Source organism: Schistocerca serialis, chromosome 5 (genome assembly GCF_023864345.2).
Source record: "Schistocerca serialis cubense isolate TAMUIC-IGC-003099 chromosome 5, iqSchSeri2.2, whole genome shotgun sequence".
NCBI classification, from domain to species: Eukaryota; Metazoa; Arthropoda; class Insecta; order Orthoptera; family Acrididae; genus Schistocerca; species Schistocerca serialis.
Genome location: NC_064642.1, coordinates 371,235,000 through 371,307,088, shown reverse-complemented (window position 1 = coordinate 371,307,088; position 72,089 = coordinate 371,235,000). Strand labels below are relative to the sequence as shown.

Sequence of the window (72,089 nt, the reverse complement as noted above, 5' to 3'; positions counted from 1 at the left end):
GTGCTGCTCGAGCGTTTGGGATCCCTATCAGGTCGGATTGAGGGAGGACATAGAAGCAATTCAGAGGCGGGCTGCTAGACTTGTTACTGGTAGGTTTGATCATCACGCGAGTGTTACGGAAATGCTTCAGGAACTCGGGTGGGAGTCCCTAGAGGAAAGGAGTCGCTCTTTTCGTGAATCGCTATTGAGGAAATTTAGAGAACCAGCATCTGTGAAGGACAGCAGTACAATTTTACTGCCGCCAACTTACATTTCGCGGAAAGACCACAAAGATAAGATAAGAGAGATTAGGGCTCGTATAGAGGCATATGGGCAGTTATTTTTCCCTCGTTCTGTCTGGGAGTGGAACAGGGTGAGAGGATGCTAGTTGTGGTACGTACCCTCCGCGACGCACCGTATGGTGGATTGCGGAGTATGTATGTTGATGTAGATAACCTTTTCTCTGATGAACACTTGCATCGTTGGCCGGGAGTTGCTTTCTGGGGAGTTCGGCCACCTAGTACAAATCATTTTTTTTGACACCACTTCGGAGATTTGTGCGTCGGTGAAGACGAAATGATGATGAAGATAACAGATCCACACCCAGTCGTGAGCGGGGAAATTCTCGGAGCCGACCGGGAATCGAAGCGGTAGCCCCGTGATCGAGCGGCAGGAACACTAAGCGCAAGACCACGAGGTGCTGATGGCAGATGGTGTTACTTCATATAAGTAGACGATTACGAAATTTAATTCTTGAATGAGATTTTCACTCTGCAGCGGAGTGTGCGCTGATATGAAACTTCCTGGCGGATTAAAACTGTGTGCCGGACGGAGACTCGAACTCGGGTCCTTTGCCTTTCGCGGGCAAGTGCTCTACCAACTGAGCTACCTAAGCATTCTGGAAACATCCCCCAGGCTGTCTCCGCAATATCCTTTCTTTCAGGATTGCTAGTTCTGCAAAGTTCGCAGGAGAGCTTCTGTAAAGTTTGGAAGGTAGTAGGCGAGGTACTGGCGGAAGTAAAGCTGTGAGGACGGGGCGTGAGTCGTGCTTGGGTAGCTCAGTTGGTAGAGCACTTGCCCGCGAAAGACAAAGGTCCCGAGTTCGAGTCTCCGTCCGGCACACAGTTTTAATCTGCCAGGAAGTTTCAGATTTATTTCTTGCTACCACACTAAACTGAAGCGGTCGCTTCGGCCCCGTCTACTTATGAGTTGCAGTCTTGAGCAGTATGGAGACAATTCGCCGCGACGAGGCAGTTACAGCGGAGAGTATCGTTCTGCGTTATTGGGTGGGCTCCACGGCGCACAGCGGAATACGCAAGGAAAATTGGTGGCGGCTGCGGATCAATTTAGGCAGCCCAGAGACCAGCCCGGCTCGCACGCCGACATACGTTTACGGCCGGCCGCGGGCCGTGTATTTAGTTAGGAATATGAAATGCTTTTGAGTGTTCCGCGAAATGAAATTCCCAATCGCATCGGGGCGCGCGGTTAAATCTGCGTTAATATCCGGCGAGGACGCGAGCGGTCTGCGTCTGCCCCCCCCCCTCCCACCCCCTCCCACTGCTCGTCCTCGCAGCTAGCTACCGCTGCCACCTCATTCCGGATCACGCGATTGCGCGCACCGCGGCGCGTGTAATCGCCTCATATTAGCAGCCAATTTGCAACTGTAATGTCCGGCCGCGGCGCACCGCGCTTCCTCCCACCGCCCCATCTCTCTCTCTCGTTATCTCTCCCTCCCTCCCTCCCTCCTTACCTCTTCTCTCCTCTTCTCTCGCCCCTCTCTTCCGCTATTACTTCCTCCCCGTTCGACGAACGAGAGGCACTAATAAAAAGTCATTTGAGGATCTATCGTTTAGCATGTCTGCGCTCAGGTCATTTGGAAAATATTAGTTGCCGCTCTGTCATTAAATGTTCCAACCAACATGTGTCGGCCGGGAGGTAATCCGATAACAGAACAAGTAGTTACGTCTGCATTTGTACTGATGACCTAAAACACTACGATTATCTGTTTAATAGCGCAGTCGTCCACCTTTGGAACGCAATGTAGCACCATTTTTGCGTGGTATGGGTTCGCTAAGTCTTTGGTACGTCTCCAGAGATATACAGGGTGTATCGAAAGGAATCATCCGATCTGGCATGTGTATATCTCTGAAACTAATAAACATATACAACGAATTTTGTTTTTTGATGAACAGGAATCTCAAAAAGCTTTTATAGTGTTCAATATGCCCCTTTGAGATGCACGGCATATGTCAATGTGGTATGCAAATTGCACTGCAGCGAGCATGTCTTTAGTTACAGCTTCCACAACTGCTGTTATGTGATGTCTCAATTCATCCACTGTTGTTGGTAACGGAGGCACATAAACATAGTCTTTTATAAATTCACGCAAGAAATAATCACGTAGAGTCAGGTCCGGTGACCTTAGAGGACAGTACCGTAAGACTGAATCATTTGGTCCAGTGCGACCGATCCATCGTTCAATAATTCTTTGATTTAAAAATTCCCGCTCTTCCAGACGAGAGTGTGGTTTCATGTGTAAACATCGACGCAACACACGCCAGACGGACATCGGGGGCATGTTGAGCTGTCGAGCTGCACGGCGAACGGATTTCTACGGACTTCTTGTGAAACTATGGCGTATGCGTTCGACTTTTGTGTCAGACACTGGGGGACGGCCCGGCGATTTGCCTTTACACAAACGACCTGTTTCTCGGAATTGTTCATGCCATCATCTAATGCTCTGTGATGTAGGAGGATGCACATCACACGTAGTACCAAAGTCACGCTGACCAGTTATTACTGATCCGCATTGCGCGAAACGTAGAACACAAAACGCTTTCTGTTGTCACGACACCATTTTTACCAGAACTGAAGTGGGCGCATACTGCTGCTTCCTAGCGGGAACCATGTAAAACTCGAGAGTTTGCTCTTTTCAGCAGTACGTTGTTCACGCACGTATCCCAAATAACATAACAGTTATCATCTTTTTAAGAAATCGGATGATTCTTTATGATACACCCTGTATATGCGGTACCTGAATTGGAATCTGAGATGTTGGAATATCATTGATGCTGATTTCGACTTCATCGTCGATGTGTAATCATCGATGGGATATCGTAATCGACCCATGAGTTTGTAGAATGGCATAAAAGGTTGCATATAAATATATCTAACATCAAATTCCTTAATCAATAAATACAGCAGCTAGTATCATATCTTCCGCAACTTTTTTCACAAGCCAGCAAAAATAACATTTTTGAGAGATCATTCAGTTTATTGCGTTGTTTGCGGAGGACCTATCCTGCGTTTGAGAAAGGAGTTTCAAAAGCTGAAGATATAGCTACAGTGCTCAAATATCTAAGTTAAGCTTTTAACAACACAAGAAAAATATACATTGCTACTTACCATAAAGATGACACTTTAAATTGCAGACAGGAATAAGGAATGCCACTACACATTAGCTTTTAGCCATAACCTTCGTCAGCACACCTCACATACACATGAATGCTATCTCTGGCAGAGATGGCATTCATATATATGTGTGTGTGTGTGTGTGTGTGAGTGAGTGAGAGAGAGAGAGAGAGAGAGAGAGAGAGAGAGGGGGGGGAGTGGGAGAGAGGGGGGAAGGGGGGAGAGAGGGGGCAGGGGGTGAGAGGGGCAGGGGGAGAGAGTGGGAGGAGTGAGAGAGAGGGGGTGAAAGAGTGGGGAGGGGGGAGGGGGACAGAGGGGGAGGAGGGGGTGGGGGAGAGTGTGGGGGTGAGTGAGGAGAGAGGGGGGAGAGGGGGAGGGGGAGAGAGAGAGGGAGGGGAGGGGTGAGAGTGAGGGGGGAGGGGGAGGGGAGGGGGTGCCAATGGTGCAAATGGCTCTGAGCACTATGGGACTCAACTGCTGTGGTGATAAGTCCCCTAGAACTGAGAACTACTTAAACCTAACTAACCTAAGGACATCACACACATCCATGCCTGAGGCAGGATTCGAACTTGCGACCGTAGCGGTCGTGCGGTTCCAGACTGTACCGCCTTTAACCGCTCGGCCACTGCGGCCGGCGAGGGGAGGGGGAGAGGGAGAGGGGGAGAGGGAGGGGATGGGAGGGGGGAGGTGAGGGGGGAGTGGGGGAGAGGGGGGAGTGAGAATCAAATCAGTGGGGGTGGCTGGCAATCAATATTTCGTAATTATCTCGCAAAAAGTGCGTTTTTGGGCCCATGTTTGTGAGACTTTTTGCTTCTTGTATCGTGTGCTTTGAACAGAATGCGTTTATGTCAGTCACTCACAATTAAGTGAAAGAACGGTAGACTGTGTTGTATCTGTATATCACTTAAAAGACCGTCACGCTGGCTGTACTTCCGATCAACACATACATGCATTAATGGGACTCATCGCATAGCTATGGCACTTTACGCCAAAAAATGAAACAAGGCTAGCAGCCATGTTTCATCTTATCGACTGACGATTAACGTACGACTCATGATCCGCCATCACCTCCTGGTTTGGCACACACTTTTAATCTGCCAAGAAGTTTCAAAACGATGCAGACTCAGTTGCATATTGAAAGACTCATTATGGAAACAATTTCCTCCATTACAGTTCATATTTTTTTTTATTAGCCGATGTTCATTCTAAAGTTACCAGAGGAACAGGATGGAGACAACTTAATTCAAAGAAACTAATAAAAAAGTGTAGAGTTTTTCTTTATGCTTCCATGTTCAGTTCGAAATTTATTAAATACAAATTGTCAAATTACGTTGTAGGAATAAGTAATGAACTCCTTAGCGTAAACCAGAAAACTGGGACTGGGAGCGTTCCCTATTTATAAAATGCATCAAAATTTTGTTATTAGTGTATCACCTATTCTGTTGGTTTGTTCTTCAATACAGTGCTCCTTGTCAGAAGAACTAAATTACATAATGACGTTTCTTCATTACCAGGCACACCGCCAATCTTTTAGGTCTTTCAGACTTCCTTTAACCTTTTAATTCAACGTGAACAGATTTCTAAGTAATATTTCCTTTGCCGGCCGGTGTGGCCGTGGGGTTCTAGGCGCTTCAGTCTGGAACCGCGTGACCGCTACGGTCGCAGGTTCGAATCCTGCCTCAGGCATGGATGTGTGTACTGTCCTTAGCTTAGTTAGGTTTAAGTAGTTCTAAGTTCTAGGGGACTGATGACCACAGATGTTAAGTCCCATAGCGCTCAGAGCCAATATTTCCTTTGCATGTATTGAATGTACCTACAAACTGTAATTGTTTCCGTTTTGATTTTGGTATATGTTGTAAATTGTAGGAATTAAATTAGTATTATACTGCAAATTAATTTCTTGATTAAAAATGGTAAGCAATTTAATACTTCAGATAGTGCAGAAAGAAAAGCAGATACATGAAAAAACCGTATGCGAAGGATTTCTGGGCCAGGAAGAGGGAGACAAAATTATACAGTCACAAGCTCATGTCCGGAGAGCGATGGATTTCCTGCATGCGAGAGGAAGCAGTAGCGGCATAACACAGCAAAATAAAAGTTTTGTTTTTAAGAAAACTGATTTAATTGAATCAAGCAGAAGGGGATCACATTACAGTGTCTCCTTTCAGTTTGACGACGGGCTGCACAGTGAGGACGTGTTAATAATATGATGTTTCATTAACTACTCGAGTTCTACCTTAAATCAGCTGATTTTAAGCTAAACAAAACGTCATAACGTAGATTTTCCCGGCGTATCAAATACTGATGATTTTCACGGGTTTGCAGCCGGGTTCCATCGTCCTGACGACAACACTGTGCCACTGTTCTTATTACTCGTGAAGATTATCTGAAAAAAATGGCTTGTTTGTTGGAGGATTCTTCATACCGTAAGCTACGGAGCGATCCTACCGAACGGACAAAGCGGAAGACCCTCTCTCTTATTAAGAAGAGCTCATTGCCTGAGGATATCATTAAAAAACTTCATCCAGGGGCGGCAGTACCACCCAGGTTGTATGGTCTACCCAAGGTACATAAACCTGGGGCACCTTTTCGTCCGATCGTTAGTAATCTGGGCGCCCCTACTTATAATTTGGCCAAATATCTTGCTTCTGTTCTGAGCCCACACATTGGGAAGTGTGAACACCACATATCCAACTCGTCCTATTTTATTCAACGCCTGACGTCTCTACGCCCTGGAACAACTGACCATCTAGTGAGCTTTGATGTTGTTTCACTTTTTACTCAGGTACCTTTGGAGGAGTCTTTATTGCTAACTGGTCAGCTCTTGGATGACAAAAGTAGTGAGCTGTGTCGCCATGTATTGACATCGACGTATTTTTTATTTAATGAACAATTTTTGAACAAACTGACGGTGTGGCTATGGGGAGTCCTCTTTCCCCTATTGCCGCCAATCTCTTTATGGAAGATTTTGAGCATATGCCACTTAGGACATCTTCTCTTCAACCAACATGTTTTTTGAGATACGAGGATGATATTTTCATCGTTTGGGCTCATGGAATTGAATCTCTTCATCGATTTTTAGATCATTTTAACTGCCTTCATCCACGAATCAAATTTACGATGTAAATTGAAAAAGATGGCAAATTACCCTTTTTGGAGGTCTTAGTGCATAAGAAATAAAAGGGGACATTGGGACACAATGTATACCGAAAACCTACGCATACGGACCGCTACCTACATGCCACAAGTTGTCATCCACAACATCAACGCTTGGGAGTTTTACGCACACTGGTCAAGAGGGCTTTTGCTATTTCGGATTCCGATAACTTGAAACAGGAGCTGGATCACCTTAAGGTTGTTTTCAGGCAGAATGGGTATTCTGATCGCCAAATTACTCGTGCTTTTCAATTTGGACAATTACGAGAACCAACGGTGGACACTTCCAAATCAGTTGCTTTTTTACCCTTCGTGTGAAGTATTTCTTCGAAAATTTCAAAAATCCTCAGGAAATATGATATTAAAAGCGCCCTTATGCCTATGGCCAAAACTAGATCCCTTTTTGAATCGGTTAAGGATGACGTGGGACTGAGGAAGCCTGGGGTATACAAGATTCCCTGTCACTGCGGAAAGGCGTACATTGGATAGACTGTTCGTACAGTTCAAGATCGATGTGTCGACCATCAACGGCATACACGTCTGCTCCAGCCGGAAAAATCAGCCGTTGCTGAACACTGTCTTAATGAAGGGCACAATATGTCGTATAATGAGATGCAAATTATTGCCCGAAATACGTCTGTCTGATGATATTATTAATAGAGATAAAGGTTTTCCTTTAACTAGGACGTGGAATCCTATTTTATCACAGATAAAACAACAACGGTCTGGTTTCCTACCGGCTGCATTTTAATTTTGCGATTCCTCGCTTTTGACAGTTTTCACCGCTGGCCCTGCTGCAAATCTTCGCCTCACAGAGGGCAGCTCTTCTGTTGCTCGCGCACACGCAACGGCCAGTACCCGTGGTATAAAGGAGCCGCCGAATCTGAAGTCTCTTCAGGCCGATGACACTGCCTTCCTTGCCCTTGCCCCCACCCTGCAGCGTTCCCAACACCTTCTCCAATCCCATCTTGACCAGTTCACCGCTTGGTGCAACCAGTGGTTGCTCAAGGTCAATCCCTCCAAAACCCAGGCGATCATTGTAGGCAAAACCACCCCTTCCTTCCGCCTCCTTGATTTCTACATCACCATCTATGGCCGTCCTATCGCCCTCACTCCCACCCTTAAGTACCTTGGCGTCACCCTCGACCGTCGCCTCTCCTGGACTCCCCACCTCCGGACCATCCAAGCCAAGGCACGCTCCTGACTCAGTCTCCTCAAGCTCCTCTCTGGCCGTACGTGGGGTCTGGACCCCTTCACCATCCTCCACACCTATAAATCCCTCATCTGCCCTATCCTTTGTTACGCCCATCCGGCTTGGATCTCCGCCCTCCCTACCTTTTATAAATCCCTCCAAATCCTTGAACGCCATGCTCTCCGCCTCGCCTATCGCATCCGTCTCCCCTCCCCTACACGGATCCTGTATGATCTAATCCCCTTCCCCCACCTCATCCTTTTCCTTGAAAGGATATGGATCCTGTACACCTCCCGTAAACTAGATCCTCCTCACCCGCTCGTCTCCCCGATCCTCTCCCACCCCTGCCCGCTGCCGTGCCTGTATTCTCACGTCCCACCCGGTCTCCATCTCTCCACCCTCCTTACCCTCTCCCAAGGTGGCTTCCCCCAGCTCCCCCTCCCTGATGATGTCCTCATCCCCTCCATCTACCCCTCCTATCAACTTTGACCCTGCCCCACCCCCCACTTCCGGTGTCCTTTCCTTTAGGCACCCTCCCTCCCTTCTCTTCCCTTCCCTTCTCTTTCCTTTTCCCCCATCCCCCCCTTCCACCCCTCTTACCCCGGGCTTCCCCTCCCCCTTCCGCCCTCCCCCCTATCTCCCCTGCCCATGGCATCTCTGCTCTCCCCTCTCGCTCTCCCACTCCCCTTCCTCCTCCTCCTCTCTTGGCAGGTCCCCAGACTCGCACACGCATAGTGAACATTCGCGCGCCGGAGATCATCGCCATCAGTGTCTCGTGTGTGTGCTTCGTTTTGTGTTTCGCGTTCTTTCGCAGTTACAACTCCACTGTTCACATGTGCCGTCGCCGGCGTCCGTGTTCTGTGCGCCGTGTCAACAAGTGTTAGTGTTTTTATCGTCCAGCGTGAACAGCTTCATGTTTATTGTTTTTTGTCTCTACTTTTTTTGCCCGCCATTTTCATTGTATTGTCTATGTCGCCTCTTTGTCATCTGATTGTACCACTTAAGGCTGAAGAGCGGCGTACTATGCTGCTGACAGCCCGCCTGTAAGAGGTGCTAAAATTACAATAAAGGAAAAAAAAAAGTGAAGTCTCTTCAGTTCCGGCGTGATTGTGCACTCAATCTCACCTGAAGATGGCAGCGAGATGGTCCAGCGAAATACCGTGTTGTCGTCAGGACGATGGAACTCGGCTGCAAACCAGTGAAAATCATCAGTAAACAAAACGTCCTCCACTACTAAGGTGTGATAGCTACAAGATGTACCATGACGGTCCGAATCAGCTTATAGCAAGCTTCGTGTATAGGGGTTGGACAAAAAATATCGAATAATCTCTGAAAACGTATGTTTAAACCTAGTAGTAGATGTTAGCCAATCCCACAAGGCGGTGCTGTTGTACTTCACCACGGAAGGTACACTATGCGATCAAAAGCATCCGGTCTATTGATACACTATTAACATGGGTTTGGAAAACATCTTTCCTGTGAAACACAACTAGCTCTTTATTCACATGAAGTGTTGAGTGCTACTGACAAGGGATTTCAGATGGATTCCGTGTTTCTGGATTTCCGGAAGGCTTTTGACACTATACCACACAAGCGGCTTGTAGTGAAATTGCGTGCTTATGGAATATCGTCCCAGTTACGTGACTGGATTTGTGATTTCCTGTCAGAGAGGTCACAGTTCGTAGTAACTGACTGAAAGTCATCGAGTAAAAGAGAAGTGATTTCTGGCGCTCCCCAAGGTGGTGTTGTAGGCCCTTTGTTGTTCCTTATCTATATAAAGGATTTTGGAGACAGTGTGAGCAGCCGTCTTCGGTTGTTTGCAGACGACGCTGTCGTTTATCGACTAATAAAGTCATCTGAAGATCTAAACAAATTGCAAACGATTTAGAAAAGATATCTGAATGGTGCGAAAATTGGCAGTTGACCCTAAATAACGAAAAGTGTGAGGTCATCCACGTGAGTTCTAAAAGGAACTCGTTAAACTTCGGTTTCACGACAAATCGGTCTAATCTAAAAGCCGTAAATTCAACTAAATACCTAGGTATTACTATTGCGCATAACTTAAATTGGAAGGAACACATAGAAAATGTTGTGGAGAGGGCTAACCAAGGACTGCGTTTTATTGGCAGGACACTTAGAAAATGTAACAGACCTACTAAGGAGACTGCCTACACTACGCTTGTCCGTCTTCTTTTAGAATACTGCTGCGTGGTGTGGGATCCTTAATAGATAGGACTGACGGTGTACACCGAAAAAGTTCAAAGAAAGGCAGCACGTTTTGTATTATCGCGAAATATGGGAGAGAGTGTCACAGAAATGATACAGGATTTGGGCTGGACATCATTAAAAGAAAGGCGTTTTTCGTTACGACGGAATCTTCTCACGAAATTCCAGTCACCATCTTTCTCCTCCGAATACGAAAATATTTTGTTGACACCGACCTACATAGGGAGGAACGATCACCACGATAAAATAAGGAAAAACAGAGCTCGCACGGAAAAAATTGGTGTTTATTCTTTCCGTGCGCTATACGATATTGGAATAATAGAGAATTCTGTAGGTGGTTCGATGAACCCTCTGCCAGGCACTTGAATGTGATTTGCAGAATACCCATGTGGATGCGGATGTAGATGTAACCCTGTATGAGATATGGGCCACATCGTACGAGCCAAAACTGAAACGCCAATCCAACGAATGGCGTCATTAAGGGTCGCCGCGAAAGTCGAAAGTGCGTCAGAGCCCCAGTATGGTAAAAGTTATTGTGATTCTCGCGTACGACTGTGATGGTGTTATCCTAAAGCATTATGTTCCTCCATGGCAGACCGTCAATGCACAGTATTACTGTTCGTTTTCGGAGCATCACCTGCGATGCGACCAGCTTTGCGAAAGAAGCGGCGACACTTTTTGCGCAACCCACCCATCATTTTGCACGACAATGCGCTGGAGCATACAGCGCAAGCTGTGGCTGCTCTGTTCGGTGGATGGGACTGGGAAGTACTGTACCATCCACCATACTACCCGGACTGAAGTCCTTGTGACCTCGATTTGATTCCGAAGATGAAGGAACCACTTCGTGGCACTCGCTTCAGAATTGCTCCAGAGATTCGACAGGCAGCAGACTGCTCCATTCGCACCATCGACAGAACAGGCTCTGCTAACGGTATACTACGCCTTCCACGTCGCTGGCAACGGGTACTACACAACGCTGGTGACTACTTTGAAGGACAGTAACAGGTGCAATCATGTTCTTTTGTATCGGTTGTGAATAAATACTAGTCACTATTTAAGCTTCAACCTGAAGTATCGATAGCTACGATGCCACGGCGTAGGTGCAAGTTCATATGTTGGCACTACGACACCAATACAGACGACAGCGCCCTCTAGCCGGCGCTGTGCAGCTCTACGAGCGACGCTCCAGATTCAGCCCATTTGATTCCGAATAGATGACCATGCAACATTGTTTCTATTTCATAGTGGGCGAGCCACTAAAGATTTTGCCTGTGTAGCTTCTGTGAGCTTGAGACATCCGGCTTCGCACCTACGTGCTCCTCAGTGAAAAGTTATGTATTCATCTTCTTGCTAAAGTAAAGCAGTACCGAGAGTTCTACATCACCTGCTCCTCCTAGCTTCCTACATTCGGCCTACCCTTCAGTTTACAGGAGCAGACCCGCTCGCCGCCTACGAGGCGGGATACAAAACAACCCTCGTATTTTCCGTATTTTTCCTAAATCGCTCAAGGCAAACACCTGGGTGTTATCTTTGAAAGAAACACGGCCGATTTCTTTCCTAAACTTTCGCCAATCTTAGCTTGTGTTTGTCTCTAATTATCCGTTCGTCGGCAGACCGTTGACCCTCAATCTTGGTTCGTTCCTTTCTTGCTCTTCGACTCCCGGGCGCCGCAAATTGATTTTCGGCCGCGAAACAGCGACGACAGTGGCGGTTGGCGCGCATGCGCACGGTCACGTCTGACGACAGTGGCCGGCGGCAGCGATCCGTGCGCCTGTTTGGCACTCGCTGCGCCTGGCAGCGCAGCACGGAGGAGAAGGGAAGGGAAGGGAAGGTCCACACGGGCCAACCCCGGCTCGTTATTAACCGCGCTGCCATCAGCGACATTGACGCCGCTGTTTGGCGAGCCGGGAGTTAATCAATCCGCAGCCGCGCCACACCGCGCCGCGCCGCGCCGCTCCGCTCCGGCAAACACGGCCGCCCCGCCAGCCAGCCACGGGGGTTCCCCGCCGTACGTCGCCGCCGCTCCGACACTAGGTACACGAGCCGGCGCCGCGGGCGACGCACTCGTTGCGCTCAGTCGGGGCAGGATAACACACTGATACTGAGCCAACACCGCGCGTGCGCCACTACAGAGGAAACTCCAGGGAAAAACAGAAAAAAACTTTCTTTTTCCGCGCAGCTTCGCCCGCGTCCGCATAATCACAGGTATTGCAGGTATACATACACTCCTGGAAATTGAAATAAGAACACCGTGAATTCATTGTCCCAGGAAGGGGAAACTTTATTGACACATTCCTGGGGTCAGATACATCACATGATCACACTGACAGAACCACAGGCACATAGACACAGACAACACAGCATGCACAATGTCGGCACTAGTACAGTGTATATCCACCTTTCGTAGCAATGCAGGCTGCTATTCTCCCATGGAGACGATCGTAGATATGCTGGATGTAGTCCTGTGGAACGGCTTGCCATGCCATTTCCTCCTGGCGCCTCAGTTGGACCAGCGTTCGTGCTGGACGTGCAGACCGCGTGAGACGACGCTTCATCCAGTCCCAAACATGCTCAATGGGGGACAGATCCGGAGATCTTGCTGGCCAGGGTAGTTGACTTACGCCTTCTAGAGCACGTTGGGTGGCACGGGATACATGCGGACGTGCATTGTCCTGTGCAGGGTAGTTGACTTACGCCTTCTAGAGCACGTTGGGTGGCACGGGATACATGCGGACGTGCATTGTCCTGTTGGAACAGCAAGTTCCCTTGCCGGTCTAGGAATGGTAGAACGATGGGTTCGATGACGGTTTGGATGTACCGTGCACTATTCAGTGTCCCCTCGACGATCACCAGTGGTGTACGGCCAGTGTAGGAGATCGCTCCCCACACCATGATGCCGATTGTTGGCCCTGTGTGCCTCGGTCGTATACAGTCCTGATTGTGGCGCTCACCTGCATGGCGCCAAACACGCATACGACCATCATTGGCACCAAGGCAGAAGCGACTCTCATCGCTGAAGACGACACGTCTCCATTCGTCCCTCCATTCACGCCTGTCGCGACACCACTGGAGGCGGGCTGCACGATGTTGGGGCGTGAGCGGAAGACGGCCTAACGGTGTGCGGGACCGTAGCCCAGCTTCATGGAGACGGTTGCGAATGGTCCTCGCCGATACCCCAGGAGCAACAGTGTCCCTAATTTGCTGGGAAGTGGCGGTGCGGTCCCCTACGGCACTGCGTAGGATCCTACGGTCTTGGCGTGCATCCGTGCGTCGCTGCGGTCCGGTCCCAGGTCGACGGGCACGTGCACCTTCCGCCGACCACTGGCGACAACATCGATGTACTGTGGAGACCTCACGCCCCACGTGTTGAGCAATACGGCGGTACGTCCACCCGGCCTCCCGCATGCCCACTATACGCCCTCGCTCAAAGTCCGTCAACTGCACATACGGTTCACGTCCACGCTGTCGCGGCATGCTACCAGTGTTAAAGACTGCGATGGAGCTCCGTATGCCACGGCAAACTGGCTGACACTGACGGCGGCGGTGCACAAATGCTGCGCAGCTAGCGCCATTCGACGGCCAACACCGCGGTTCCTGGTGTGTCCGCTGTGCCGTGCGTGTGATCATTGCTTGTACAGCCCTCTCGCAGTGTCCGGAGCAAGTATGGTGGGTCTGACACACCGGTGTCAATGTGTTCTTTTTTCCATTTCCAGGAGTGTATTTTCACGTACACACCATCCAGTCACATTAATGTACCATCGCCTTTGTTCGGCGTCAACGTGCAATGACACTCACAGACGGCAGATAGCAACACTTGCAGCGGCAGACGGTGGCACTAGCAGTTGGGGGTGTATAAACCTTGTCGGAGAGACGCGAAAAACAGTTCAGTCGGAAACTACTAATTTTCAATTTTTCATAACAACCATATACCAAGTACAATGAACGGTGAACGAGCAAAACTGAACGGTTTCCAAAAAAGAGCGATCACCAGTGACCTTGTTCCCAAGGATGAACGACTTCGCCCATCTTTAAATCGGAACCAATTATCTGACGCATGATCGATGGCTTTCGGGCCAAGGGTGGAAGTGTCTTCAAACGGCTCAATTTGTAAACTGTTTGCGTGTCGCTGCGGTTAAAATACATCGAGGATTGCAAAGTGGCGTTATCAAAACCGTCGCAGAGGCAAGTCTGTCGCACGACAGGCTCTGAGCACTATGGGACTTAACTGCTGCGGACATCAGTCCCCTACAACTTAGAACTACTTAACCTAACTAACCTAAGGACATCACACACATCTATACCCAAGGCAGGAGTCGAACCTGCGACCTTAGCGGTCGCGCGGCTCCAGACTGTAGCGCCTAGAACCTCTCGGCGTGTCGCACGACTTGCCATAAATTGAATGACAGCTGCGGAAATGTTTACGGCCGAATAGATGGGCAGCTGTTGAGCAACTGATGGCCCAGATCAGCCATGGGACTACCATGTCCACAATGACCGTTCGGAGAAGGCTGTTGCGTATGGTCCTCTGCATCAGCGCTTGGTTCAAGCACCATGTAAGGCATGAAGCGTCTGAAAGCAAACACCCTGGCACAATAGTCGGATTTGTTCAGGCCGGAGGGTATGCCTTGTGCGATCTCGTCATTCTGGAAAGCACAATCGATCAGCACAAGTTGCGTCTATTCTTGAGGACCATGTCCACCCCTAAAGGCAGTTTGGTTTTGCTTCACACGATGGCATCTACCAGCAGGACAATGCATCGTGTCACAAAGTTCGCTGGGTACGTGCGTGGTTCGTAGAGCATCAGCATGAGTTTACCGTACTCCCCTGGCCACCAAACTTCTCGGATTTAAACACAATCGAGAATATGTGGGGCTACCTCGATCGGGGTGTTCGGGCCACGGATCCTAAACTGAGAAACCTAGCGCAGATGACCACAGACTGGAGTCGGCATGGTTCCACATTCTTGTCAGTACCCTCTAGGAACCTGACTAACTCTCGCTGCACGTTTCGACCGGTCCGCGCTGCAGAAGGTGATTATTCAGGCTTCTGACAGGTGATCACATAAATCTGCCTGGACAGAGTACTTAACACACAGTGTCTGATCAAAAGTATTCGCCCACTTCTGTAAAATGATCACCAGATGCCATGAGAGTCGGATCCTTCAGTATAACAGCAGTTGGAGAATATTGTGTTGTCAGTAGAGAAGCGTAACAGCAGAATGGGCCGCTCAGGACTAGTCATTATGTGTCACTGACTAACGAATCCATCAGGACATTTAAACACTTCTAAAGCTGCCCAATTCGATTGTTGTGATTCTGAAATGGAAACGCAAAGGAACAGTCGCAGCTATACCAAGACCAGGCGAACCTTATGTACTGACGAACAGGATACGACGATTATTGCCGAAGGCACTAGTAAAAATCGCATAAAATCAGCGGAAGGATTCCCTCGTGAGTTTCTACCGAGCGAGGCGACGGAGTGGTTAGCTCACTGGATTAGCAGGGAGGACGATTGTTCGAATCCGCATCAAGATTTAGGTCATCCGTGATTTCACTAAATCGCTCCAGGCGAATTCCGGAATGGTTCCTGTGAAAGGGCATGGTCGATTTTCATCCTCATCCTTGGAACATTCAGAGTTTGTGCTTCGTCTTTAATGACTTTGATGTCGATGGGACACTACACCCTAATCCTTCTTCCTTCCCTCTTTCGTCAGTGAGTTCCGAAATGTCACAAGCTGCCCATCTATCACAATGATTGCGTAGAAAGTTAAAAAGAATGGCGCATAGAGTGGTCGAGCGGCTGCTCACAAGCCACATCTTTCTGTAGTCACTGCTGAGCGACGCCACTGGACAGTGGATGACTGGAAAAAACTGATTTGGAGTGACGATCTGTGGCAATCTGGTGGAAGAGTTAGGGTTTGTCAAATTCTTGGACATATTACCTGCCATCATGCGTAGTCCCAACAGTGAAGTACAGAGTAGATGGTGTTACGGTATGGCGATGTTTTCCGTGGTAAATGTATGGTCCCCTTTTATTGCTCTTAAGAAAACGCTAAATTGAGAAGCATAAGAAAACATTGGACAGCACTGTGTTCTGCGAACCGTGGAGGAAGAGTTCAGAGACAATGATTGTTTTTATCGTCATGACAATGCACTTTGTCATAAACCAGCATCTGCGAGGTTTCGTCTTGCAGAAAATAACATTCCTGAAATGGACTGGTCTGAGCAGTCCCGACCTGAATGCAGTGTAGCAGCTTTGGAATGAGTTAGGGTGTCGACTTCGCACCACACCACAGCGTCCAACCTTCTCTGGTACCGACTCTTGAGGAACAATGATCTGTTATTTCTCCACAGACATTCAGACACCGCACTGAAAGTGTCCCCAGCAGAGTTCAGGCCGTGATAATATCCACCAACAAGTGTCCGGACACTTTTGATCAGACAGTGTACATTACACGTATTTCACTCATATTTCATCTGTATTTGTAGCGAATTTCGCCTTGCAGTTTCATCTGAAGCCTGAGGAAGCTTCTAAATCAGTCTGAGCAAGAAGTATACAAAAAGTCGTGCACATTCACTCATATTTCTTTTTTCTGTCTTTTCTCTCTCAAGAGTCTGGGTTTAAATGAAAATTCAAGGAGCTTTGAAAGCAACAATTATTATAACTTACAAACGACACCCGAAAAGCACAGAAAGAGTCTTGTATATACCAAATTTGGTTGAAATAGCTCCAGGCGTTCCTTATCTATACTTTCTTTTTTTCCACCACCGCTACCCCTATGGAAGGCAGGTTATTCTTACCTCCACAGCGCTTCTTCCCAAACGGTAAGTGATGTGTGTAACTTGTTTGGTTGAAATCGAACCAGAGGCTTAGAAGCAGATGAGGGATGTACGTACGTACATACAAACACTGAAGAGCCAAAGAAAATGGTACACCAGCCTAATACCGAGTAGGGTCCTCTCGAGCACGCAGAATTGCCGCAACACGACGTGCCATGGACTCGACTTAAGTCTGAAGTAGCGCTGGAGGGAACTGACACCGTGAATCCTGCAGGGCTGTCCGTAAATCCGTAACAATACCTGGGGATGGAGATCTCCTCTGAACAGCACGCTGCAACGGATCCCAGATATGCTCAATAATGTTCATTTCTGGGGAGTTTGCTGGCCAGCGGAAGTGTTTAAAATCAGTATAGTGTCCCTAGAGCCACTCTGTAGCAATTCTGGATGCGTGGGGTGTCGCATTTCCTGCTGAAATTGTCCAAGTCCGTCGGAGTGCACAATGGATATGAAAGGATGCAGGTGATTAGACAGGATGCTTACGTACGTGTCACCTGTGAGAGTCGTATCTAGACGTATCCAGGGACCCAAATCACTCCAACTGCACACTCCTCACATCATTACAGGGCCTCCACAAGCTTGAACAGTCTCCTGGTGACATGCGGGGTCCATGGAATAATCACGTTGTCTCCATACCCGTACACGTCCATCCGCTCGACACAATTTGAAATGAGACTCGTCCGATAAAGCAACATGTATCCAGTCGTCAATAGTCCAATGTTGGTGTTGACAGGCCGAAGCGAGGCGTAAAGCTTCGTGTCGTGCTGTCATCAAGGGTACACGAGTGGGCCTTCGGCTCCGAAAGCCCACATCGATGATGTTTCATTGAATGGTTCGCATGCTGACACTTGTTGATGGCCCAGCACTGAAATCAGCAGCAGTTTGCGTAAGGGTTGCATTTCTGTCACGTTGAAGGATCTTTTTCCGGCCGCAGCGATGTTTGAGATTTGATGTTTTGTTGGGTTCCTGATATTCACGATACACTCCTGAAATGGTCGTACGGGAAAATTCCCACTTCATCGCTATCTCCGAGATGATGTGTCCAATCGCTCGTCCGCTGACTTTAATACCACGTTCAAACTCACTTAAATCTTGATAACCTGCCATTTTAGTAGCAGTAACCGATCTGACAAATGCGCCAGGCACTTGTTGTCTTATATAGGCATTGTGACCGCAGAGCCCTTTTTTGCCTGTTTACATATTTCTGTATCTGTATACGCATGCCTATACCAGTTACTTTGGCGCTTCAGTGCATATACAACGATTTTAATAAATTACAGCGGGTTTCAAGAAAACTTTGCAACTTTGATAATTCTTATAGATTTACCCACGTGACTTTCAAACCGAGTTTTGCTGTCATTCTTTCTAGTGAATTACGTCAAGTTAATGTACCTTATAATTAAACATGTTGAATGTAACTTCAATTGGTTTTGCGTCACACATCCAATCTGAAGACGATTTATTGCCAAACTCGCTGCAGCACGTCAGGTGTAACTTGTTCAGAGGAACCGGTGAGACGGAAGTGCAAACACGGCATCTTTGGCGTATCCTCGTAAAAAAATCAAGAAGTGTAAGGATCCGTTAACATGGGGCCGTACAATCGGCGCATTTCGACCCACCTGCAAAGCGGTTAATGAGGAAACGCCAGACACGATGAAGCAGGGCTGTGGTGCGCTACATTGCATGAAGTGTGCGTTTCGTTTTTGGCCAGCCCCGTCCATCAGCGAGATTAAAAAGTTCTTCAGACTATATAAATAAACTTTTCCGTTGATTCTTTTCTTTTGAAAAAAGAAATTGTCTCATGCTCAATGCACAAATGTTTGGAGATGTCACGACCACGTTCCAAGGTTTGTCATGGGTTTTCACTGCCTGAAATCCTACAATTGAACTTAATAAATTTACCACTCATGTGATAACTCGATTGATCTCTAAAACATCAGGTTTCCAATGAAATCTTCATCCAATAGATGTAACGTGTCTCCTCAAAAGTCCTTACGAGCCACTCTATCAGTGTCCCTTAGTTCTGACTCTATTGTTAACTTGTACAGTTTGACATGCAAAGGTCTGCCTAACTAGGCAATCATACGTGAGACGGCCAGGACTCTATAATCACGCTGGTTTGTCTTTACAGTACTGTGAACAAAGTTTTCCATCGAAGTCGTCAGACTCCCTCGATCGACCTGAGAGTTTTTTATTTCACACTGTGCTTCCAGTAACACCGTGAACCCAGTAACAAAACACGTTTCCACTCATAAATCGTTGGCCTACTGGGAGGATCTTTTCCATACTGGGCACGGAAAGTACGTCGTACAGTTGTCGCAGAATTTGATTCTTCAAACGAAAACACACAACGAGCGCTCTCGAACCTAGTGAAGGCAGCCATCTTTGCTACAAAACTTCATGTATTTTTTTACATAATTATGCGAAGACTATGTCTGAGAGTCGTTAAATACGAATAAGTTCATGTGTATTTCCAAAGATGTGAAGTTCTTACAGCAAAAGCTCTGTACATACATACCACAACTCCAAAAATATTTTGTTGAATATAAATAAAAAATAAAGTCTCTAAAGTTTTAATTTTTTATATCTGACAAGCTACCGAGCCTTTGTTCCATCATCCGGTGCAGTTCCGTTGATTATCCCGTAATTTCTACTTGATGATAGAATAAAGACTCTGAAAGATGTTGTACCCAAGAAACTCAGAATTTAGAGACTAGTTACGTTGTGTTTCTGTTTATATTTTAAAGAGATCGTCAAGGAACAGTCTACCTACCATGTGTAAGAGTAAAAATATTTTCTTGGAAATTTTGAAAATATTCAAAATGTAAAGGATACTCAAAGTGATGAATGCTGAGTAAGTATTTTTCTGTATTTTGCGAGAGCATAATTAATACCAAAAGGACAAATACAAAAAAATCCATTCAGAATCGAGTCCGAGCACAAGGAAAAGTTGTTTTAAGTCGAAGATAGCCAGCCAAAAAATCCGAAAATTTGTTTCACCGGAAAAGCGGAAATGGAAACTGAAAGATCCTCACATTAGAACATTACATCAATGAGGACCTGAAGTTTCATCTTTACAAATTTACTGCGGGAAGTTAATTGAGGTTTCCACACTAACCTGTGAGGGTTCAGTTTCACCGGTCTTTTCTGAATGAGAAAGTAGCGCGATCTTTGGATTCTCGTTTTCGTTACTTGAGATGAGGCCTTGTTCAGGAAGGACAGAACTTCAGCACTTAGCATCCCATCAACGACGAGGTTCGTGGTAAAGGCCAAGGCCGATAATTTTCCCCAACTTGATCTTGTGCTCCGACTCACATGAGAACGTAGCACAAAGTCAAGTTGGGGAAAATAATCTGCCTTGGCCTTTTCCATGAACCCACCCGATATTGCCTTTAGCGAGTTAGAAGGGCCACTTAATACTTAAAACTTCGTGACCAAACGGGGATTTGAACCGTCGCCCTTCCGAAGTCGAGTTCAAAATAGCAGGTGTAGCGCATTAGGATATGTGAACTCAAAGATCACGCACTATTACGCATAAGAAAATTCTCATCAGGGTATTGAACAGCCGTTGAATAACGTTAGGATTGGTGTTAACGTTCGGATTTTTCCTGTCGGTGTAGTTTTGGTTACTCTTTGGAACACAGGACACAGCATAAATAAAACAAGAAGGTAAGTAATTTATGCTCAGTGCTGGAATGCGTCTAAAAGATACAAAATTAAATCTTCTTCTTCTGGTTTTCACAGATTAGGCCTCTCGCCTTTAGGGCATTAATTCCATCTCTTAACTGGCTGTCCTATGTTTCTCTTTCCTTTGGGTTTATATTGTGAGGCCATCTTTGGAATCCTTCTTTCTTCCATTTGTTGCAGGTATTCCTTCCAGTTTTCTTAATGTTCTCCTATGTCGTAGTTTACAGCAAAAATATTCACTTCTTGTCTAATATTTTCATTAGGAACCCGTGCAAGTTAGTGCAATCTTTGAGTGCTCGTAAAAATTTAATTTCAGCCTTCTGGAGAGTACTGAAATCTTCCCTCTTCATAACCCAAAATTCACTGCCAAACGAGGACAGGTGCAATTACCACATTACAGAATTTCATTTTTTGTGTTTCTTCGTGCATTTTTTAATGTTCTACGTCTAGTGTCACACATCCTCTGCTAGCGCTGCAGTTTTCTATCTAAGTCCTTATCTTCAGTTTAAAAAGTAATATAGCTCCCTATGGTACTTGAAGAGCTGGACCTATCTAATGGAATTTACGTAGTGGAACTTATAATATACTTGAGGTACCCTGTTACACAGAGGAAAAAGATTTTTATAAATAAAAGTGTGAGACAAGGAAGTGTTTTATCGCCAACTCTTTTTAATATTTATATAAATGGTGTCATCCGAAAATGTAAAGAAAAAAGCGCTAGAAGAGATCCATGGACATAAGAATGTATCTACATATTGTTATATGCTAACGTCATTTCACTAACGGTAAATTCGGAAGACGATTTACAAAAATTAATCCAGTTTTTAAACTTAATTTGAAAGGATTATAAACGTTCAGGAGAGCAGGAAATAAAAATTGTGATCGGATATCAGATTTTTGGAACAAGTTCAAAGTGTTACTTTCGCAAAGTACGAGATACATGAAGGCAGAGGTTGTTGGAAACTTGTCCTGATGCCGTCCACATAGATGTTAATAATGGTTTTTATCAATTCTCTTATGAAGTGAATAAGTTCTCAGCGCGATAAGAAATAATGTGAGGCGAATAACAGCTAATAGCAGTTAGTCTCCCAAGAGGATTTCAAACACACTCTGGGATATGAGACTTGTCACTGCATTCATTGACTTTAGCTGGTGGAAGTGTTTGTCAATGTAATGAGCTCTACATACCTGTATGCAATCGTCTCACGGGATATGTTATCAATTATTTCACCACAATAGGGACGATATAACCACAAAGTCATCTTTATAGATCTGCACAGCCACTGTTTCAGACAGCAAGGTATCGAAAGTTTATACTCTCGTCTAAATATGTACCAACCCAAACACCGACACACTTTCAGTTGGAGGCAATCTTTCAACGCACATTTGAATAATGAAATAGGATCCAAGCTGCTTACCAAATCAAACATATATACTCTCACATAGGAAACTAGACCTCAAGAAGTTAGTGATTCTCTGTTGATCTGTGGTTCAGTGTAGACATTCCTGTGACAAGTAGAGAGTAGTACATACTTCGTCAGTCCAAAAAGTTTAGAAAATGGATTAAAATTAATATGGTGGTTGTAATGCTTCAGCTGCTCTACGTAGTCTTCCCCATTTTCAGTAAAATTCCCAGAACGTTCAGAAAAATCCTCCTTTGTGATTCTGTTCAACTCGCGTGTCACATTGGCTGGAATTTCGGTTATGTCAGCAAAGTGTTGACGCTTCATGTGAATCTGCGTCGTTCTGTGGAAGGTTCGAATTGATAACACCATGTCTCGGCAGCTGTGATAATTTTTTCCAAGGAAGAACTGCCCGCGAGTAGCACCTCAGTCAAGTCGAGGCAGGAGTCCAAGCGTCGTCGTTGTTGTTCGAGCTGTGCGGAACAAACTGTGCAAGCACTTTTCTCTTCTTCATGCAGTACTGCTCTGCTAAGAAAATGCTCAACTTTCGTGGAAATTGTTTTCTGTTTTTTCCATGTATTTGTTTTGTTTTTATCTTTTTCGATAATTTGTGTAAAGCAATGCAGATTCTTTTTTGTGAAGACGCGGCGATGAATACTTCCCACTAGGTATCGGAAGAATGACCATACACAGAAGACTTCTCTAATGGGCAGTTCTACAAAATTTGTTCAGTGCGGGATCGTAGGAATGCATGAAGATGTACATATGTAAGTAAAACAGTCATTCCAGTTTCTCGTTGCTGCATAATGACCACAGTACATATAACCTATGAAGTGTGGACAGGGCTCTTCCACCAGGTCGGTTTCCACAGTAGGGGAGAGATAATACCCTGAGGATAGAGTTCCTAGGAATGCATGATGTTTCAATGTAGTAACTAATTTTAGAATCGCATGCAGGAGTGCCACGAGCAATTTCTGACACTTTATACTGTTTCAGCTGTTGGGAAACATGAGCTTGTGACTTCTGCAGAATTTATAAATATATTTAGTTCTACCTACATAAGTGCTGTATAATATATGAAATCTATTTATAAGATGTTAATTCTTCAGGTACAGAATTTGAACTCAGTTCCTTTAGTGTTTTTACTATTTCACCTGACAACTGGAAGCAGTTAATTCCATAAATTATCTGGGTGTAAGCATTAGGAGTGATTTAAAATGGAATGACCCTATGAAATTAATCGTCGCTAAAGCAGATGCCAGACTGAGATTCATTGGAAGAATCCTAAGGAAATGCAGTCCGAAAACAAAGGTAGTAGGTTACAGTACACTTGTTTGCCCACTGCTTGAATACTGCTCACCGGTGTGGGATCCGTACCAGATAGGGTTGATGGAAGATAGAGAAGGCCAACGGAGAGCAGCGCGCTTCGTTACAGAATCATTTAGTTATCGCGAAAGCGTTACGGAGATGACAGATAAACTCCAGTGGAAGACTCTGCAATAGAGACGCTCAGTAGCTCGGTACGGGCTTTTGTTGACGTTTCGAGAACATACCTTCACTGAGGAGTTAAGCAGTATATTGCTCCCTCCTACGTATACCTCGCGAAGAGACCATGAGGATAAAATCAGAGAGATTAGAGCCCACACAGAGGCATACCGACAATCTTTCTTTCCACGAGCAATACGAGACTGGAGTAGAAGGGAGAACCGATGGAGGTACTCAAGGTACCCTCTGCCACACACCGTCAGATGGCTTGCGGAGTATGGATGTAGATGTAGATATAGACTAAAAAATGGAAATTTCTAGTACCTTCCAATGGTTTCTGTTCCAAAATGTTGTTATATTGTAACTGTTTTCTTTATACTTGTAATTATTTGCTTTTACTTAGTGATTATTGGTAATTAATTTGCTTTTACTTAGTGATTATTGGTATGTAGTTGAGCAGGGTTCCCACACTTTCCCTCTGAAGGAACACTTTGAGAACCCTGGTACTTTGATGGAACGTCTTATTTATTTTTTTAAGAAATGAGAAAAACTTGTTTTATTCAGTTATAACATAAATTTTAAATGATAATAACAGAGAAATCACAATAAAATTTTAGAAAAACAACTGGTGTCGCCAAAGTATCGAAAAAAACCTCCTTACTATTAATAGTTCTTCGCGGAACACTTATTCATTTCCTGTGGAACACCATTGTTCTACGGACCACAGTTTAGGAAATCGTGTAGGAGAGTAATAATGGAACATATAGACTATTAAATGCAGCACTGACAAGATTTGCTCCACTGCAACACTTTTGGGAAGTATCAATAGAATATATGTTCCTAGGTACATGACCATGTTGTACCTTGAAACATTTTATCACCTCTAGAAAAACCTCAATTTTTCGGACTAATTTTTATAATTTCAGAACAAAGACTGCAGCACTCAAGAAGAAGATTTTATAATTTAAAAATGGAATAACAAATTACAATAAATGTCTATTACAGTGCTGACCAGAGGCGGAAGTCCGAGAAGTGTTGCAAGGTACAACACCCCACCCTGCCAGCATGTGGCAAAATCGTGCGTTCCAAAGCATTCAACTTGGAGGGTCACAAACTAGTACCCTATAGCTAACCTAGGAACCAAATTTCTAGCAATGGGAGTGCCAGCCATTAGCTCTCGCCAGGGAGAATTGCAGAATTCCAGTCAGCTTAACTTATCACAGTGGGGGTGGGTCGTGAGTCGTGCTTGAATAGCTCAGTCGGTAGAGAACTTGGACACGAACAGTAAAGACCGCATGTTTGGGTCCTGATCCAGCACACAGTTTTAATCTGCCAGGAAGTTTCCGTTCATATATTTATTCCAGACGTAGTACACACATTTGGTATTTCATTAAGACATCCTTTCGCACTGCTGCAGTCGTTTTGATGGCTATTTTATTGTACATGACATATGACCCGTTAATTTGTCGGACCGCCATCACGTTCCAACACTCACTACTTTATAATTGCAATCGCTGCCTTCACCAGTTACATTGGCGCTACCACAGTGAGCACGGTACAGACGTGAGTAGTGGGCAGCGATATTACGATACATTAAAATACTAAAATGAATCATCGACTTTATGGGAAGAAGAGAAGAAGAAGCGTTTGAGACGTGATATTACGGAACGATGCTGAAAACTGAATAACTGACTCGATAAGAAATGAGGAGGGTCTCCACAAAGTCAACGACGAAAGGAATATGTGGAAAACTGAAGAAAATACAAGATTGTTGTACATGTATTAAAGCATCATGTAATAACGTACATGACACTAGAGGAAGTCATAGAGAGAAAAAATCGGTGGGGGGAGATCGGAATGTATACAATAAATGAGTTATGGCGTGGAGTATCAGAGATACTCCGAGGCAAAGAGATGGACACTGAGAGCAAAGACAGCGGGACGCATCAGACCAGCCAGTGAAGAGATGTAATGCTCCATAACTTGAAAAATATGCCGGACAATTTGAAATTGAATTCTATTTTTATTCGAATTTTTCTACATTAACTTCGCCACAAGTACGAGTATTGTATTCAGTGCCTTACGGAAACTCATAAAATAATAACCTTTGCAGTTCAATTATTTGTAGTTGTGTTTTTAATTTGTTTCCTTGTGTTATATTCAAGATATAGAAGTAGAACTGGTAGACGAAACCTTTTTCGTAGCGGCAGGAAACATGCCCGACGTTATAGATCTTGGTCGACTTCCAAGGGATAGCTACTAGCAGCGCTGGGTAATAACGAAGTTATGCCGTAAACATGCATTGCAATTATGTAAGCCGCTCTCTGTTTTGATGTCAATTTCTTCCTGTTTTGTAGAGGGCACCTCTCACAGTTTCTTTCCAAGTACATTGCCCGATAAAAATGCAACGTCGTAAAGGACAGTGTCCAGTGGCACCGGGCCATAACATGTGCACATTGACGGGTTGAAGTGTTAGTGATGCATTTATTGTGGTAATCGGCGATCTGATGGTGCTCAGGACTATCTGCGCGCCTTCTGTTTTGACTCTGCGGCGGTAACAGCGCTGAGTTTAGAGATGAACGGTGTAGGGTCACATTATGGGCCTGCGGGAAGCTGGGTGGACATATCGACGGATTTTTCTGCACATGCTTGGAAGCAGTGTATGGGTGATGTATCGCTGCTTTCAGCAGTAGTCTGTGAAACATTGCCTCAGCCGCAGACCAGATTCTGGACGTCCACATAGCACGTAACGTCCGCATATTACAGATGCACGTCAAGATCAACACATTGTGCGAGCAGAGGCGGCGGACCGAATATCATCCAGGGTAGAAACCTAGCGTATGTTGCGTCTGCTGTGTCTGCAAGGGCCTTGCACCAGGACTAAGATCACATGTGCCTCTGGCCATGTTACCTCTTACACCTCGACATGGCTTACTCTGGTGTCGTGAAAGAGTCGACTGCAGAGTGGTAGAGCGCTCCCTTGTCTTCAGTGATGAGAAGAGGTTCTGTCTGTATGCGGGTGATAGACGTCCACGTCTACAGGGTAGAGGCCGTAAACCACCTATTCAGGAGTGCATCCGCCCACGACGTCATGGAGTGAGCAGCCATCAGTTAAAACTCGCTGTCACATTTGGAGTTTCTGCAGGGTAACGAAACCGTGCGAACTACACTGTACAGTTTGTTATCCCCGCGCTACTACAGTTTCTTCGACGGGTATGTGACGTGCTTTTCCAGCAGGACAATGCACGTGCATAGAGGGCTACTGCGAAGCAGCGTGCTCTTCGCGGTGTACAACGACCGCCATTGCCAGAAAGATCACCAGATCTCTCGCCAACTGAGCACGTGTGGGACAAGGTGGAGCTGGAAGTTACTCGTTCTCCAGGGCCTGCATGAACCACTGCCGAATTGTAACAAAGGTGCAAGATACTTGGGACAATCTATCGCAGGATGCAATTCGGCACCTTGATTCTCGTTCGCATGCGACAATTCACGACTGCGTTGTCGCCAGAGGGGGCAGGGTACGCTGTGTATTGATTCGGTTGTTTGGGCATCCTTTACGATGACATGTGTGATTCACTTGGCCTGAATTTATCACATACTCCTACACTGATGAACTACCTCTCACGTCACTTGTCAATAAAATTACCTTGTTCTTCAGGGAGTTGCACTTGTGTTCTGGCGGCCGGGGTGGCCGAGCTGTTCTAGGCGCTACAGTCTGGAACCGTATGACCGCTACAGTCGCAGGTTCGAATCCTGCCTCGGGCATGGATGTGTGTGATGTCCTTAGATTAGTTATGTTTAAGTAGTTCTAAGTTCTAGGGGACTGATGACCTCAGAAGTTAAGTCCCATAGTGCTCAGAGCCATTCTTGAACTTGTGTTCTGTGGCAGTATACAAATATCTACAACAGACACTCAGTGAAACGTAAACTATGTGTTAAAATATGAATGAGCAATATTTTATTGCTTGCAGGTTCAGTATCAAAGAAAAGGAGATTTGCCAGACATGGATATTAAAAGGAAGCAAATGATATTTTTAGGTTATTCCACTGAATACATAACATAGTCCAGCAGAAGAACATCAATGGTAAGACTGTTTATGATATTTTGGAGCACATGAGATGGACGAGATCCCCATGATCGACATGACTTTACGGTAAACATTACTGCTCCTTCCGACAACGTAATAGGAACTGCAGTAGACTCGAACACTACATTAGATATGATTTTGGTCTTTTAAGTTTAAAGTGCTTATGGGTTTTTGGATTAGAATATAAGGGTAATTCAAAAGGTAATGCATTAATTGAACGAAGTGATAGAAAAGTCGAGATAAATGAATTTGTAATAGGAACTTATGGTCTTGGAAGTAGTCCTGGGCCAGTGAAAGCGTTTGAATTTGAGGAACAAGAGGACAATGAACACATACACGTTGTTTCAGTAAAGATAATGTTCTATTGCTGTGTAGTCAAACTTCCTGTTATTCATGCCCGTTCCGCCTATTTTCTAGCCATTAAGAACTGTTGTATGTAAACGTACATCTGTTCTTCATTCATGCCCTCTAAGACAAGTAGGTTGTTTGCACTGCAGTACTGCTGTGGACTGGCGATGCACACTGCGGCACTACCGAAGGTAACTTCAGTGTTCATGATACGTACAGTGCTTTACCAAATTTTACGGCATATATGTTTAGAGAACTGCGAGACATACATTCCATGTGTGGCAGAGTCGCTGAGAATGTACACGAAGCTCAACCGCTGTAGGGCGCTCAGTACCTGAACAAACGCCAACCACAACCTCGAACGTTTGAAACTACTTACCGCCGACTCTAGAAGACAGGTGCTTTACGTCTACAGCGTCTTCCTGTTTGCCCACGGAGTACTCAATAGTCGATATGGAAGACAGGTACTTGCATGTGTAGAAGGACGAGTTAACAGCTGCCAAGCACTCATGTCATTGCTCATACCATGGGTAAGTCTGAAAATAGTGTGTGGCATATCCGGCAGACAAACAGTTGCATTCCTATCAGCGAGTTCAGGCTTTGAGTGTGGATGATTTCCGACGAGGAGTTCGGTCTAGTGGATGGATTGCTAGGCGTTGTGGGAATGGACCCAATTTTTTAAGCAACGTATTGTTCACAAATAAGGCACAGTTCACTTTTTTTTTTTAGTTTATTGTTATTTTAAAGCCTGTACTAAATCAGGTAGGCTGGCAGCGGCACACTACGCCGCTCTTCAGCCATAGCGTTTACAATAGTAGAAGAAACGGAGCATGATAATGAAACAAAGTGACGGGCAAAAGAGAGAGGTCACAGAGACACAAAAAACACGGAGTCGTTCACACGTGACGATAACAACACTGAAAACACGTTGGCACGGCGCACAGAACACTGACGAATCCGACGGCACAAGTGAACGTAGTAGTGGGACGGCGGACACCAAAAACACTAAACGACGTCACACACACGAGACACAGAAGGCGATGATCTCCGGCGCGCGAATGTTCACTATGCTTGTGCGAGTCCGGGGACCTGCCGAGAGAGGAGGAGGAGGAAGGGGAGTGGGAGAGCGAGAGGGGAGAGTAGAGATGCCACGGGCAGGGGAGATAGGGGGGAGGGAGGAAGGGGGAGAGGAAGCCTGGGGGAAGAGGGGGGAGGGAGGGGACTGGGAAAAGGAAAAAGAAGGGAAGAGAAGAGAAGGGAGGGAGGGTGCCGAAAGGAAAGGACACCGGAAGTGGGGGGCGGGGCAGGGTCAAAGTTGATAGGAGGGGTAGATGGAGAGGACGAGGACATCATCAGGGAGAGGGAGCTGGCGGAAGCCACCTTGGGAGAGGGTAAGGAGGGTGGAGAGATGGAGACAGCACAGTTCACCGGAGATGGGTTCTTTAATTGTCGTGATACCCATATCTGGGGTGGCGCAATCTTCACGTCCCACTTGAACACCACCGCCAAGAGCAGTTTGCAGTGAATATATGGGCCGGTATTATTGGCGATCACGTGATTGGACCATACGCCTGCCTCCACATTCGAATACGGTGAGGTACAAGATCTTCATCGAAGAAGCTTTTCCAGAACTGTTAGATGACATACCACTTAACATGCGTCATCAAATGCGAATGCAACTAGATGGAGCAGCTATACACTTTTCTGTGCAGATACGTGACATACTCAATACCACATATCCCAGGTAGTGGATCGGAAGGGGAGGTACGGTTGCACGGCCACCTCGATCCCTGATTTGGAATTTTTTCTGTGGGGTTGTATTAAAAACCTCGTCTACGTGAAAACAATTCCCGACGAAGAAACACTGCTCACCTTGTAGCATCTGCTGAAATTCATACTGTAGCCTTGCCTTCCGTCTCATAGTGAGATACTTAATTAAAAGTTCGTCAAAAGGGCGACATCAGACAGCTCATCACGAAATATATGATTTTACGTAGGTTAATCGTCGCGACAAGAAGACAACTCACAATGATGATGGAGAACAATTTCCTTTGAAAGCCGTGCGGTGAATCACACTGGTAAATGGCGTAGTTTTTCATGAAGTTCTGCCTGCATTGGTCAAGCTTCTTAATTTTTGTAAGTGGGCCTGTACCAAGTCATTTAATAGGTTGGCTGCCGTCATTAAAGCATCCAACATACAATAAATGTTATTTGTATGACAGATAATATGGTAATCAGTTTTACATAATTAACATAGCTAACTAATGTAAATAAAATAATTATTAAGCCAGTAAATACGGAAGAGTTACTTACATGTTGTCAGTGCAAACTCATACTGTGGAAAGATATCAAGGCAGGCAGAAGTGTACAGGGCGTAGAAGTATAATCCATTCTCTTTGTGTGAAGCAGACTGGTGTCGTTTGCATTGATCGCGTAATGAAAGAGCCAAAAATCAGGACATGTCTGTAACCCAAGGCATAGCTGTTCATCGTCACCACTGAAATTTCGTTTTTACATTCAAGAAGCAATAAGGCAAGCAAAACTTTGGGATGAGGGGCTTGGGGCTCATTTGTCATATACAGAAAACAAGCATGATATGGTTCGTTCATGAAACAGAAGTGGTTACCAGTCGAGAATGGGAACTGATATGGGTACTTAAAGGATCGGATAGCAGATGGAAATGTCACGTGGCTATATATTTAACTTGGCACAAGTGAGTCTTCAGAGAGGGGGGGGAGTGGAGGGGGTGAACGATGGAAGAGGTACGAAAATCATAGTACACGGACTGCGCAAGGTAAAAGGCATTTCTGTAAAAAGACACAACTACTAATAACGCTGGCTCCATAAAAGGATTCATCAAACATTATATCAGAAGCACGGTTCCGTAGGAATTCGAAACTTAGGTAACGAGAAAGAAAAGAAACGATTATGTAGTAGCATTCAGAAACGTGGTGTCATAGGAGACAGGTGAAGATCAGCTGGATTGCTCGAGTGAGAAATGAAGATGTCCTGCAAATTTTTAACGAGAAAAGAATCTGCTGCAGAACATAACAAATCGGTGAGAAAGAATGGTTGAATCGTAGTGCGACATGAATTGTTGCTGGGACCTGTAAGCTGAAAGAACGACGGGTGAAAAGACTAGCAAGAGCAAGTCTCGATTTTTGTACATAATGTAGATCGACGGTGATTTAGGACGGACTAGATAGGCTGATATGTCAACGGCCTTGCCGCAGTAGCGACACCAGTTCCCGTCAGATCACCGACATTAAGTGCTTTTGGTCTTGGCTAGCACTTGGGTGGATCACCGCCCGGTTCTACCGAGCGTTGTTAGCAAGCGGTGTGCACTAGCCTTGTGACGCCAATTGAGGAGCTACTTGACTGAGAAGTAGCGGCTCTGGTCACGAATGACATCGGCCGGGAGAGCAGTGTCCTGACAGCATGTTCCTTCACATCGCTATCCATTGACGCCTGTCGGCAGAGGATGACACGGCGGTCGGTGGTACCGTTCGGTCTTACGAGGACTGTTCGGCGGAGTTAGTCAGTCAGACAGATATTCTGAAATGAAGAGGATAGCGCGCAAGCGACAGCTGCATAAAACCAACATTGTGGCCGCCGACAGAAACACGAACGAATTACTGTACTTGCATAAGTATTTTTCCCGAATTTTAAATAAAATAGCCTGCCTGCCTATATTATATGTTGCTTCCCGTAATCGTGGATCGAAATTGTGTGTACTTTAGAAATGATACACTTAATTCTTTTCATCAGATGAGGGCGTAATGACGTTCAGAATTTGCTATGGGTTGATACTCATTTTAACACATTATTCGTGTTATAAAGGCAGGTTTTGGTATACAGTTGGACTCGTTTTGTAATAGTGATCATTGTGAAGCACTACCCCTTTAAGGCTGAAACTCTTCATACCAACGAGAGGAAACAAGATTTTAAACTACTAATCATTATCAAGAAAGAGATACAATATGTAACCTTATCAAACGAAGTTTCAGTTTCCAAAATGAAGGCCAGAATGTTTCAGAGTTTCAGTTCTTTCCTTATTTCTTTCAGTTTCAGGCACCTCATGCTAGAGGAAAAAGCGACACTTACATCTTCAAACTGCACAGTCAGTATGGAATGGCAGCCGGGAAGTGAAAGGGAAGGAAACGATTCCTAAGAAACCAGTATACCAAGTTTTCTGTACGTTCTTTGGATGTGCGGAAGTAATCTTTTAGCCCATGTGAGAAAAGAGAAATTGTCTTGAAGCATAACAACACAGGGGAACGCTGCAAAAGCTTCGCCCATGTGGTGTATAAATGTGCTTATACAATGTCTAATGGTAATGCCAAGTCTGAGAGGTCTTTTGACTGATGAGGCAAACAGGATTGGACGAACATACCCGTAAATACTGCTGCAATGATGCGGAATGTCTCACGTTTTATATGAATAAAAAGGCAGGATTCTTGTTGGCATCCTTGCTGAAAAGGTATTTCCCACCACACAAGTGGGCACTTGCGGTCTAAGGCACCGTTGTGGCCCCTAGTCAGAGATTAACACCCGGAAACTGCAACTTTAGAATGCGCCGAGGCGGCCATGGGAACCAGCCCAGAATTACCACCCTGCCTAAGTGAAACCTTCTTTCTGCAACTTCACAAATTACGTGTGATGTCCAGGAATCCGTAACATCACTTGAGAACTTTTCATCCACTATCCGACAGTCAGCACTCCCTGCATTAATTTACGAAGTTAATGTATCTGAAACAGAATTGTGAAGCGATCTGTACCACTCATGTCACAAAGACTGTATCGAAGGAGACAGATTAAGAAACAGTGGCATTAAGAAATAATTCAATATATTTAACTTAAGGTACGAAATCGATGACAGAAGAAGAAAATGGAGTGACTTGTTAAACTGATAGTTCGGTAATTTTCACACCTGTCAACACGTCCTTTCTTTGGCATTGGAATTGTTGTATTCTTCTTGAAGTCTGAGGGTGTTTCGCCTGTCTCATATATCTTGCTCACCAGATGGTAGAGTTTTGTCAGGGCTGGCTCTCCCAAGGCTATCAATAGTTCTAATGGAATGTTGTCTACTCCCGGGGCCTTGTTTTGACTTAGGTCTTTCAGTGCTCTGTCAAATTCTTCACACTGTATCATATCTCTCATTTCATCTTCAGTTACATCTTCTTACATTTCCATAATATTGCCATCAAGTACATCACCCATGTACAGACTCTCTATATACTCCTTCCATCTTTCTGCTTTCCCTTCTTTGCTTAGAACTGGTTTTCCATCTGAGCTCTTGATATTCATACAAGTGGTTCTCTTTTCTCCAAAGGTTTCCTTAATTTTCCTGTAAGCAGTACCTATCTTTCCCCTAATGATATATGCCTCTACATCCTTACATTTGTCCTGTAGTCATCTCTGCTTAGCCATTTTGCATTTCCTGTCAATCTCATTTTTGAGACATTTGTATTCCTTTATGCCTGCTTCATTTAGTGCATTTTTGTATTTTCTCCTTTCATCTATTAAATTCATTATCTCTTCTGTTACCCAAGGATTTTTACAAGCCCTCATCTTTTTACCTACTTGATCCTCTGCTGCCTTCACTATTTCATCTCTCAAAGCTACCAATTCTTCTTCTACTGTATTTCTTTCCCCTGTTCCTGTCAACCGTTCCCTAATGCTCTCTCTGAAACTCACAACATCCTGTGGTTCTTTCAGTTTATCCAAGTCCCATCTCCTTAAATTCCCACCTTTTTGCAGTTTCTTCTGTTTTAGTCTATGGATCATAACCAACAGATCGTGGTCAGAGTCCACATCTGCTCCTGGTAATGACTTAAAATTTAAAACCTAGTTTCTAATTCTCTATCTTATCACTATATAATCTATTTGAAACATTCTAGTGTCTCCAGGCCTCTTCCATATATACAACCTTCTTTCATGATTGCAGAATTATGATCTGTTAGGCCGAAGAGCCGCGCGGGGTAGCCGTGCGGTCTAGGCGTCTTGTCACGGTCCGCGCGGCTCCCTCCCTCGGACATGGGTGTGTGTGTTATCCTTAGTGTAAGTTAGTTTAAGTTAGATTAAGTAATGTGTAAGCTTAGGGACCGATGACCTTAGCAGTTTGGTCCCATGAGATCTTACCACAAATTCCCAATTTTCCGTAGGCCGCAGAGGTCTGCGAAGGCAGCAGGAGAAATGAGCTCCGCAACAAGCAAAAAGCCTAATGCTTGAAGTGCAGATGAAGAAAAAGGAGGAGAAGAAGAAGAAGACTATTCCAAGTAGTCTAATGCTGGACGTCCATTCGCTGACACTTTCCCTCGTACCACCTGAGGCCACACAGTACTGCTATCGCTGTCATTAAAGGGGTAATAATAAGAAAGGTACTCGTCTGGACGTACACGCAAACAGGACACAGCAAGCGAGTGCTGTAAAAGTACTGGAAAAACGCCTTTTGCGCCACTTGGTAGGCATTTAGAACTTGGGCAGAGGTTTTCCAGTAGCGCTCGTAAGCAGCTTCTTCCGACTGGGAACATTCGTTGAAACGTCCGGACTGGTTTGTAAATCTGAGGTGAGGCTTTTACTGCCCGCGAGCACTTGGTGTAACCACCGACGACGGCAGTCGACAAGCAGAAGTCTGTGGCTGCCGCCCCCGCCGCCCGCGGCTCCGCGCCCGGGGCTTTTACGCGCGCCGCCCCTGATGGTGGGGAGTGCCGCAGATGGAGAGTGGCTCCTTTACGATTATGAGGCCGGCTCACTCGCCCCCTCCCTCGGCGTTTGACGGCAGTTTGAATAGAGGGCGCTTTATGCGGCGCCACGCGCAGCCACCCCCGTCTCTGCTTCACGATGTTCCGCGTTGAATTCAGTCTGACAGGATCCGTGGTTTGTTCGATCCTCATAAGTCGTTTTACCGGTCGCCAGCTTAACTCAAGGAAATTTTCCAGTAGTCGGTAGCGGCTTGGAAGCTTAGTATTTATCGCCAGTCGGGAACCAGGCTCACTATGCACGAATGTACCTCGCCAGAGAAAAATAGCGAAGCTCCCAGTAGGGGAGGAGGAAACGAAATGAAACTTTACAGGTTGAGAGGGTATGTGGTGGTATTTCAGTGATTGCAAAACCGAGTCAGATTTACAAAACAGCTTGGCAGTATAAGCTCACTTATCAGTATGACGTTGCACCCCCTGTGGCCTGGCTAAATGCACTGATTCGGTTGGGATGGATATCATAAAGCCGTTGTATCATCTCTAATAAGTCACAGCTGCAAAATACTAACGCGAATTCTTTACAGACGAATGGAAAAACTGGTAGAAGCCGACCTCGGGGAAGATCAGTTTGGATTCCGTAGAAATGTTGGGACACGTGAGCCAATACTGACCATACGACTTATCTTAGAAGCTAGATTAAGGAAAGGCAAACCTACGTTTCTAGCATTTGTAGACTTAGAGAAAGCTTTTGACAATGTTGACTGGAATACTCTCTTTCAAATTCTGAAGGTGGCAGGGGTAAAATACAGGGAGCGAAAGACTATTTACAGTTTGTACAGAAACCTGATGGCAGTTATAAGAGTCGAGGGACATGAAAGGGAAGCAGTGGTTGGCAAGGGAGTGGGACAGGATTGTAGCCTATCTCCGATACTATTCAATCTGTATATTGAGCAAGCAGTAAAGGAAACAAAAGAAAAATTCGGAGTAGGTACTAAAATCCGTGGAGAAGAAATAAAAACTTTGAGGTTCGCCGATGACATTGTAATTCTGTCAGAGACAGCAAAGGACTTGGAAGAGCAGTTGAACGGAATGGACAGTGTCTTGAAAGTAGGGTATAAGATAAACATCAACAAAAGCAAAACGAGGATAATGGACTGTAGTCGAATTAAGTCGGGTGATGCTGAGGGAATTAGATTAGGAAATGAGACACTTAAAGTAGTAAAGGAGTTTTGCTATTTGGGGAGCAAGATAACTGATAATGGTCGAAGTAGAGAGGATATAAAATGTAGACTGGCAATGGCAAGGAAAGCATTTCTGAAGAAGAGAAATTTGTTAACATCGAGTATTGATTTAAGTGTCAGGAAGTTGTTTCTAAATATATTTGTATGGAGTGTAGCCTTGTATGGAAGTGAAACATGGACGATAAATAGTTTGGACAAGAAGAGAATAGAAGCTTTCGAAATATGGTGCTACAGAAGAATGCTGAAGATTAGATGGGTAGATCACATAACTAATGAGGTGGTATTGATTAGAATTGGGTAGAAGAGGAGTTTGTGGCACAACTTGACTAGAAGAACGGATCGGTTGTTAGGACATGTTCTGAGGCATCAAGGGATCACCAATTTAGTACTGGAGGGCAGCGTGGAGGGTAAAAATCGTAGAGGGAGACCAAGAGATGAATACACTAAGCAGATTCAAAAGGATGTAAGCTGCAGTAGGTACTGGGAGATGAAGAAGCTTGCACAGCATGGAGAGCTGCATCAAATCAGTCTGAGGACTGAAGACCACAACAACAACATCATCTCCTAAGGCTAGCTGGCCTACAGCTGCCGTAACGTGTCCTGATATCCTGGATGCTGGTACTGGAACGGGACTGACATCCTAGCTGGTCCCACTCATGTTCTATCGGGGAAAGAACTGGGGATCTTGCTGGCTGCGGGAGTACAGTAACATCACGTAGGGCACAGATGAGAGCCAAGTGAGAACGAAAATTGTCCTGTTCAGAAATGTTACCTCGATACTACTGCATTGGAGGTAACGCATGAGAATACAGGATGTCCGTGATGTATCGTTGTGCCCAAGTCACTGCAGCCGTGACCTGAAGTCTTATCCAATGGCCCCCCATACCAAGACGCCATAGTAATACCTCTCTGTCTCTCCAAAATATTGGAAGATAGGAGCTCTCCTCAGGTCGCCCCCATATTCAACAGGGCACTGAAGAACCACGATTCATTGTTGAACACAGAGCGACTCCTGCCATCACCAGTCCATCTTTCCCAGTCATGGTTCTACTCCAAACGCAGCCGTTGGGGCAGTCTACTCATAGTTCAGCTGCTGTCAGTCTCCAACAAATGGTACGGGATGACACAGAATATTACAGGGAGTCCGTTAGTTATTCTCGGATGGCTGGCATAAGACGCTACAAGGTGCCTGGTGATTCACTACCGCAACCCTCCCTTTTGGTTGTCAGACGTGGTTGACCGGAATCTGGACGATGAGTATACCTGCTGCCAAGTTCCCATGTAGTCCAACATCGGACCACTGTCACATTCGAATGCTCCACAGATCTGGATACTGCACGACCGATCAGCTGGCCAAATGGAGACAAACATGAGGCCACTCTCAAGCTCTACCATATGCTGATAACGCTGTGTCGCCCGTGTAAGCGGCATCTCCGTCTCCATCACAGTGAGCACTCAACATCTGCCGCCGTTCCGCCCCTTATATACCCCAGCAGTTCTAATAGCAACACGAAACACGAACAACGCTAATCCGCTCTGGTGACCGTTCTATCTGTAACAGAGAATTGTAACTCTGGCCACTTACATACCTGCTGATGGTGTATACGTGTATGAACTTACACTGACATCCGATCGTGGCTTCTGGAAGCTTCACTTTTTTTGCCAGGCGTTGTAGGCAGTCACAAAAAAGAAAATTCCATTTCATGGGTCAGGGACAAGGAAGAAAATAATTTCAAAGTCGAAAAGACGTCCAATCCAGAAATTGGGACATTTTAAAAACTCTATGAGGCTTTACACAGCGCCACATGCAGTCTTTGAGCTACGAATCCAGCAATTCACATTCCATATTTGCTCATTCATGTGACGTTATGGCAAAACGGAGAAAGTATTTGTTCAGACCTGAGCTGTTAAAAAGTGATAGTACCAGCCAATTTAACGGAAGCTTTGAGACAATTCCCACATTCATCTAGTCGAATACTGGCACTGAATTACACTTCATCCAATCAACACCGAAAAATGATGATTGCAAAATACATTTTGTTCAACTTTAGTTTTGCCAGTCTGCATGAAGAAAAATTAGGAAAGTGGTGCAATAAATCTATTAAATGATTGTCTGCTAAGTTCTATATGCAAAAAAAGTGTCAACAGAACTAAATGAAAGTTTTTTTTAAGTTAATTGCGTGTTTCTTCACTTAGAGAGCATTAATGTGGCATTTTTTGTTGGTTAGTGTTGTTGCTGTTTAGCAGGATTTTCACAATCGTTCTGATTTTTTAAAATTTTAGATTTTCTGTCTTTGGTTTCAATATAACATCACTTAAGTGTAAACAGTATTGTTTGCGAATATTTTCTAGCTATATTTTTAACTCGATGGACAGCCTGGGTTTAGTTATATAAGAATTATGTTTAATTCCGTCGAATTAGAAAGGTGGCTGCCATATTCAAAATAATAATGTAAAAATTCCTTAAAGCGTTTATTGATGACTCTGTCAACAGTTGCAGTATTTATTAGGCGATCTGTTTCGGACCCTTACAGGTACTACTAAAATAAACGCTTTATATAAACTAGCAGTTCCCTGTCAATGAAATGTTGAAACTGACGAATAATATAAAAGATCTACTTTGTGTATGCAACTGAAGTATACTTACACTTAAGGTATCAAAGTACTCAGCCTTAAAAGAATTAAGTAGATAATTATCATTATTCGAGATAAAGTAAGTTTCGAAATAAGTTTTGTATACATCTTGTGAACAGTAGTTTCTGGGACAGAACACGTTTTCAGACTCACTGAATGACATAAAAAATTCAAATTTAGAATCTTTCTTCCTTTTCGATAAATAACTGCGGATGTCCGTGTTTGCACCCTTATATTGTATTCATTCAAAAAAAAAAAAAAAAAAAAAAAACCGCATGCCATCCCATGGTAAGTGGACTGTCAGGTTACTGATGCACAGATAATAACTTAGCTCCATTTACGGTTCAAAGACACTCAAAGAAAACACAGAGGTTAATTAATGACAAAACTATTGAAGATTTTAAGAAAGACTTAAAAACAGTGGCTGGGTAAAGTTTGCCAATGACCCTAATGCTAGCTCTAAATTCAAAATATTTCTTAATGTATTTGCATCCGTTTATGAAATTAGTTTTCCTAAAAGCTTAATTTAATATAACAACAGGGTGTCATTAAGGAAATCTTGGATCACTACAAAAATCAGAATCTCTTCACATAGATAAAGGGGCATTACAAAAAACAGGAAAAGTAATAATCCAAAAAAATACTTTCATATTATGAACAGTATTATAACATATTAAGAAAAACTCTAAAAAATTCCACAATATGGAAACATTGTCTGAAACTAACAGATCGGAAAATAAAATAAAATCAATATAAAATATTGTTAAATGAGCGAAAGGGAAAGAAGCCATAAAAGATGACATTATTTCTGTTAAAGATAACGGAGCACTATAAGAGAAAGTTCATGTGTGGCAGACATTTTTAACCATTACTTCTTAAAAATAGTTGAAAAAATTGCTGCAACTAGTTCAAAAGAAAAAGCAAAACGGTTCAGCGAAATAAAAATTAATCTCACTTTCTCATTTGAAATAGCTGAGATTATTATGACTCTAAAAATAAATTTTTTTATGAGATGGATAATATCTCCAATAAAACACTAAAATTCGATGTCCTACAAATTGTAATGCGTATTGAAACATGCCATTGTTAGACATCTCTATAGGAAGGGTTGCTTCACAGATCTCAAGAGCTATCACTCAGTGTGCTTCTTACATCATTTTCTAAAATTTTTGAAAAGGCAGTGTGCACCAACGTTATTGCCAACCTGTGTGGTAATCATAGTCTGGATTTCAAAAGGAATATTCTACGGAATCAGTCATCTTGAAATTTACAGAGAATGTAACAAAATCTTTAAATGGTAAAATATCACCAATTGGAATCTTTTGTGACTTATCGAAGGCATTTGATTGTGTCACCCATGAATTTGTAATGGAAAAGTTAATTTTTATAGAACACATGCCTAGCTTAGTTCTTGTTTAAAAAACCATAAGCTGTTAGAGTAATACAAAGAGTGATGCGCCATATCAACTGGATGGGGAGAAATTACGATGTTAGCCTCACAGAATTCGAACATTGACCACCTTATGTTCTTGCTTTAGTCTAATGATCAGCCATTCTATGTGAATCAGAAAGCATAATTTGTCACTTTTGTAGATGATAAAAGCATTGTCGTGAAGCCGAGCAAAGAAGCACCAACAGAAAAAATAGTAAATGATATTTTTGTGAAAGTTACTGACGGGCTTTGCCAGATGGGCTGGCTTTAATCTTTGAAAAAATAATATGCACAGCTCATCCAGTTTTATATAGTCAAAACTATGCCACCCCATATTAACCTAGAACACCGATACGAAATAATAAACATCATCAAGTTCTAAGTTCTTACATGTTTGTATTGATGAAAACAGCGGAAAAAACATATAGTGGACTTACTAAAATGTTTAGGTTCATCTACTTTTGCTATGAGAATTAATGCCAAATTTAGGGTGTAGAAGTTAACATATTTTGCATATTTTCAGTCACTGGAATCTTAGGGAATAATGTACTGGGCTAATTTTTAACTGAGACCAAAAAAGGATTCACCGCAACAAAGGAAGCAAATTGAATTATATGTGAGGTTCATGAATGTACATTTTGCACGCGTCCTTTAAAGCAGCTTGGAATGTTAACCACAGCCTCACGGTACATTTATTCAGTTGTTAAATTTATTATCGACTATCTGAGTTTGAGAGCAAGGGAGATATTCGCAGTTACAATACTAGAAGGAAAAATGATCTGTGATACCCTTTAATGAAACTAACTGTGGGACAAAAATGGGTGAATTATACAACTGTATAACTTTTTAACAATCTACCAATGAAAATAAAAAGTGTAATCGCTAGCACAAGTGTTTTCAAATGTGGGTTAGAGATGTTTCTCATTAACAAGTGCATCTATACCATAAAGGAACTCCTGAATAGAAATAATTTGTTATTTGTACAGAAAAATCCGTATAAAAAATTCAGATATTGTTTCCTCTATTTTTAGATGTATGTATGTGTTCTACATTTTTCTTCTATTAACATGTTCAGCATGACATGAAATAACATGATTATCGTGAATATGATGTATGGAACAAGTGACTAACTAACTAATGGAGCAAATAATTAACTAACTGCGCCCCGGAGGACAAACACATCGTTCACTCCGTGGTGCAGGATCTAACACCCACGTTATGTGACTTGAGTCAGGAATGTTCAGCTATCTTACGGGAATGCAGCCGGGTGACGTCGTCGACAACCGCCGATATTTCGACAAGTGACCACCGCATCAGTTTTAAGGCAAAACTACAGCAAGTAAACTCTGTGCTAGTGAATTTAAAACCTCAGTTTGCAGAGAAATTACGGAAGAATAAAACACACACACACACACACACACACACACACACACACACACACACACACGCACGCACGCACAAACGCTCAGTGTAAACATTAACGCCACCACACAACCAAAAGATGACCGACGCCAGGAGCGAAACTAATTAAACACCGGTCGACGAAGCATTAACTCTCTCCTTCAGTTTTTTGACGAGGGAGAGAGCAGGAGTCCACGCATAATTTAAGCAAAAATCTCCGTCTCTATTTACAAGGTTACTTGCTAATTTAATCTCAACTGCTTCCTTAATAATAATCTCCCAACAGCGGAAAGTGCATACCAGAATCTCCGTGTTGCTACTTCTCATAGAATGACCGGTGCCGAGACAATGCTCTACAATGCCCGATTTGCTCGTCTGTGGTAAGCATGTGTGACACTTGTGTTCAGTACACCGATTCTCCACGGTTCTAATAGTCTGACCGATGTATGAGGTATGACATGCCCCAATTGCAAGGACTATGGTAGACAACCACCTTACGCCAACCGAGATCATTGTTAGTGTACCTTAAAAGGATCCTGATCTTAGACGGAGGTTGAAAAACATATTTAATATCATATTTCCACAAAATACTACCAATATTGTTGGAGATTCTCAATGTGTAAGGCAGAAAGGCAGTAGACCCTGGTGCCAATGCGGTATTATCATCACTCACTCGGTGCTCGGTTGGTCGATAACGCAACGCCGGTCTGATCTGTCTTTCACCATATCCAGTCTGGCGGAAGGTGACCTCAAGCTAGGTTAACTCAGCTGACAAGCTCTCGGAGTCTGAAATGACATAGTCCCTGTGAACCAAGGTACGAAGATTTCAAATCCGCTGATTCCAAACAACGGAAGTATCCTCTACATATCTGGAAAAAAGGAAAAAGAAACAGAATAACGTCTGGTGTAGGTCATCTTTGATTGTGTGACGGGGTTTGTGTTTACAGTGTATTGTGTGTGTGTTTTAACTTCCCCGAATTACTCTGAAAATTGAGGTTTTAAATTCACTTGCACAGAGCTTATTTTCTGCAGTTTAGCCTTAAAAATGACAGCGTGATCACCTGCAGAAATGTCGGTGTTTGTCAACTACGTCACCCGGCTGCATTCCCGTGTCACTGTATACGCTGGGCAAAACTCAGGTTTCGGGAATGGTTTTGTTTGCAGTTAAGACAGGTACCCACACGGGCAGTGAAATGACGTCTGGAGCAGCATGAACTGTCACTGTGGTGCCATTGTTGTGGCTTCTATTGAAGCGCCATTAGAAAAAGGAGCATCGACAGCTGTGCCTCTCGATAACACAGGTTACATGAGTGGCACCAAATCGTTTTTTCAAGTGTGTCCTCGTTTGCATATTTTATAACAATGGATGCTTCCATATACACTTATCAAAAATGGTTTTGCATCACCTCGGTTCCGAGAGTTCCGGAACCTGTACAGAAAACTGGAGTAGAGATCAACATAAACATCATTTCCGCCCTTTTTATTGCTCATGAAAGCCACACATTGCATTTTGTACAACCATTGAGCGAGACCTTCAGAGGTGGTGGTCCAGATTGCTGTACACACCGGTACCTCTAACACCCGGTAGCACGTCCTCTTGCATTGATGCATGCCTGTATTCGTCGTGACATACTGTCCACAAGTTCATCAAGGCACTGTTGGTCCAGATTGTCCCACTCCTCTATGGCGATTCGGCGTAGATCCCTCAGAGTGGTTGGTTGGTTCACGTCGTCCATAAACAACCTTTTCAGTCTATTCCAGGCATATTCGACAAGGTTCATGTTTGGAGAACATGCTGGCCACTCTAGACGAGCGATGTCATTACCCTTAAGGAAGTCATTCACAAGATGTGCACGATGGGGGAGCGAATTGTCGTGCATGAAGACGAATTCCTCGCCAATATTCTGCCGATGTGGTTGCACTATCGGTCGGAGAATGGCATTCACGTATCGCACAGCAGTTACGGCGCCTTCCATGACCGCCAGCGGCGTACGTCGGCCCCACATAGTGCCACCCCAAAACAGCAGGGAACCTTCACCTTACTGCGCTCGCTGGACAGTATATCTAAGGCGTTCAGCCTGACCGGGTTGCCTCCAAACACGACTCCGACGATTGTCTGGTTGAAGACATATACGACACTCATCGGTGAAGATAACGTGACGCCAATCCTGAGCAGACCATTCGACATGTTGTTGGGCCCATCTGTATCGCGCTGTATGATGAGGTGGCTGCAAAGATGGACCTCGCCATGGACGTCGGGAGTGGAGTTGCGCATCATGCAGCCTATTGCGCACAGATTGAGTCGAAACACGACGCCCTTGGGCGGCCTGAGCGAGGTATGTCATCGACAGTTCCTGTCTCTCTGTACCTCCTCCATGTCCGAACAACATCGCTTTGGTGCACACCGAGACGCCTGGATACTTCCCTTGTTGAGAGCCCTTCCTGGCACAAAGTAACAATGCGGTCGCAATCGAACCGCGGTATTGACCGTATAGGCATGGTTGAACTATAGACAATACGAGCCGTGTACCTCCTTCCTGGTGGAATGACTGGAACTGATCGGCTGGTTGTTTACATCTTTGGGCGGATTTAGTGACATCTCTGAACAGTCAAAGGGACTGTGTCTGTTATACAATATCCACAGTCAACGTCTATCTTCAGGAGTTCTCGGAGCCGGGGTGTTGCAAAACTTTTTTTGATGCGTGTATGAAGGCTCCGAGGAGAACAAGCATTACCGTATTAAATTCGTTATCGCCATAGGGACCAAGCATGTCGCGTGCCGTAGGGTATACAACAGTATTACCTTTCTGGCACGTAACCGGTAATTTGGCCATCAGGAATTCAACGTAAGTTCCATTCGATATCTTGATGAGTTAACGCTCTTGTTGATGCTAGAGGTGGCAGATCTGTGAACTAAATTTCGGACTCCGTGTGCCTTAAAACCACCTACGAATTTAATCTTGCATTTTACTTCAGTACTGTCTACGCTCAATAAGTAAAATCTCATTGCTTGCTATCCCTTCAGTTTTTATGTCCAGAAGAACAAAAACTGTACTGAAATATGATGTCGCTACTGTTCGGAAACTCTACTGTGTAATGAGACTTGTACAATGATGTAACAAAAGTCGTCGGATATCTCTTGATATCGTTTCCAACCTCCTTCTGCCTGAAGTAGTGCTGCAGTCCGACGTGGCATGGACTCAACAAGTCGCTGGAAGTCCCTTGCAGAAATGCTGAGTCATGCTGCCTCTATAGCCGTCCACAATTGTGAAAGTGTTGACGGTGCAGGATTTTGTGCACGAACTGACCTCTAGATTAAGTCCCATAGTTATTCAAGGGGATTCATGCCGGGTGATCCGGGTGGCTAAATCATTCGCGAGAACTATCCTAAATGTTCTACGAACCAGTCGCGAACAACTGTCGCCTGGAGACATGGCGCATTGCCATCCATAAAAAATGGATCGTTGTTTGGTCTGCATGTAGCCAAACACAATCATTTGTAGTCAATGATCGCTACAATTGGATCAGAGAATTCAGTGCATTCCGTGTAAACACGGCCCACATCATTAACGAGCCATCACCAGTATGCACAGTGCCTTGTTGACAACCTATGTCCATGGCGTCGTGGGGTTTGCACCACACTCGAACCCTAGCATCAGATCTTACCAACTGAAATCGGGACTCTTCTGACCAGACCACGGTTTTCCGGTCGTCTAGGTCCCAAACGATGTGGTCACGAGGAGAGGCGCTCGAGGCGATGTCACTCTGTTACCAAGGGCACTCGCGTCCGTCGTCAGCTGCCATGGCCCATTAGCATAAAATTTCGGCTCACTGCCCTAACGGACACGTACGTCGTACGTCACACACGGATTTCTGCAGTTATTTCACGCAGTTTTGCTTGTCTGTTAGCATTGACAACTCTTCGCAAACGCCACTGATCTCGGTCATTAAGTGAAGGTCGTCGGCCAGTGCGTTGTCCCAGGTGAGAAGTAATGCCTGAAATTCAGTATTTTCAGCACACTCTTGATTCTGTTGAACTCGGAATACTGAATTCTCTAAAGATTTCCGGAATGGAATTTTCAAAAATGGTTCAAATGGCTCTGAGCACTATGGGACTTAACTTCTGAGGTCATTAGTCCCCGAGAACTCAGAACGACTTACATCTAACTAACCTAAGGACCTCACACACATCCATGCCCGAGGCAGGATTCTAGCCTGCGACCGTAGCGGCCGCGCGGTTCCAGACTGCAACGCCTAGTACCGCTCGGCCACTCCAGCCGGCGGAATGGAATGAGCCATGCGTCTAGTTCTAACTACCACTACGCGTTCAAAATCTGTTAATTCCCGTCGTGCGGCCATAATCACGTGGGACAGGTTTTCACGTGAATCACCTGAGTGCAATTGACAGCGCCGCCACTGCACTGAGCATTTATAGCTTATGTACGCGCTACTACCGCCGTATGTATATGTGTACATCGCTATCCCATGACTTTTGGTCACCTCAGTGTATGTCTTAGAAGTCATTTCTTTCAGCATCACACAGAAGAAATGACAGTTACTCAGAACTAATAAAAATAGACTATAGTTGTCAATTTCTCGGGTTACGGAACGCATTAATGTCCAACTGAATTGAAGACGTCGGCTGTAAGTAATCGTTAGCGACACTCGATAGGAAATTGAGTTATTGCGAGTAAAACGTAGTAAGTGATGTGCTGCAGTTGAAACGTTCACGATAATCTGAGGGATAGCAGCTCTATATCGAAATTCAGACTCCAGCTAGTGGCGAATGTGACAGGGTTTGTGCTTGTTAACAGTGGTAAGAGCAACGAACTTGACTGCCTGTAGTCGTAAAGTGTGCGGTAGCCGTGTCAAGAAAATGCTTTCCTGGGACGAGCTGTAGGTATCAGAGGGTGATGTGGATACATATGTCTCCGATGAAGATCCTCCATATGTTCCTGAACGAAAGCGCGCCTCAGAAAGTAATACTAATCAGATAAATGTGCATAACTCGTTGAGTAAGTAAACAATGTTAATTCGCACCGCTTTCCATAGTTTATGTACATTTACGCGACAGTGCGATAGCAGGCGTGTTAAGCACCATCCTCAGCATTGCTGAAATGCTATAGTAAGGTGCTGCAATAGTTTCTTATAAACCGTTATCTGCAACTGTGTTCATACGAGGGTCACTCAAAAAGAAATGCACACTGTTTTTGTAAAAATACAGTTTTCATTCTGCATGTGTGGAAGTTTTACAGTGTGTAGATACATCCTTCCCGCTTGTTTTCAGACTTAGTTCAACCTGTCCCCGTGAGCGGCGCCGTCACAGCATGTCTTCAAGATGGCTGCTACACTTGACGTTCGTGAGAAGCAAGATGCTGTCACAGAATTCCTGTGCTGTGAAAACGAGACAGTGGGAAACATCCACAAGAGGTTGAAAAAGGTGTATGGAGATGCTGCTGTCGATCGCAGTACAGTTAGTCGGTGGGCAAGCAGGTTACGTGATGAAAGCGGGCACGGCAATATTGAGGATTGTCCTCGCAGCGGCAGGCCTCGTACTGCACACACTCCAGACAATGTGCAGAGAGTTAACGAATTGGTGACTCCTGACAGACGCATCACAGTAAACGAACTGTCACCCCACGGGGAAGGAAGTGTTTGCAGAATACTGAAAATGTTGGCGTTAAAATAGTTTTGTGCCAGGTGGGTTCCCAGGATGTTGACAGTGGCTCACAAAGAAACAAGAGAAACGGTATGCAGTGAACTTTTGGAACAGTGCGAGAATGGTGGAGATGAATTTCTTGGAAGAATTGTGACAGGTTATGAAACAAGGCTCTATCATTTTTCACCAGAGACGAAGAGGCAATCAATGGAGTGGCATCATGCAAATTCACCCAAGGAAAAAAAAAAAAAAATTCAAAACCACACCTTCTGCTGGAAAAGTTATGGCTGCGGTGTTTTTCGATTCTGAAGGACTCTTGCTTGTGGACATCATGCCAAGTGGAACCACCATAAATTCTGATGCATATGTGACGACACTGAAGAAACTTCAAGCTCGACTGAGTCGTGTTCGGCCACATCGGCAAAAGCAGGATGTTTTGCTGTTGCACGACGATGCACGGCCACATGTCAGTCAAAAAACCATAGAAGCGATCACAAAACTCGGATGGACAACACTGAAACACCCGCCTTACAGTCCTGACCTGGCTCCATGTGACTATCATGTCTTTGGGAAACTGAAAGACTCTCTTCGTGGAACAAGGTTTGAAGATGATGACTCCCTTGTGCACGCTGCCAAACAGTGGCTCCAACAGATTGGTCCAGAATTTTACCGTGCGGGTATACAGGCGCTGGTTCCAAGATGGCGTAAGGCAGTTGAGAGGGATGGAAATTACGTGGACAAATGAAAATATTGTTCCTAAAGGATGTATCTACACACTGTAAAACCTTCAAACATGTAGAATAAAAGATGCATTTGTAAAAAAAATAGTGTACATTTCTTTTGGAGGGACCCTCGTACTTTGAAAACAATATGGCAAAAGATAAATATGTATTCATCTACACTTCTGGAAATGGAAAAAAGAACACATTGACACTGGTGTGTCAGACCCACCATACTTGCTCCGGACACTGCGAGAGGGCTGTACAAGCAATGATCACACGCACGGCACAGCGGACACACCAGGAACGGCGGTGTTGGCCGTCGAATGGCGCTAGCTGCGCAGCATTTGTGCACCGCCGCCGTCAGTGTCAGCCAGTTTGCCGTGGCATACGGAGCTCCATCGCAGTCTTTAACACTGGTAGCATGCCGCGACAGCGTGGACGTGAACCGTATGTGCAGTTCACGGATTTTGAGCGAGGGCGTATAGTGGGCATGCGGGAGGCCGGGTGGACGTACCGCCGAATTGCTCAACACGTGGGGCGTGAGGTCTCCACAGTACACCGATGTTGTCGCCAGTGGTCGGCGGAAAGTGCACGTGCCCGTCGACCTGGGACCGGACCGCAGCGACGCACGGATGCACGCCAAGACCGTAGGATCCTACGCAGTGCCGTAGGGGACCGCACCGCCACTTCCCAGCAAATTAGGGACACTGTTGCTCCTGGGGTATCGGCGAGGACCATTCGCAACCGTCTCCATGAAGCTGGGCTACGGTCCCGCACACCGTTAGGCCGTCTTCCGCTCACGCCCCAACATCGTGCAGCCCGCCTCCAGTGGTGTCGCGACAGGCGTGAATGGAGGGACGAATGGAGACGTGTCGTCTTCAGCGATGAGAGTCGCTTCTGCCTTGGTGCCAATGATGGTCGTATGCGTGTTTGGCGCCGTGCAGGTGAGCGCCACAATCAGGACTGCATACGACCGAGGCACACAGGGCCAACACCCGGCATCATGGTGTGGGGAGCGATCTCCTACACTGGCCGTACACCACTGGTGATCGTCGAGGGGACACTGAATAGTGCACGGTACATCCAAACCGTCATCGAACCCATCGTTCTACCATTCCTAGACCGGCAAGGGAACTTGCTGTTCCAACAGGACAATGCACGTCCGCATGTATCCCGTGCCACCCAGCGTGCTCTAGAAGGTGTAAGTCAACTACCCTGGCCAGCAAGATCTCCGGATCTGTCTCCCATTGAGCATGTTTGGGACTGGATGAAGCGTCGTCTCACGCGGTCTGCACGTCCAGCACGAACGCTGGTCCAACTGAGGCGCCAGGTGAAAATGGCATGGCAAGCCGTTCCACAGGACTACATCCAGCATCTCTACGATCGTCTCCATGGGAGAATAGCAGCCTGCATTGCTGCGAAAGGTGGATATACACTGTACTAGTGCCGACATTGTGCATGCTCTGTTGCCTGTGTCTATGTGCCTGTGGTTCTGTCAGTGTGATCATGTGATTTATCTGACCCCAGGAATGTGTCAATAAAGTTTCCCCTTCCTGGGACAATGAATTCACGGTGTTCTTATTTCAATTTCCAGGAGTGTACTTAAGCAGATTGTTACTCCTTTTATACAACCTATATCACCTGTGTTGCGTGTATATTTTTATGTAGCTTATATACGAGAATGGGCCAACTGCCTAGCCGCAGTGGTAACACCAGTTCCCATCAGATCACCGAAGTTAAGCACTGTCGGGCTTGGCTAGCAGTTGGATGGGTCGCTGTCCGGGTCTGCCGAGTGCTGTTGGCAAGTGGGGTGCACTCTGCCCTTATGAGGTGAACTGAGGAGCTACTTGGTTGAGAACTAGCGACACTGGCCACGAAAACTGAGAACGGCTGGGAGAGTGGTGTGCTGACCATTTGCCCTTTTGTAGCCGCATACGGTGACGCCTAAGGGCTGAGGATGGCATGGCGGCCGTCGGTACCGTTGGGCCTTCACAGCCTGTTCGACGGTGTTTGTTTGTATGTAAGAGGGTGGTAATGAGTACATGCTACAAACTATCGACGGATATGTTTCACTTTTTTGCGTGAAATTATTCTGACGTGTGTGGAGGACGTTAATCTTATAGCTCTGAATTTTTATAGGTTCGGAGGAGCATCACATAAACGCGTCCTTCCGAAGACACGCCTGATCCTTATATTCTGCAGGTCGATACAGTTGATACACATGATAAGCGGAGCCTATAGGGAGGTAGGAAGAGGGTGAAACATGGAGGTGTCCAGAAATAAATGAAGATAAAAGAGTCATGAAGGAAAGGAATACACTACATACATATATAAAAACAAATAGGCCCTCCATTTGAATGCTCTAAAAAGTGTTACTAGCGTATAAACGGACGAGACAAGCAATACATATTAACGAATTTCTGCCAGATGAATTGCTATGATACACAAAACGCGTATCTAAGTACACTACTGCCCATTAAAATTGCGACACCACGAAGATGACGTGCTACAGACGCGAAATTTAACCGTCAGGAACAAGATGCTGTGATAAGCAAATGATTAGCTTTTCAGAGCATTCACACAAGGTTGGCGCCGGTGGCGACACCTACAGCGTGCTGACATGAGGAAAGTTTCCAACCGATTTCTCATACACAAACAGCAGTTGACCACATTGCCTGGTGAAACGTTGTTGTAATGCATCGTGTAAGGAGGAAAAATGTGTACCATCACGTTTCCCACTTTGTTAAAGGTAGGATTGTAGACTATCGCGATTGCGGTTTATCGTATCGCGACATTGCTGCTCGCGTTGCTCGAGATCCAATGACTGTTAGCAGAATATAGAATCCGTGGGTTCATGAGGGTAATACGGAACGCCGTGCTGGATCCCAAAGGCCTCGCATCACTAGCAATCGAGATGACAGGCGTCTTATCCGCATGGCTGTAACGGATCGTGCAGCCACGTCTCGATCGCTGAGCCAACAGATGGGGACGTTTGCAAGACAACAACCATCTGCACGAAAAGTTCGACGACGTTTGCAGCAGCATGGACTATCAGCTCGGAGACCATGGCTGCGATTACACTTGACGCTGCATCACAGACATGAGCGCGTGCGATGGTGTACTCAACGACGAACCTGGGTGCACGAATGGCAAAACGTCATTTTTTCGGATCAATCCAGGTTCTGTTTACAGCATCATGATGGTCGCATCCGTGTTTGGCGACATCGCGGTGAACGCACATTGGAAGCGTGTATTCGTCATCGCCGTACTGGCGTATTACCCGGCGTGATGGTAGGGGGTGCCATTAGTTACACGTCTCGGACACCTCTTATTCGCATTGACGGCACTTTGAACAGTGGACGTTACATTTCAGATGTGTTACGACCTGTGGCTCTATCCTTCATTCGATCCCTGCGAAACTCTACATTTCAGCAGGATAATGCACGACCGCATGTTGCAGGTCCTGTACGGGTATTTCTGGATACAGGAAATGTTCGACTGCTGCCCTGGCCAACACATTCTCCAGATCTCTCACCAACTGAAAACGTCTGGTCAATGGTGGCCGAGCAACTCACTCTTCACAATACGCCAGTCACTACTCTTGATGAACTGTGGTATCGTGTTGAAGCTGCATGGGCAGCTGTACCTGCACACGCCATCCGAGCTCTGTTTGACTCAATGCCCAGGCGTATCAAGGCCGTTATTATGGCCAGAGGTGGTTGTTGTTGGTATTGATTTCTCAGAATCTATGCACCCAAATTGCGTGAAAATGTAATCACATGTCAGTTCTAGTATAATATATTTGTCCAATGAATACCCGTTCATCACCTGCATTTCTTCTTGGTATAGGAGTTTTAATGGCCAGTAATACCGTTTGATCACCGTCAAGAAGTGTTATTGTAATAGGAGCTTTTACATATGTATTTTGGAGAGGTTTCGCAGTAATGTTTCGTTAACGTTGCCAGCGAGTAAACAGTAGTAAGTCAATGGTAACTGACGTTAAGTGCACCAGGTTTGCAAGTAAAGAATGTTAAGGTCCCTTTGACGAGAGTTTAAGTATAGAATTGTAGGTAGAATTCATCACTTTACAACTATGTCGTTACAGTAGATATATGTGAAAACAAGGACGTATCTGGGTGAAAAAATCAAACTGAATGTACATGCTCTATCATATTTACGAGAATTTATTGAAACTTTACTGCGTAATTTCTCGAAATAATCAAAATACCGCTTTTTTACAGTCAAGGTCTTCAATTATGTACGCATGTTTCGTTCAATACAGGGGTCAGAGAAGGCAATGTGGCACTGGACACAATCCTTTGGAAGAGTCAACTCTTAAGGGCTGTCGGAAGTGAAATAGCTAAACTAGGACAGCCCGCCGGAGTGGCCGAGCGGTTCTAGGCGCTACAGTCTGGAACTGCGCAACCGCTACAGTCCCGAGTTCGAATCCTGCCTCGGGCATCGATGGGTGTGATGTCCCTAGATTACTTAGGGTTAAGTAGTTCTAGGGGACTGATGACCTCAGCAGTTAAGTCTCATAGTGCTCAGAGTCATTTGAGCCATTTTGAACCATAAACTTGAACTGTGAGCTTATTGAAGAGTACTAAATTGTTTTCCAGTCGAAGATGTAAGAAAATCTAAAGATAGTATGGAATGCCGAATGCTTTCTACTATTGCTGACATACATCTTAGAGACCTTGATGTTAAATAAATTCACCAAAGAAAACTGGAGAACGATTCAGAGGATGATGTGAAGATCCATTCTTGGCTTCAGAAAAGAAAAGCTAAAAAGAGGCAAGTGATATCGGTTTGTTACAACGGTTAGAGACATCCACGAACGAGCAACTGCACTGAAGTCGTAGTGAGTTGGTGAACCGACCAGGCGCAATGACAAGAGATGGGCAAACATGCTGCTACATTGGAGTTCAACAAACAGAAAAAAAACTTACGGAAAGCCGTCACACTGATGAGACAAGGGCTTTTGGAAATACGCTGGAATAATCTGAGAATAGCCCAGCATGATTTCACTTGCAGCCAACAAATGAAATCGTATCTCAATTTGTGACTTGAATAAACCTCGTCATTCAGAGGTGGAAGTAGTTGACGATGATGATTGTGTGTGACCCGCCTCGTTTGTGTTTATGGGCGTCACAAGCATTGTAAAGCCATCCTGAGTGATGAGTCCACAACTGGAGAATGATTGCACCTGGATTCAAAGAGCGTTCGTCTCGTTCGATGGGGTCCGAGATATACTGAACATAATGGATTTCAGGTACTACACAAGCGTTATGTCCATGCACTCAACCTCAAACAATTTGACACACTTGGGGAGCTATGAAACGGTGCATTTTCTTGCTGAAAGTACACGTAGACTGCTTGGTGCAGGAGGCGAACAAATGCAGCCTGTGTTTTCCTAGGCTCATGAATATAAGGGCTTCTTGTAGAAGTTGGAAATTGCTTGCCGAAATGGGTCATAGACAAGAACATGTCGTCAAAAGTATTCTGTGCACGGTGGATGCTCCAAACGGCTCCACATGTAATTTGGGCTGTAGTGGAAACGATGAGAGTTGCTACTTAGTTGAGAACAGCCAGTGGTCTCTTCTCTCGTTGTCGCCTTGTTGTCCTGTCTCGCAACGCAAAATCAACACTGTTCTTGTACTGCGCAAACCGACGAACTATTAGGAACCACATGATGCTATCGTGATTATAAGCCAGAGAGACTCAAGTTTCCTCCATAGGGTGGATGTTACAACGTTTACATTGACTCATTTGTAATGATGGTCCATCACATATTTAAGTAACTGGACCGCTTTTAACGCATTACATTTTGAAATAAGTTATCCTGAATAAAAACATAAATTGAATCGTTTATTTCTAAAAGGTGACAACTCACGTGCGAAGAATTATTCAGGAGGAAGAAACAACATTCCACTACGTATTTAACAAGTTAATGACGAATTTCTTCCTGCTGCGTGAAACAGTTCATTTGCTGGAATGTATAAGGCTAGTATTACCTGATTTGAAAAATATTTGTAGCTGCTAGGTGATTTTTATCACATGGAGTTACCCTCTTACAGCAATAAATGAGTGAGGAAATATATTTTAAAGCACTTATTTAAATTACACGAAAAGTAGAAACTTATATTTAATGAATGACAGTATTTAGAGTGCTACAAGTGTAATGTAAAATACGCATGTCCGTCTGGAGAATATTATTACAAAGAAAAATTATCGTACACATTCATGATTTGAAGTAATTTAAATGATAATCAAATAACGTACTGTTTCTCAATGTTTTTGAACTGAAACGAATATGTCTAAGATTATCTTTATAACTTTCAGTGCTCATAAAACTGCCCTGACGTCATACAAAAAAGAGTACAAAACATGTTATATATGATGACTGGTCATTTGTCACAAAACTAAATAAAGTTTATACAAAAATAATTACAAAACATGTTATAAAAAATGATTAGTTCTAGTCACTTTTCAATCATCCTCATCCACTTCTGTTACAGGCTACGTCTTCAGCTTATCATAAAGGCTTGATACTATCTACCCGTAATTTACTTCAATACTTTCTCAGTCTCATCTCTCTTTTTCTTGTTTACAGGAACTTTCCCACATATGCTTCTGTTTGGGAATTCCCAATGCTCTTGTTGGGAAAATATGTCCTGGCTTTCACTGATGTAAAGGTGTGGACTCTGAGTCCTCCGACATAGTGCTTAGCAACTACTTGCCTTTAGTTTTTTGACCTGCGCTAATAATACAGAAGCTAATAGGGAGCAACTGATACTTTGTTCTATTTTCTAGTGCCTCTATCCATTGTTTCAGTTTTGAATAAAAGGGTCTATCATGTTATAAAATTTCTCTTTTTCTCTTGTTTTACTGCATAAATTTTAAAGTGACAAGGCATTTGGATTCCCTGATAAATGAAATATTCTGACCCGGAATAAAGACTCGGACGTACATTCGTAGCTTCATTTTCATGACACCTAAGTCGCAGTGTAATGGTAGATAAGAGAGCCCTCCAAAAAGTGCTAGATTTTATCAAATCTGCTAGTGTCTGTTAAAAACAATAACATTATTATAACCGTATGAGTGCGATTTTAGCCACCACATACGTTTCTGATTAAGTTGGTTTTCTTATGGGAACAATGTAACCAATGTACCTGTATAGATAGACCTCATTAGGACCCTTTTTTTACGTTGGGCCTCATTTTGACAATAAAAGGTACCTCCAACTGTTTTCGTGTTTGTGTGTCTCAAAAACCCATGGCATACTAAAAAGTGAACAAAGCTTACCTTTCTTTCTTTTTCTTGTTTTTTCATCATTATTCGGAACTTCAAGCCCTGAGGCGCTCATCTTGAAATTATATGTGGAATAGTTAGTCAAAGTTCTCAATAAAAATCACCCAGTTCCAGACTTGCAAAAAATTTTATTTCTAAAACGCGACAACTCCTGGAGTTGTCCCGCATTAGAAACAATTGCATAGTAAAATTCGGCTCTCTTCTAGCAGTAAGGCAATGTCGCTGCCCATTTTAATTCCAATCGATGCATCCATGCCTCAAGGAACCGAAACTGACAAAATCATGATTTTCAGTTTTTGAGGAGTTACCCCTTTTAGTAGCAAGCGATTCCATTTTTGTTGCCATTTCTAAATGTACCTATTATATAGTGTGTCCCAATGGAAATAGTCAACATTCAGGGGTATGACAGGAACGATCATTAATCTAGTAAACATGGGCTTTCAAACGCACACCTTAACACCTAAGGATACCTTTCCGTCTCACTTTCCCATCTTTGATACTGTGAAACAAATCTTCTCTACTGCAAGCTCTTTGCTTTCCATCTTTTGGAAGGAGGCACTATAGGCCAAAATAAGAAAAAATTGTGTAGTAAACATGAACTCTAAAATGCACGCCTTAAGAGCTACGAGCAGTTCTTCAGTAGAAGAGCTTCACGGTAGCTAACATGAATAAGGGCTAATTGCTCTTAAGGTATGCATTTCAGAGCCATTGTTTACTGGATATTTTTGCTGCCAGTGATGGTTCCTATCATATCCCTGAATCCAGAATGAGATTTTCACTCTGCAGCGGAGTGTGCGCTGATATGAAACTTCCTGGCAGATTGAAACTGTGTGCCCGACCGAGACTCGAACTCTGGACCTTTGCCTTTCGCGGGCAAGTGCTCTACCATCTGAGCTACCGAAGCACGACTCACGCCCGGTACTCACAGCTTTACTTCTGCTAGTATCTCGTCTCCTACCTTCCAAACTTTACAGAATCTCTCCTGCGAACCATGTAGAACTAGCACTCTTGAAAGAAAGGATATTGCGGAGACATGGCTTAGCCACAGCCTGGGGGACGTAAGTAACATTTACATGATGTGCCGCTGCCAAGTAACAGACCTTAATGAAACATGGACCATACATAGAAAAATCTGTTACAGTTGAAAGGTATGTGCGAAGGTCTGATCAGGGTAGATCCAGAAAATAAAGTCGGTAGTCGCCAACCTCAAGGTGGAATGAGTATAATATCTTTCAGTAGGATAATCTTTGTTGGTTAAGAGAGCAGGGGCGCGCAGTAAAAAACTCGGTAGTTGCAGCTAGGTGCTTGGAGGAAGCAGACGTGTGGGGACAGCTTTAAGGTAGGATTCGCGCTACGCATTTTTCAGGTTGTACACCGAGCAAACTTTAGCACGTTAATGGGAGAAGCTATAAAATTATTTCAAAGTGGCTTTTTTTAGATAATGTTCAGAGTTAGGATTTATATGTCCAAGTTTTGGACGCGGTAAGCGTTTTGTAAAATTTTTTGTAAGAGTGATTCGTGCTACAAAAATGTTGGAAATGGTAGTTTTTGTATATGACTTAAATTTTTAATAATATATATATATATATATTTAGTTAAAAGTTTAAGTCATATACAAAAACAGCCATTTCCAAGACACACACACACACACACACACACACACACATATATATATATATATATATATATATATATATATATAGAGAGAGAGAGAGAGAGAGAGAGAGAGAGATCAACATTGTGTTTAAATCTAACAGCCTGAATCATAATGCACATCCTTTGCTTGTATTGAATATGAAAATGAGTAGTAAAGTAAACTACCAAACGAATGAACGTAAAGGAAATGAGGCCTCTGTGCAATATATACTTGCAGTTCATGGTTTGATATCGATTTTGGCATAAGTAAAGTTATCAGAGCAAAGTAATTTCAAATAACTAATTTTATGCCATTGCACAACTGGCATTATTCAAGTCAAGATATAATTTCATTAAGTAAACATCAGGGCCAAAAGTTAATTTTTCAGTAAAATCTTAGTGCCATTGCATAAACGGCATTATTCTCTTAAACTTGATTCCTGAGTCAAATACATGTTTCATTATTGGCAAAATGGAGTAGTGCACAAAACAAGTTCGCCGATGCCGTCAGATGCAGGTTTGTTGAATAATTATTTTGGAACAATTTTATCTTTGATACTTTCACTAATTAAAAATGAAACAATTTTGGTTAGATAGTTTCACTTTTAAAGATAATTTTGGACATGATATTTTCACAGTATAACAACGAAGGTAACTTAAGCAAATTCGCGATGAGATGAATAGAAATGGCGCTTTTATTGGAACACAATAACTACACAGAAGTTACAGTTATTTATGATAGTCCCCAGGACATCAAGGAAGGCGGGAAGAGATTCTTAATAGAATGTGCGGTCACCACGAACAGCAGTGCATGTTCTGCAACGTTCTCACAGGCTGTCCACGATGTTGGCAAGGCGTTCTTGTGGTAGGGTTTTCCTTTTCTCCGCCAGGGGCGCTGACAACTGCTGGATGGTCGTTCGTTCATATGGGTGTGCTGCAATAGTCTCCCCAACACACCTCACATGTGCTCGATGGGATTTAAGTTCAGGGAACGAGAAGGCTGGTTCATTCGCCAAATAGTCTCTCGTTTCGAGAGTTCCTCCACCTGCACTGTTCGATGTGGTCGGGCATCACTATGCATAAAAATGAATAATGACAAGACACACTTAAAGTAAGTTAAGCTAAGGACGACACACACACGCAAGCCAGAGGGAGGACTCGATGCTCCGACGGGGTGAGCCGCGCGGGCCGTGACAAGGCGCCCAGACCGAGCGGCTACCCCGTGCGGCATTTTCAAAGTTTTGAAGGTCAGTACGCCCATGCAGCATTACTTTTCCCCTCACCATATCACGTGGACCACCAAAACGATCACATTCGATAATGTTCCTGAGTGAATAACGTGTTCCCAGCTCTCGCCACATGAGGGTACGTTCAGAATTGTGGAACATGATCGTTCTGGTGAGCCACGTATTTCGCTGTGGGGAGGCATAATGTTGCATGGGCGTACTGATTTCCAGAGCTCTGAACACTTTACACACACCAACCAGGTATTGTGATACAGCAATCCTTCCCCAGGGACAGCTTTTCACGGATACCTTCAGTCACACCTCATTTTTAGGGCTCCCTGCCTCAATCTGTATAAACAGAACGCTTTGTTGTCCGTCTGTCTGTCTGTCTGTACGACTGTTAATACAACTTTTACTTACGAACGGGTAGCTGTATCAAGTTGAAATTTATGTCACATATTAACGTATTAGTCCCTGGCAGTGCAAAAATTTTTAAGCTTGTAAGCCAAAAGACACGGCCATTTATGTCACATGTATAACCAGTCGAAAGCTCACTCACCAAAACTTAAAAGGTGATTCCTGTCGACCTACAGTCATGAAAATTGGCAAGAAGCAAAGTTTCAAAGTACAAGTAAAGGAAAAAATCAAAAACTGTTAATTTTTTATTATATCAGACGAAACGGATAAGTTTTGTCATTTTTTATCCGTCTGTCTGTATGTCGGGTTGTTAAGATCCCTTTTTCTCTGGAACAAGTTTGTGTATCAAATTTAAATTTATGTCACATACCGAGGTATATACTCCCTTGACGGTGTAAAAATTTTAGACTTCTAGGTCAATGCTTTCAAAAGATACGGCCATTTATGTCACAGGTATTGATACTCGAAAACTCACTTATCAGAACATGTAAGGTGGAAGGTGACAGACCCTTCTGGCCCCTCCAGTCTCGTTGGAAGGCCCATCAGGTCCTTTCGCATTCTTTTGTATTTTTTCTTTTAGCAATTCTGCGTGCAAATATGACATAATTTACGCGTTATCATTTTATTTCTGTTATGGAATATGACCTCCCATCTCCTCCCCCCCCCCCCCCCCCCCCCCCCCATGAACCATGGACCTTGCCGTTGGTGAGGAGACTTGCGTGCCTCAGTGGTACAGATAGCCGTACCCCAGGTACAAACACAACGGAGGGGTATTTGTTGTGAGGTCACACAAACATGTGGTTCCTGCAGCAGTCTTTTCAGTTGTTGCAGGGGCAACAGTCTGGATGATTGACTGATCTGGCCTAGTAACATTAATCAAAACGGCCTTGTTGCGCTGGTACTGCGAACGGCTGAAAGCAAGGGGAAACTACAGCTGTAAGTTTTCCCGAGGGCATGCAGCTTTACGACTGTATGGTTAAATGATGATGGTGTCCTCATGGGTAAAATATTCCGGAGGAAAAATAATCTCCCATTCGGATCTCCGGGTGAGGACTACTCAGGACGACGTCGTTCAGGAGAAACAAAACTGGCGTTCTATCGATCGGAGTGTGGAATGTCAGAGCCCTTAATCGGGCAGGTAGATTAGAAAATTTAAAAAGGGAAATGGATAGGTTAAAGTTAGATATAGTGAGAATTAGCGAAGTTCGGTGGCAAGAGGAACAAGACTTTTGGTCAGGTGAATGCAGGGTTATAAATACAAACTCAAATAGGGGTAATGCAGGAGTAGGTTTAATAATGAATAAGAAAAATAGGAGCACGCGTCAGCTACTACGAACAGCATAGTGAACGCATTATTGTAGCCAAGATAGACACGAAGCCCACGCCTACCACAGTAGTACAAGTTTATATGCCAACTAGCTCCGCAGATGAAGAGATTGAAGAAATGTATGATGAGATAAAAGAAATTATTCAGATAGTGAAGGGAGACGAAAATTTAATAGTCATGGGGGACTGGAATTCGATAGTAGGAAAAGGAAGAGAAGGAAAAGTGAATATGGAATGGGGATAAGGAGTGAAAGAGGAAGCCGACTGGTAGAATTTTGCACAGAGCATAACTTGATAATAGCTAGCAGCTGGTTTAAGAATCAGAAGGAAGGTTGTATATGTGGAAGAGGCCTGGAGACACTGGAAGGTTTCAGGCAGATAAGATAATGGTAAGACAGAGATTTGGGAACCAAGTTTTAAATTGTAAGACATTTCCGGGGGCAGATGTGGATTCTGACCACAATCTATTGGTTATGAACTGTAGAAAAAATCTGAAGAAACTGCAAAGAGGTGAGAATTTAAGAAGACGGGACCTGCATAAACTGAAAGAACCAGAGGTTGTAGAGAGTTTCATAGAGAGCATTAGGGAACTATTGACTAGAACGGGGGAAACAATACAGTAGAAGAAGAATGGGTCGATTTGAGAGATGAAATAGTGAAGTCAGTGGAGGATCAAGTAAGTAAAAAGACGAGTGCTAGTATAAATCCTTGGGTAACAGATGAAATATTGAATTTAATTGATGAAAGGAGAAAATATAAAAATGCAGTAAATGAAGCAGGCAAAAAGGAATACAAACGTCTCAAAAATGAGATCGACAGGAAGTGCAAAATGGCTAAGCAGGGATGGCTAGAGGACAAATGTAAGGATGTAGAGGCTTATCTCACTAGGGGTAAGATAGATACTGCTTACAAGAAAATTAAAGAGACCTTTGGAGAAAAGAGAGCAACTTGTATGAATATCAAGAGCACAGATGGAAACCCAGTTCTAAGCAAAGAAGGGAAAGCAGAAAGGTGGAAGGAGTATATAGAGGGTCTATGCAAGGGCGATGTACTTGAGGACAATATTATGGAAATAGAAGAGGACGTAGGTGAGGATGAAATGGGAGGTATGATGATGCTTGAAGAATTTGACAGAGCACTGAAAGATCTAAGTCGAAACAAAGCCCCGTGAGTAGACAACATTCCATTAGAACTACTTATCGCCTTGGGAGAGCCAGCCATGACAAAACTCTACCGTCTGGTGAGCAAGACTTATAACACAGGTGAAATACGCTCGGACTTCAAGAAGAATATAACAATTCCAATCCCAGAGAAAGCAGGTGTTGACAGGTGCAAAAATTACCGAACTATCAGTTTAATAAGCCACAGCTGCAAAATACTAACACGAATTCTTTACAGACGAATGGAAGAACTGGTAGAAGCCAACGTCGGGGAAGATTAGTTTGGATTCCGTAGAAATATTGGAACACGTGAGGCAATACTGACCTTATTACTTATCTTGGAAGGAAGATTAAGGAAAGGCAAACCTACGTTTCTGGCATTTGTAGACTTAGAGAAAGCTTTTGGCAATGCTGACTGGAATACTCTCTTTCAAATTCTAAAGGTGGCAGGGGTGAAATACAGGGGGCGAAAGGCTATCTACAATTTGTACAGAAACCAGATGGCAGTTATAAGAGTAGAGGGGCACGAAAGGGAAGCAGTGGTTGGAAAGGGAGTGAGACAGGCTCGTAGCCTCTCCCCGATGTTATTCAATCTGTATATTGAGCAAATAGGAAAGGAAACAAAAGAAAAATTCGGAGTAGGAATTAAAATCCATGGAGAAGAAATAAAAACTTTGAGGTTTTCCAATGACATTGTAATTCTGTCAGAGACAGCAAAGGACCTGGAGGAGCAGTTGAACGGAATGGACAGTGTCTTGAATGGAGGCTATAAGATGAACATCAACAAAAGCAAAACGATGATAATGGAATGTAGTCTGACTAAACCAGGTGATGCTGAGGAAATTAGATTAGCAAATGAGACGCTTAAAGTAGTAGATGAGTTTTGCTATTTGAGGAGCAAAATAACTGACGAAGTAGGGATGATATAAAATGTAGACTGGCAATGGCAAGAAAAGTGTTTCTGAAGAAGAGGAATTTGTTAATATCGAGTATAGATTTGTCAGGAAGTCTTTCCTCGAAGTATTTGTATGGACTGTAGTCACGTATGAATGTGAAACGACGACGATAAATAGTTTATACAGGAAGCGGATAGAAGCTTCCGAAATGTGGTGCTATAGAAAAATATGAATGGTGGGCTTCATGTGGTTCGCAAGTCGTGCAGCGACCGTAAACCATAAAATTACCCAATATGCAGCAACCAGTCGCGAAATGATGTTTTATTTATTCACTTTTGGAAATCGATTTCAACTGATTAACAGCCATCATCGGTGCTTTCAACCAATATGTGCCCTGAGTAGTAATACTGTCTTAAGCAGAGGTCAAACATAACGTGTCTGCTTAAGACAGTATTACTACTCAGGGCACATATTGGTTGAAAGCACCGATGATGGCTGTTAATCAGTTGAAATCGATTTCCAAAAGTGAACAAATAAAACATCATTTCGCGACTGGTTGCTGCATATTTGGTGAGTCTATAGAAAAATGTTGTAGATTAAATGGGTAGATCATATAACTAATGAGGAAGTACTGAATAGAATTGGGGAGAAGAGGAATTTGTTGCACAACTTGACGAGAAGGAGGTATCGGTTGGTAGGACATGATCTGAGGCATCGAAAATTAGCTTTTCATGCGGCCGCGAATTAATCGTGCTCCTCTGCTGAGTACACAGACGGGACTCTGGGCAACAATGGCTGGTGCAGACTGTGGGCGGTCATTCAGACCACGCCCACATAAGGCTCTGAGCACTATGGGACTTAACATCTGAGGTCATCAGTCCCCTAGAACTGAGAACTACTTAAATCTAACTAACCTAGGGACATCACACAACACCCAGTCATCACGAGGCAGAGAAAATCCCTGGCCCCGCCCACACAAAGACTAAGCGAATAAGCTGCGTCTGCAGGCAGCGGTGCGCCAAAGTGGTAACTGATCTTGTGAGAACCAACCATACGAAGGGGCAAAAGGCATCAACGTCAGCTTGTGACACTAGAGATCCTGCCGGTAGGCCAGCATGCCAGTGCTGCCAGTGCAGCCACCCAGGCCGACCATGGGCGCGGCATCCTTGAAGGAGAACGTTGGGTGTCACATAGCTGGGGCATCAAGTGGCAGAGCTCTGGGCCCACGAGGGGACGTGGCCTGAGCGAGAGCCAGCCCCTCGTGCCAACATACCCCAGCTCTACAACGACACACCCCTTGTACACATTAAGAGAGAGGAGACTGTGTATGTCTGTGCTGCGTGTTCTGTTGCGAATGAAGACTCAATTCTCTACCGCTGTTTAGACAGGGTTAAGAAAGGTCAATACTCTCCGAGCCCAGCCACACACTTACAGATACGTAAATGTCTCACCTATTTTTTGTTGTATGTGTCACATTGTTCCTTGGTAGTCATAGTTCCTCACGCCATTTTCTCTGGATGCTTTACATCGATCTAATGACTCAAATGAACATTTGTTCTGGGGGCTACGCCCAAATACCAATCAGCTTCACAGACAATAGTTTTCATAAGATTGTGAATAATTTGTGATTTCAACTGCTGATACTAGAGTATATCAACGGATATGTTTTCATATTATTTGTTATTATTATGTTTATAAGTACTCTGTGGAATATTTCACTTATTTTTTAACCCCGTGTCTTACAGGTTTTTTGCATTTTTTATTGCTGATAGAACTTGACTTTCTTTTCAGTTAATAACTCGACATACGACACGTAAAATTATTGTTGTGTACACAGCTTTTGTCATCCTAACTATGATACTGTGTATGAGTAAACACACGTCGTCAGCGACGATCAGCCGCTGCTACGCTTTTACCTTACCTGGGTGTTAATAGAAATGAAAACATACCTGCATACTAAATTCTAACGTGTAGTTTCTATATTTGTATTACCCACAGCAAAAATTATTTGTATCTGTGTTAGATAAATACCTGAGTTATTGTTATTTGCCGCAATACCACGCACATTATCTGTTTACTGCTAAACAGTTTCTTTTATATGTTCAGTTGCACAAGAGTATTATATATTTCTGAATGAATGGCGAAAGTAGGTTGCCTGAAACTACTTGCTACAAATGACAATGACGTCGAATGGACATTAAGCCACGTGATCATTTCTGTTTCAGTCTCTTTGCTCAGGGAACCGTGTGTCTGTGTTCACTATTCAATGTAGGAGGAATTTCCTTTGCAGGGAATTCCTTTCTTTTCTCAACGAGTGAATATGTCTGTGCTGGGTGCGTCGTAGGTTTATGTTGTCCACTACTCCAGAATGGATGTATCACGGACCATAGTGTCCAGAAGACTACAGTGGGAATACCAAGCAAGGCCTTCACCCAACGCCCGGCTTCTGATTAACTATGAAAGAGTATGTATGGGCGTGTGTGGATTCCCCTGTGCGTGAATCGGTGTTACATGCGATGTTATTGTTATTAACGACAGGTACATTAGCAGTACTTGTCTCCAGTACTTCCATGGATAGTGTTACTACAATTTTCTTGGCAGAGTTTTGTCTCTTGTTGTGAATCACTCCTTTTTCCCTAGGTGAACCAGAACCAATACAAATGTCTATTGTGGATTGAGGAGTTATAAAAGGTAACTGGCCCATATGGCCCCTCCACTCTCGTTGGAAGGCCCATAATGTCCTTCAGGCCCTTTCGTATTCTTTTTTTGTAATTTAACATGAAAATAGGACATAATTTACACGTTGAATTACTAATAGAACAAAAATGAATGCGGAAGGAGCTGATGGGCCTCCAACGAGAGTGGAAGGGCCAGAAGGGCCTATCAGGTTCAAGAGTACATCCCGTTGACCAGGAATTACGAAATTTGCAACCATACACAGTTCACACTTCAAAGTAAATGAAAAAATCCGAAAATTATTAATTTGTAATCATGTCACATGAAAGGAATCTTTATAATTTTTTATCCATCCTTCTGTCTGTCCATCTGTTAAGACCCCTTTTTCTGCTGAACAGATAGGCGTATCACATTCAGATTTGTGTCACACGCTGAAGCCTATGATCCCTTGGCGGTGTAAATCATTTAAACTTCTAAGGCAATTCAGCCAAAAGACATGGTCATTTATATCACTTATTTTGATACTCGCAAACTCAGTCATGTACGCTAACATAGAATCATGAAATTTGTCGAGAAGTAAGATTTCACAATACAGTCAAAATAAAACAACTTGAAAATTGTTTAATTGTAATTACATCACATAAAAACATCTTTTTGCTGTTGTAGCCTACATTGCATTGATCATCGAAAGGATAATAGACGAACACAACATGTAAGTTGTAGTCATGTTTTAACAAGGAAATGAAAAATGTTTTATTGAATCTTGTATATCTACATATATAGACCGAAGTCCCCTGCTCTCTTAGTTTTCTATGTCTGGGCTAGTCTGAGGAACTACTGTAGAGATACGGTCCTGGAATTCCCATGACTGATATCTTGTCAGTATCTATATCGAAAACAGGCAAAAACTCGTTGAGATTCTCGATTAAGTTTACATCGAACCCAGTTTTGTGGGCGACAATGTGCGACCACATCGTACAATGCAGTTGGAGGAGCCCTTAGGACGAGACGACATTCGGCGAATGGACTGGTCCGTTCTTTCCCCCAACTAAAATCTTATCGCGCACGTCTGAGGTGCTTTGGAGAAGCATACTGCATCACGTCCACAGTCACCAACGACCATACAGCAAATTTCAACCACGCTGGTGGAGGAATGGAATGCCTTACCTTCTATACTACAGTGTAACAGTTATTCTTATGGATGTCCCAAGTTTCATCTTGATGTCCCTCTGCACTTAGCATCAATTTCCTAAGGATGTCAATTTGGCAATGAGACATCATACGAAAGCCACTTTCGTCCTCAAATTTTTCACAGCAGTATATTACTAACTTATCCATTAGAACTACCCATTAAATTACTTTGCACTTAATATTACAAAAAATTTTCATTGTAACAAGTAAGAATTCGATTTACCCATCTTATCTTCAATGTTCTTCTGCAGCACCACATTTCAAAAGCTTCTGTTCTGTTCTTGTCTGAACGGCGTATCGTACGTATGCTGGAACAAATAACAGGTTTCATGATTTATGTGGGAACTCGGGGACTCAGAATTTTGAGAGCAAGACTCTTCATGATGCACAACGCAGGATCTCCGACTGGAGTTTGTAGACCATTTCTGTGACACTTTCACGCTGACTATACAAATCCGTGACCAAAAGCGTAGCTTATCAATGAATATTCCCTATTCTTTCCGCAAATTGAAGTTAGTGAAGGTTACAGACCTCCAACTAATACTTAACAATTGATTGGACGAGTATTTAGTAGACTAGGTCCTCCGTTAGTTAATTACATTGCCTTCGGGATGCCTCCGATAAGTCTAGGCCTGACATTTGTCTTCTCCACTGTTAGATGTATTTGGATATCTCAAATTGCTCTAGACATAAACTTCTAGATACTCGACGGTTTTCACAGACTTCATTGTCGATCTCGAACCAAGCGCTATTCATCTTGACGTTCCTCTGTACTTAGCGTCAATTTCCGAGGCATGTCACCTTCCTGTATCCAACCTCCTGGTCTTCCAATAGCCCCAGAGAGCAAAAAAATGCTGCATGCCACATCATAATATCTCGTAATCTTGACCACATCGAATAACGTTTTGTCCACAAACAAAATAAAGACGTACCAAGCAAGATATATATATATATATATATATATATATATATATATATATATATATATATATATATATATATATAAACGAGAGACAGAAGAAACGTTTTTGGAGAAGAAGATCCTTCATATTTTATTCGCTCTGTCTTGTTATATGGGAGGAGACGGCGTAGGTATGTGTGTGGCTGTCTTGTAGTTGCATTTTTACTGTATAATTAATTGATTACAAACGTGTCTACAGGTACTGTAATGTCCTACAGATTTACCACATGGTTTTTTTATGTCGGTTATTTTCTGTTCTCGAAAAGATGTCGCAGGAAGTTTAGCGTACATTGTTCGAAAAAGTTAGAATTAGTGTTAATACCACTATTTGAAACGGAAATTAATACTTTTTATGGTCAACCTTCTTGTCGAACAATGGTACGTTCTGTAACAGCCACGGCCTGGTACAATCATCGAATAAATCCAGATGCTAGTTATTTTATCCGTCAGAAGTGAATTCAGCTCCAGACAGGTTATTTAATGATTGGGATTTAAGCTCAATCAATCTTCCTATCGCTTTTGTAATGTGTTCTTTGGACGGACAACCTTTACTTATGCACTGCATACCATTCAGCATATTTAATCATGTCCGCCGTTTGTACTTGCTCTTTACTGGCATACAAAGGATACATTAGAAAGCAAATGTTAGCTGTCAGAGGGACAGTAACCGATCATATTGTCTTTCTTGTAACTGTGTTCATTGCAAAGAAATGGAAAGCAGAGCGTCTTTTTTTTTTAAACAGTATCCTATACTTCTCATTTGGTAATCCATTTCTTCACAAAAGCTGTTCAAAGCTTATTGCAGCCCACCGTTCACGTGAACAAATTGAAATCGTAACACAGAATTAGCTATGACCCATCTGTACTAGCACACAGTATAAGTACCTAGGATCACGTAAACCGGCCATTTCCTGGAGTTCACAGTGAACAGATATAAACTCGAGGAAAATGTGCACTGATGATTCAGTCAACCATCTTCAGTTGAAAGTATGTGCAAGTACAGCCTAACAGATAGAAATGCCACTCTTCTGTGGAGAATATAAGTTACCTGGACAGTAACTGCAGCAACGGATACATGTAGCACAGTGCTGTAGTACATTCAAACGACATGTTTGTACAGTAAACGCAGCCCTTAAACTGCATTATAATCACTTTTTATTGTGTCTGAAGGCAGGTGTAGTGTTAATAAAGCAGAGGAACTCAACAGAGAGCGATATCCTGACACAAGAACCCGCATCCCCGATGGATGCGTGTAAGTAGAGTAGAGACGAATCGGGAAGCATTCTAACGACCGTACTGTAGCACCGAACGAAAAACCCACTTGGGACATTCGTTTTGGCTCTGTAGTGAATCCTAGCAGGAGTAGATTTACTTCTGGAGAAGGTCGAGCAGATACTACAACACACACAGAATATTAAATCTCTTTATTAAGGTTTGAACAGTCTGAAGTACTTAACCTGGAAACAATCCATGTCCAGAGGAATGTCACTTACGTACTTGTTACTGTCGATGTACTTTATAACTTCTCACTTGACACAATACAGAATGATAGTCGCGTCTTAATGTACAATTGACTATAAACTTCGACCTAAGTAAGCAGACAGAAGCTAAGAACGAAAATTTCTACCAAGACCGGTAACTGGACTGAGGAGCGAGGTGTGCAAGCGGTCCATGCAGTTGTGCAGATCTTCTGTGCCAGGGTGGCATAGTGGTTTGCGCATCTGCATAGTGAGCTGCAGACCCAGGCTCAAATCCCGTTTATGGTACAAATTTCCATACGTCGCTTCAGTCTGTATATGTACGTCATGGATGTCTGAGACTTGAAAAGGTCCTGGAACTGCATAGTTTTATTTTACTTCGATATACACTCATGCTCATAAATTAAGGATAATGCTGATACATGGTGAAACAGCGCAATGGTGGGCGGTTTGCGGGTTTAAATCACCTCGGGCTATGGCCATGGGGTGAGTTTGACGTGCGGACGTCGCACGGTGGCGCTGGCAGCAGTCCACATACGCAGAGGTGTGTTGGTGCATGTCAGAGGACGGTGCAGCGAGTAAGTGCGCAGACGTTTTCAGACGTGCTAATAGTGACTGTGTGTTAAAAATGGCATAAAGAACACATATTGATGACATGGGGGTTAGAATACTAGGGCGACTGGAGGCTGGTCAAACACAGCAGGTCGTAGCACGGGCCCTCCGTGTGCCACAAAGTGTGATCTCAAGATTATGGGAACGATTCCAGCAGACACGAAACGTGTCTAGGCGCTACAGTACGGGACGTCCACAGTGTAAAACACCACAAAACGACCGATATCTCACCATCAGCGCCCGCAGACGGCCACGGAGTACTTCAGGTAGCCGTGCTCGGAACCTTACCGCAGCCACTGGAACAGTTGTCTCCAGACACACAGTGTACTGACGACTGAACAGACATGGTTTATTCACCCGGAGACCTGAAAGGTGCATTCCACTGACCCCTGGTCCCAGGAGAGCCCCTAAAGCCTCATGTCAAGAGCACAGTACATGGTCATTGGAACAGCGGTCCCAGGTTATGTTCACGGACGAGTCCAGGTATAGTCTGAACAGTGATTCTCGCCGGGTTTTCATCTGGCTTGAACCAGGAACCAGACACCGACCACTTAATGTCCTTGAAAGTGACCTGTGTGTAGGTCGTGGTTTGATGGTGCTGGTTAGGATTTGATTGGTGCATGTACACTCCTGCATGTCTTTGACAGAGGATCTGTAATAGGTGAGGTGTATCGGGACGTCAATATGCACCAGTATGTCCGCCTTATCAGGGGTGCAGTGGGTTCCACCTTCCTCCTGATGGATGATAATGCACGGCCCCACCGAGCTGTTGTCGTGGAGGAGTACGTTGAAGCAGAAGATATCAGGCGAATGGAATGGTCTGTCTGTTCTCCAGACCTAAACCCCATCGAGCACGTCTGGGATGCTCTCAGTCGACGTATCGCTGCACGTCTTCAAACCCCTAGGACACTTCAGGAGCCGGCCGGGGTGTCCGAGCGGTTCTAGGCGCTTCAGTCTGGAACCGCGCGACTGCTACGGTCGCAGGTTCGAATCCTGCCTCGGGCATGATGTGTGTGATGTCCTTAGGTTAGTTAGGTTTACGTAGTTCTAAGTTCTAGGGGACTAATGACCTCAGATGTTAAGTCCCATAGTGCTCAGAGCCATTTGAACCATTTTAACACTTCAGGATCTCTGACAGGCACTGGTGCAAGAATGGGAGGCTATACCACAGCAGCTGCTCGACCACCTGATCCAGAGTATGCCAACCCGTTGTGCGACCTGTGTACGTGTGCATGGTGATCATATCCCATATTGATGTCGGGGTAAATGCGTAGGAAACAGTGACGTTTTGTAGCACATGTGTTTCGGGACGGTTTTCACAGCTTATCACCAATACCGTGGAGTTACAGACCTGTGTCGTGTGTGTTCCCTATGTGCCTATGCTATTAGCGCCAGTTCTGTGGCACCAAATTCTGCAATTATCCTTAATTTATGAGCTTGAGTGTAATTCTGATTTCTAATACAGCTCACGCAACTGCATCTGAAGTAAGACCATCTGACGTAAATACTCTTCCAGCAGCAGCGGCGCATGAACCTCTTGAGGACGTGTGTGCCCGACATCTCTCATTCGTTGCTGCGTCAGGCAACGATTGATCCCACTTGTGGTTCCGTCGTGAGGTACCAATTCTGCCATGGGACTTCGTTTTTCGGCCTAAATCATAGGTACGAGCCGCAAATGGGGAAATAAACGACTTTGGAACATAAGGGACTTTGACTGTAATCGCTTGCAGCCTGGGAACGACGATCTCGGGAACTGTCATGAGCATCTAAGGGAGGAGGTTAAAGGACGATGGAGCCACGAGTGAGCTAAGAACGTGGAGGTCAGAAGCTTGCCCACTCTGTTAAGTGGCACCGGTGGCGATCTACGGCAGATATGATACAACCTATACTGATAGTGCAAGCAAAAGTGTTTCGCAGCACACAGCTCAATGCACATGTCTGACCATGGGGTTCCACAGCAGATGACACCTACGTGATCACATGTTGACCCACCGATACCGTCAATCACGACTGGGATCATCCAAATGTCGTGGGGAAGGCAAACCAAAGACTTCGTTTTATTGGCAGAACGCTTAGGAAATGTAAATGACCTACCAAAGAGAGTGCCTACACTACGTTAGTCCGACCTCTTTTGGAGTACTGCTGTGCGGTCTGGGATCCTTACCAAATAGGATTAACGAAGTGCATAGAGAAAGTTCAAAGAAGAGAGAGAGTGTCACTGACATGAAAAATGATTTGGGATGGACATCATTAAAACAAGGGTGTTTCTGGTTGCGGCGGAATGTTTTCACGAAATTTTAATCACCAATTTTCTCCTCCGAATGCAAAAATTTTTTGTTGGCGCCAACCTACATGGGGAGAAACTTTCATCATAATAAAATAATGGAAATCAGAGTTTGCACGGAAACATATAGGTGTTCGTTTCTTCCTCGCGCTGTTCGAGATTGGAATTATTGCGAAGGTGGTTCGATGAACCCTCTTCCAGGCACTTAAGTGTGATTTGCAGAGTATTTATGCAGATGTAGGTCGAGATTCGAAAAACAAATTGGAAAAATGTCACCTTGTCGGATGAATCAGTTTATTTGTTACATTAAATCGATGGCAGTGTCCGGACATGTCCGCATCCAGGTGTACAGGTGCGCGAAGCATGCACCGCGCTATGGGTGCAGATCAGTGGGGCCAGTAATATGCTATGTGGGGGGCGAGGAGGTGCCAAATTCACAGGACCTGTGGTACTGATTGAAGGCACCATGACAGCTGTGGAGTACGTGACCTTTATCGTCCCTTCGTGCTTGATATCTTCCCCGACTGCGACAGCATCATCCAGCAAGATAACGGTGTTGTGACGTGGCAAGACCGCCAAGCCACTAGGAGAGGAAGCCGAAAGGCACGCGTTTAAGCTCACGCAGGCTGGCGTGAGGTCTGGAACAGGTAAAGTACGTAGCTTCTGAAATACTTAACTTTAATCCATAATTGGTGAACATCGTTCTGACGGTACATGCATCACAAGATAAATCGCAAATGATAATGGCGCCTTGCTAGGTCGTAGCAAATGACGTAGCTGAAGGCAATGCTAACTATCGTCTCGGCAAATGAGAGCGTAATTTGTCAGTGAACCATCGCTAGCAAAATCGGCTGTACAACTGGGGCGAGTGCTAGGAAATCTCTCTAGACCTGCCGTGTGGCGGCGCTCGGTCTGCAATCACTGATAGTGGCGACACGCGGGTCCGACGTATACTAGCGGACCGCGGCCGATTTAAAGGCTACCACCTAGCAAGTGTGGTGTCTGGCGGTGACACCACAAACGGTCCTTGTCTCAAAGTCAGAATCGTGTTACAGTGTTTTGAGGAGCATGGCAGCGAACTCAGGTTGATGTTTGGCCTAGGAAATTCGCCTTAAAGGAACCTGATGGGAAACATCCTGGACGCCAGATCCGTGCCGAAGAAACAAGCAGCCCGTGATTGACGGGAATTGTGTGACATATGCATCTAGTGCCTCATATCTCTGGAAACGTACTAAGGACTTGTCGAAGCCATGCCATGGAGGATCGCCGCTGCAATGCGTACCGAACGTGCTATTAAACAGGTGCTGGTAAC

At 44.2% G+C, this 72,089-nt stretch overlaps 1 pseudogene; it reads left to right on the top strand.

Moving 5' to 3' along the window:
- The first annotated feature begins 49,289 nt into the window (after nucleotides 1–49,289).
- Nucleotides 49,290–49,408, top strand: LOC126482947 (5S ribosomal RNA; annotated as a pseudogene).
- Nucleotides 49,409–72,089: the final 22,681 nt, after the last annotated feature.